Source organism: Phaethon aethereus, assembly GCF_964289735.1.
Source record: "Phaethon aethereus genome assembly, chromosome: 23".
In the NCBI taxonomy this organism is placed as follows: Eukaryota; Metazoa; Chordata; class Aves; order Phaethontiformes; family Phaethontidae; genus Phaethon; species Phaethon aethereus.
Genome location: NC_138599.1, coordinates 8332450 through 8402551, shown reverse-complemented (window position 1 = coordinate 8402551; position 70102 = coordinate 8332450).

Here is a 70102-nt window from a genome sequence, read left to right as displayed (position 1 = left end):
GCGCTGGCAGCAGTGCCCGCAGGAAAGCTGGAAGCAGGGCCTGCCATGGCTGCACAGGGGAGCAGGAGAGGAGAGGGCCCTCAGGGTGAGGGAGGAGGCTTGGGGTCGTGGGCACAGTGTTCTGGCCCTAGAGAGAACCAGGCCTTGCTGGTGCCCGGGAGGGCTGGAGCCGCGGCTCGGGCACTGCAGTGCAGCCCTCTTCAGTCCCTGCTCGGGGACCGCGGCAACCCTCTCACCGGGGACAGGGAGGAGGCTATGCCAGCCCCACTGACTCTGGATCCCTTTGCGCACACAAGTCTGCGGCTGATGCCACGGACAAGAGGCGCAGCGAGGGAGGAGCTCATTACCGTGGCAATGTTGCTGGTGCTGGGCAAAGTAAGCCAGGAGGTGTTCTCAGCTTCCCATTCCCTGCGATGCTGTGGACACGCGGGATTACACACTGGCAGCGTCGTGCCTAAACAGGAGGGGATCACGGAAGAGTCGGTAGGACACAGCTGTCGTCTCTGCCAGCAAGCTGACCAAATGATGCGAAGCGCTTTGAGCTAGGAATGGCTGAGGAGGGAGGTCACGACCCACAGTCGGGGAGGAGGTGGTGGGCAGGGGTGTAAAGCAAAGGGTGACAGGCGGAGGGAACAAGAGGGACCCCAGGGATGCTGGAGAAGCATGAGAGGCACCTGCCTCAAGCGTACGTGTGCAAACGCTCATGGCCTGGGAAACTCAAAGGAACTGGAGCTCTGCGTGCAGTCGCACAACTACAACATTGTTGGAATAACTGAGGCGAGGGGGGCGGCTCGCACGGCTGGCGTGCTGCTGTGCACGGATGCAAGCTGTTTGGGAGAGACGGGGAAGAGGGGCGGGGGGGTGCCCTGTATTTGAAGGAGCAGCTCTGAGAGGGGACAATGGAGAGTGTGAGAGAGAGCACGTGGGTCAGGGGCTGAGGAGAGGCAGTGCTGGCGACATCATGGTGGCAGTGTGTTGCAGACCTCCCTGCTCAGAGAGAGGGTGTGAATGAAGTCTTTCTGAAAGCATGTGGGGAAGTCTCCGTGTCACATGCCCTGATTCTCCTCGGGCTCTTTAACTTCCCCGAGGCCTGCTTGCAAGATGGCGGGAGGCAAGCAGTCAGGGAGATTTCTGGAGGGCGTCAGGGACAGCTTCTTTCTGCAGGCACTGGAGGGACCAGCTGGGGTGATGCACAGCCGGATCTGCTGTTCTCCGGTAGGGCAGAATTATTTTGGGGACGTAGTAATCGGTGATAACTTTGTCTGTGGGGACCATGAAACAGCCGGGCTCTGAGAGGACCTGAGGGGAGTGGGAAAGGAGAGCAGCAACAAACAGGTCCTGGACTTCTGGTGAGTGATCAGCTTCTGCAGCAAAATGAGAGCTGTGATGCGAGGGGAAGCAGCTGTGAGGGGCAGAGCAGGTCAGGGAAGCTGGCAGACTTGCATGGACAGCCTCGAGCAAGCACAAGAAGGGCCCGTTGCAATACGCGGGGAAACAAGCAGGCATATGAGGAGATGTCTGTGTGCGGGGGGACGCCGTCCACCACAGCTTCTCTTACATTTTTGCTGCAGGATGAATCTGAAGAGGTAATGAAGAGCATCCAAAGCCCCGCATCTGATCTCCCAGTTCTTGCAAGAGCAGCAAAGGATGAGATGTCCCAGCAGCTGTCCCAGGATGGGGATAGGCATCTCTCTGTGGCAGGCAGGGCTGTCATCGCGTCCGACAAAGGTGCTCCAGACCTGGGCGAGGGAGGCACGACAGGGAAAAGGGCTGAGGGGCAGCAGCTGCAACCAAAGGCCTGAGCCCAAGAGTCTGCCTGGGGAAGGATGCCCGGTGAGCTGGCGCTTTGGAGGGCCCTCCCAAAGCAGCTAGGTGGGCAGCAGGGCAGGGAGAGCTGCCAGGCCTGGGCTCCCGCCATGCTCCTTGGGCAGTCCTGTCCTGCACAGGACTGGGGGCCGAGATGGCTCCTGGCAGAGGGGCATCTGGGCGGAGAAGACCATGGGGAAAAAGAAAGAAACCAAGACCCTTGCTCCAGGACAGAGCCTTGCTGAATGCCTCAGCTGGTGCCCAGGCTTGCCTCGCAGGCATCTCTGAGCTGCAGGCTGCTCCCGTGCGCAGGGAAGGGGAGAGAGCCTGGCTGGAGGGTGCCTGGCTCCTTACCTGCACTGAGGAACAGCTGGCCAGCAAATCGCTCAGCCTCCCAATCCTCCCCACGGCCCGCTCACACGCAGCTGCGCTCTGGCAGTTGGTGAAGGTCAGCAGCATCTGGCAGGAGAGAAACCCCTGATGTGCCCAGGGAGCTGGCGCCTGTGCCAGCGGAAGCAGTGCTGCTGAAGTCCTGGCTAGGCTCGCACAGTCCTTGTGGCCAGGCAGGTAGGCAGATGCCAGCCCCAGGGCAGCGTCTGCTCCTTTCCCTGCCCTCCCCGAGAACACAGCCCTGTGTCCCCTCCCCTGGGAGCCCTGTGTCCCCTCTCCATGAAGACTGAGCTTTTGGGCAGGAGCCTGCCTTGGGGGGTCTGCCGTGGGGGAATGGGGATACGGCCCCCTGGGAAGCCAGGAGTGCAGAGCTTCAGGGCTGGGCTCCCGGTGCAGGACAGGCAGGTCCCGGTGGGTCTCTGTCCCGCTCAGATCTGGGGGCGAAAGTACGAGGGACGGCAGGGCACAGGAAGAGCAGCACCGGCTGCCACCGCTGCAGTGCCTAAGGAGAGGGGTCAAATGCCTCCCACTGCTCTGGTGCAAGGAAAGCTCTGAGGCCAGAGCTGGCCCAGCAATGCCATGGGCAAGGCTTTGCCATGACACAGGGGGAGGCTGCAGAGGGGAGGTCACGTTGCCTGCAACCAGGGGACACCGGGCTCCCAGAAGAGCACAGTGGGCCACCCCTGGCTGCCCCAAGGGAGCTGGGCACCCTCCCCACAGTGTGCACTGTGCATGGCCCTGGGGTGGGGACCGTCCACTCAAGAGTGGACACTCCCTTCCCTCCAGGCTGAGGAACAGCCCCTGTGAACCCCACTCTTTGCCAAGGCCAGACCTGGAAGATTGTCTGCAGCTCCGTGAAGCTGGAGGCAGGAGAGCTGAGCACCAACGCCTGCAGCATGGTGTCCATGGCATCCAGGGTCTGCAAGGGGAGGACCAAGCATTGTGGCAGTCTTTCCGCAGTCCCTCTCACCCCGGAGACGGATCTGAACTCCCCACGCCAAGGGAGGACACCCACGCTGCCTCACGCTGCACAGGGAAGGCCTCGGGGCAGACAAGCTGCCGTGGGCAGAGCAGCCTGCGGCACTGCACATGGCCAGGCCCACGGGAACGGGACGAAGGGCGGAGGGTGGGAAAGCAAAGGCGAGACCCTGCCCTGCCTTGGATCTCCGGTTGTCTCTGAGCACGCGGCAGCCAGGGAGCAGCCCAGAGGGCCCGGGGGGCTCCTGTAGCTCAGCCAGCACTTACCTCAAAGTAGAGACTATTGTCATTGTCCTCCACGTCCGTTTTTGGAGGAAGCAAGAAGACACTCCTGAAGCAGGCCTGCAAGAGGCTTTTCTTCTTTCCCTCCAGCACCATCTGCACTTTGCTGCAAAGAGAGGGAGGGGCCTGCCAGGCACTGATGCTGGGAGCAGTGCCTCAGTGCCTTGCAGCTGTGCATCACCCCGGCTGGTCCCTCCAGGGCCTGCGGAGCAGGGGTCCCTGAGAGGGATGGAGGGTGTGTGGGGAACCCTGCCAGGAGGCACCTCCTCCCTCCCCGGCATGGGCTGGGCCAAAGGACAGACGTGGCAGGCAAGCCTTCCGCTTCCCGCTTTGGGGAAGAGCCGAGACATGGCGGGGATCTGCAGCATCCCTCTGCCCTCCCCTGCGCCCTCCCAACAAGCTGCCAGAAGGGCAAAGCAGAGGCCCTCTGACGGCACCACTGGACTCTGCCGCAACGGGGGATGCCCCCGGCCAGGCCCAGGGCCATGGGCTGTGGAGAAATGCCAGCCAAACCAGGGGCTGGGCAGGTACCTCAAGGCGGCGATGGCAAGCATGGCTTGCTGCCGCACTGCCGTGTGCAGGTGATCCCTGGGCTCCTCTTCCAGCAGCACCTGCAGAGCACAACCCGGATGGGAGCTGGCAGCCCCCAGCACCCAGTGCCAGCAGAGCCGGCCCCTTGGGGCAGTTCAGTGTCCAGGCACGCTTGCCCCTGCCCTCCCCCTGCCCGTGCACTGTCCTCACAGTGTGCCGGTGCCCGGGGACCTTGCCCCGCTCCCCAGCCTGGCTGAGTATCCCCTCACCTTGATATTCTCCGCCACCTCAAGTCTGTGGCAGAACGCATTCAGGCCCTGTGTCAAGCCCTCACGCCTTGCTGCTTCGCACAGGGTGCAGATGGTCTCTAGGAATCGCACCCTGTTGGCCTCCTCCTGTCAGCCGGGAGACAGACAGACAGACAGACGGGGAGCGTGAGAAGGTAGACACATGGCCAGCAGGACTGGAGCACTTGGGCCGCAGTGCTGTGCAGGAGGCCTGGGGGGAGCAGCTCTGCCCAGCCAGCAGCCCCCCAGAAGCCCCAGCAGCAGGCACCAGAGCCGGTGGCGGCCCCGTCGGGAGACGCAGGCACAGCTACCGGGGAAATGGCCGCCGTTACCTTTGCTGAGCTCTTTAGAAAAGCCTGCACGAACTGTATGGATTCTTTTTCCTTTCCGTACAGAGCCAGCCAGCTGGATGCAGCACAGGAGGCACCTAGTAAAGCAGGAGAGCCGGCACGGCTGTGGAGTGGTGCCGAAGGCAAACACGAGGCGAGGACGGAGCTATGCCCTCCGTCTAGCCCCGTGCCCGCTCCCCGTGCACAAGTCTCCTGGTGGGTGTCTGGGCTGGAGGGTGTCCGGCGATGGGCTGTGATGCTGGAGCGCAGTGCGGCGCGGAAAGCCATGAGTCCAGTGGGCTTAGGAACTCGCTTGCGGACAGGCTGGAAGGGTCCCCATCCCACACCGCCCCCCTCCCTCCCCCCCGCTGCCAGGCCAGCTGCCTCTTGCTGCCCACATCCCAGCCCGGTGGGGCCCCCCACTTACTGGTCTGCAGCAGCTCGGGCACGCACACCTCGTGGGGCTCCGGTGGAGAGCTGCTCTCCTGGGGAGCCCTCTTCTCCTCCCAGGCCACTCTGGGGCGTCTGGGGGGTCTCTCCGCCATCCTGAAGGACGGAGGAAAGGGGTAGGGATGGGGAAAGGGGAACTTTTGGTGAAATGCCTCGGCGCGGCGGGGCTGCCGGGGGTGGTGGGGAAAGACGTGGGCTGTGCTCAGGGGCTCCTCGCCGGCACCACGCTCCCGCCCTGTCCCGTCGCCGTCCTGCCGGACACTGTGGGCTGTGGCTGCCTTGACCATATGCAGCGCCACGGGCTGTCACAGAGGCGGGTCACAAAGGGCACCATTGTGATCCGCCACCCAGGCTGGGAGGGGCAGGGTATCCCTTTGTGGGCGCACAAAGCCCACTCGCCCCTGGGTCCTCTTGGGGTGCCCCAAGCCCCACATTTGCCCTCATGTGCCCTGGAGACCTCCCTGTTGCTCTCCAGCTGTCCCAGAGCCCTGTGCCCACACGTCCCGGCGTGCCTCCAGGACCTTCCGTTGCCTTCAGTGCACTCCAGAGCCCTGCCTCTCTCACTTGGCAATGTTACATGGCTGAGGTTTACTCAAGCTTAACACAAGTCGCCTTGTTTGTCGCTTCATCTCTTCTCTTCCTCCTACCAAACAGGAAGAGCTCATGCACAAAAGAGGGAAAAGAAAATTAAGCATCTGCCACCTTCTGGGCCACTTCTCCTGCCTGATGGCCTTCTCCCCCTGCCAGCTTTCAGAACAGTGGGAGGCCCCTTTCTGCAGGGGCTGCACAGAAGTTTTACAGCTTGAGAGTTTTGGCTTGGGGGGAATGTTATCTCCAGGCAGGAGTGTGTTACGCTTGCTTTTTGGCAATATGGAAACTTCTCCCCTGCAGCGCAGTAGGAAATGCCGCTTTCTGCTTTAAGCTCGGAGCCGGCTAGGAAAACCCAAGGCTAGTATTGTCACCGAAATCGGGAATAAACCTCGTAACACCAATGTAGTGTTAAAAGGCAGGCATTCTTTATTCACGGCGCCGGGAACACGGGGGATAGCTCCTCCTAAATCGTGTTCGTCGATCAGTTCAAAAATCAAACATTTATAGGCAAGATTAATACATATTCATCAAGCTTCCATACAATGATTGGTTAAATATTCCTCGCCTCACATGCAAATGACCACGCACGCTCACTATAATTTCTTGAGATTTTACTTCCTTAATCTTTTGAGTCGGAGGGTTTCTTGAGTGGGTGGTCTCTGAGTCGGTGGTCGCGATCTCCCCCTGCCGGAATTACCTTTCCTACAAAGTTCACTTAAACTTGGCAACACTAAATAGATCTTCACGGGCTGTCGGTCCAACAGGCAATCATTCACCCCACAGTCCTTTGTTTTAAGACAAGACTATAGAATGAATAATTACCCACCCACCGCACCGTAGAACTGACCAAGGTGTTCCTTCTTTCTGACTACTTGTTATTAGAACAAAACATAATACCATGATCACAATGTTCCACTTAACTCCTCGATAATTAACTCAAGATGGGAAGGGTTAGGTGGGTCCTCGAGCAGCATTGCTGGTGCATAATGTTCTTATGTAGCAAGTTACAACTTGCTACAAAATCACAAACCTATTTTCTAACCCTATTTTATTTTAATTCCCTAGCACCTTGGTTACAGTATCCTCACCGAGTGTTTCTCTCCTAGCTGACTTTTTACGTTGCTACTGACATTTCCCAATTCTTTTGTAATCTCCTGCTAATCTTCAGTCGTTCCTGTGATGATACTGTGAAATATGTTCATCTGATTCGTGTGATGAAATGTAATAACCTTCTGTACGTTTATGGATTTCTCCTGCACCATAAAAAGGGGTATTTTACAGGACAAACTTAAACTACTTTGCTGGTATATCAGCTCAAACCAGTTTGACCCCTGACCGCATAGTATTGTGTAAAGAGAAACTTGTAAAGTGCATGCATAAAGTTTGGGGTCATCCTGGGGGCACGCTGAGGAAGATTCGAGAAGACTCTAGAAGGAGAAGAGGGCATGCGCCGAAGAAGACACGCCTATTCATGAATATGTATTAGCAGACAGGATATAAACCAGGAACAGGAACTGTACCGCGTGCGTCTTGGTGGAGCGGAGACTCCCGGCGCACCCAGCGCTGTTTGCTTGCCTCTATTCGTTTAATAAATTGTAAACTGAAATTGGAATCCTGTTGGGGACTAAATCATTTATCACAATACTACACTGGCCACAGTGCAGAGTTCACCGCAGATGTGATGAGATGCTCTCTTCACATTTCTACGATTTCTGGCATCGTACAAGTCACATCCTTTCCTCCGTTTGGAAAACCTCTTTTAGCAAAAGGTGTTTACACCTGCTGCTCTTGTCTGATCCTTGTTTGGTGTTATAGCTGGCGACGGAACAGGAGCATGGGGTATTGCTCACCAGATGCTATCAGAATAGGAAACCTGAACAAAATAGGCTCTCTTTTCTAACCTGTCTCAACATTTTGAAGCAGTCCCCTCATCTACAGTCTCAGAGACAGAGACCTCAAAGGGTGGTTCAGAAAGGTCAAACTCAGGCAGCGACTCCCAGAGCTGGTTGCCCAGCACGTGTCCAGATGGCTTTTGTGGGTCTCCAGAGGTGGAGCCTCCACAACCCTCCCGGGCAACCTCTGCCAGGGCTCCATCACCCATGCAGTAAAGAAGCATTTTCTGATGTCCAGGGGGAACCTCCTGTGTTTCAGTTTGTGCCCATTGCCTCTGGTCCTGCACTGGGGACTGCTGGGAGGAGCCTGGCTCCACCCTCTTTGCGCTCTCCCTTTGGGTATTGATACGCATTGATGAGGTCCCCGCCGAGCCTTCTCTTCTCCAGGCTGAGCAGTCCCAGCGCTCCCAGCCTTTCCTTAGAGGACAGGTGCTCCAGTGCCTTCATCGTCTTCGTGGCCCTTTGATGGACTCTCTCTAGTATGTCCCTGTCTCTCTTGTACTGAGGAGCCCAGAAGTGGACACAGTGCTCCCGGTGTGGCCTCACCCGTGCTGAGTATCGGGAAGGTTCACCTCCCTCCAACCACTGGTGACAGCCTCACTGCTTACAGAGGCTCTCATCCAGCTCTGGCTTGCCTGGAAAAGAACTCTTAGGTGTTTGTAGCTCCGTCCACTGACATATTCATCCATTCAATTCATTCAGGAGGCAATAAACCTCCTGCGCTGACTGTACTGGTTGTGCACAGCTTGCTTCTGCAGCCAGGCAGACCTGGAGTGCTTGCCCAAGCTCAGCGAAGGGGCACGCCGGAGAGGACAGAGGAGGGGTCAAGCCTCCCTAACCAAGGGTTTTGTCAGTTAACCAGCAGGCAACAGAGCTTGGGGAAAAGCTTAGGCAGCACAAAATCCTGGAAGAAGTAGTGGTAAAACAGCAGAAAAGGTATGAGGCCCAGGATCACCGTTCCTGACCCAGGGGGCCCCAGGAGGTGACATGGCCGCAGGGTGATATAACATGGCAATGGACTGTGAGAGCGTGGAGAAGAAAACTGACAGCTCTTACTCCCCAGAAGGTGTCATTTTCAACTGAAATAACCAAAAGGTCTCCCGACGTTCAAAGACAGACTTGTCAAAAGGACTCGGGAAGGCTGTGAAAAGAACTGCACATGCACAGGAGACAGCATTAGATGACCAACGATTGTTTTCACGTCCAGTTCCTATGTTTAAGAAGGCCCATAAACCCCCGGGTTTTATATTAAAGAGGTATTTCATTCCTATCCAGCTTCTCATCTGAAGAACTGTTGAGAGGGAGAAGGGAAGTAAAGCACCATCCAGCAGGAACCTAGTTTTCACACGTTTTTTCTAAATTTAGTCTGCTCAGGGCCAGGACATACCATATAAGGCCATGTGGCCCCACCCCTCCTTTGTGTGTTGGGGCCAGGACGTGTATAGGGCCCTACTCGCTCACCCGTGGCTGACTGCAGACGCTGTCTCTGCTGCTGCGTGGCGCGTCAAGGGAGGCAGCAGCTGCTGAGACGGAGTGCCACACAACATCGGTGGTGCTTGGTGGCAGTGTTTGGTTGCCATCCCTGCAGCCATGAGCCGGCGTGGTGCGGGACGGGGGCCTGTGGTGCGCAGCCACCCCTCGCCCTGCTGCAGCTTGGCACTGAAGGATGAGCACAGGCGGCAGCTGGAGAGGGTGCAGGCTGAGCTGGAGGTCGAGCGGCTCCGCTCCCAAGAGTTGCACCGCCACTTTGCAGCTGAAACCCACAAGCTGAAGGAGGCGGCAGAGCGGGACCGGCAGCTCCTGGCCAAACGGCTGCAGTCCAAATGGGAGCAGCGGCAGGCACGGGAGCTCCAGCAGCTGCAGGAGCTCAACCAGCGGCAGCGGGCGTTGGAGATCCGCCAGCTGCTGCGCTCGAAGGAGGCTGAGCTGTGCGAGGTGCAGGTGATGCTGCAGCAACAGCGTGGCAACGCCATCCGTCAAGCACAGGACCTGCAGCAGCAGCTGGCCAAGGAGCTGGTGAGAGGAGCCTGGAGCAGCAGCGAGGCCCATGGTAAGCTCCAGGACGTCCTCAGCAAGCTGCGCTGGGAGACCAATGACGAGCAGGCCGCCCACATCATCTGCCTCCAAGAGGAACTGCTGCTGCAAAGGAGACTCTTCCTAAAGTACATCTTGGAGCATTTCGAGGGCGAGCAACCCGCTTCCTGCCACGAGGCCAGGGCCAGGGCCACGGCCTGGCACCGTCTGCAGATCCTCCTGAGCAGTGAGTCCATGGGGCCCTGCTCTTTGGAGAGCCTCATGGCATCATCCTCCCGCAATGGAGAAGGGCAGCAGAAAACCCGCAAGAACTTCAAACGTGCTTGCCTCCAGAAGGAAGGGAACAGCATGGAGGTTTTGCTGGAGATTGTGGGGCAAGACTTGGCACTGCACTGCTTGGAATCCCTGCTACAAGGAAGGACCGGCAGCGGGCGCTCTGCGGCAGAGGTGGATGTTCTGCCCGTAGGGCAGCAGGAGGACTGCCTGCCTGCTAGCGCTTACATGAGGCTGCTGGAGCAGAATACCCGCCTCCAGCGTGTCCTGAAGGACCTCGAGAGGCGATGCAAAGTCCTTGAAGAGAACTGTCTTCTGAGGAAGGCACACTCTCCTGAAGTGTGGGAGGAAGTGGAGAGGCTCAAGCAGAAGACTGCTAAGCTGGGTCTCATTAGCAAGCAGCTGGAAGAAAGAGCCAGGCAATTGAGAGAGGCCACCTTCCAACCTGAAAACACTGTGCCAAAGACAGAGCTGATGACCAGTGTGCCTCCAGAGCTAAGGGATTACTCTGCAGGACGCAGATGACAAAATGAGTTCCTGCAGCAGAAGTGATAGCACGTGGTCTTGGCAAAGGACTCCGTGGCCGTGTGCTGGCTGACAGACTCAGGTCAGCCAGAAGTCTGGGCTAGAAGTATGGGAATCAACAAATAAAGGAAGACTCCTTAGCCGCTTCATGTCTTCTTTGGGACATCAAGCCTCATGGCTTTGGTAAGATGCTTATGTCCCGGGTTGTGCAGTTTTTAATCCATTGCAGACAGAAATAGACTGTAGCGCCAGAGTTGCTGGGGGAGCCTAGCAGGTCTTCTGGGACCTGTCTGGTGACACTGATGTGCTGGCTGGGACCTCTGCTCACCAGTCTTGTGTGAGTTTTAACCACAGATGTCAGCACCTTGATGCTGAGGATTGCCCGGGTGCAGCCTGCCGGTTTTTCTTTACTGTAGAGTGTCTCCAGGTCTGTCTTGAGCTCTGGATCCAGTACAGAGGGCCAGACGGGAGGGGGGAACACATCTCCTCCTGTGCAGAGAGATGGCTGCAGGCTCAGCCAATGTCCGGAAGGGCCATGTTTGTGGAAGGCCTTTGCTCAGCTGATAGGGGTCAGGTTCTAAGTGTCTCTCCCAGCTGCGAGGTGACTCCTGGCAGCAGCTGTCTGCCTCTTGCAGGGCCCAAGTGCCTGCTGTATCCCACCACCCCAGCCAGAAAGCCTCTGAAAGTCAGGAAGAGCACAGGCATTGGTGGGCCCATCACCACGGAAGGCCCAATTGCTTCCCCTCAAAAGGCTGCTTCCCCTCCAAAAAACAAGATGGTGTGGGTCAATCTCCTCCCCACTCGGAGAGAGAAGGAGGAAAGACTAAAAACTGTCCAGGCTCAAGAACTGCATGCCTGGAGATCCTGCTCTCCCCACAGGAGTGCACGAGTCTGCCTGCCCTTGGGAGTGAAGAAGTTGCCTCTCTCCTTCCTTTTGCAGAGGGAGAGGTACCCTTTGCACCACCCCTGCCTCATCAGCTGCACGCAGGCATCTGGGGAGCGTGTACTTAGTTGCGTCCCAGAGAAACTCTTCCCTTATGAACTGGGACCTCAGGAACCGATATGCTACCCCTGGGGAGCACCGCATCCTCAACGTTCCTGGTCACTCAGCCTCAGCTTTTCAGGGGCCCTTCCCCTCACCCACTTTCAGCACACACCGCTTCCGCTTGGGATGTGGCTTTTCTCAAAACCCCACCAACCACCACTGCTCCCTTGATCAGCCCCAGCCTGCAGGACATTTGGAAGCGCAGCTCACATTGGCGGCAGGGGGACACTGAGGAAGAAGCAGTGAGGTGTCTCGGCACTGCCAGGGACCTCTGCAGCCCCGTGGGGCACTCAGCCCACTGGCCGCAGACCCGTGGCATCCCCATCAGCCAAGTGAGCCCAGCAGGACTATGGGAGAGATGAAAGGACTTTCAGATTCAGCATGCAAAGTTGCTGCTAGCCCCAAAAGAAAGACCCCAAAAGAGGCCAACAGCATGGCCAAGCCTCTGTGCCTTATGCACTCACTCAGCAGCAACCTAGGGTGAGCTGGGCTCTGCTGTGGGGAGCTGCAGTGAGGACAGGGCAGCCACGGTAGCTCACAGGTGATGTCCCAGAAGTATCCTGGGGCTGCACAGAGGGCATCTCAAACATGGCACCAGCGTTCCTTCAAGAACAGACATCGTGCCAGGGCTTGAATCTCTTCCACACCCGCACATTCTCCTCACCCCGGTACGGGACAGACATGGACCAGCTGGAGCCAGCTCTGTGGCCAGGGCTGCGGGGGGAGGACGCGGGAGCACGCACCACCCAGGGAGAGGCCGAGGGCACGGGGTGGCTCAGCCCGGGCAGGAGGAGGCTCCAGGGCTCACCGCAGCTCGTCAGGACCTTCAGCCAGGCTCTTCGTCCTGGTAGGTGGCAGGAGGGGGAGACACCATGGGCCACAGTGCAGAGGAGAGGCCTGGCAATGGCCCTCCAGCCTGCTGCTGGCCTAGCGGCAGCTCCAGCTGAAGCGACCTCACCAACACCCACCCAGCCATCAGCCCCCCTATCACGGGCTCAGGAAGACGTGACCTCAAAAGCACTGCCCATCCACAACGCTGCTGCGGGCTTGCATGGACAGAGTTGACCTCACAAGGAATAGCCGAGACACATGCCTGCTCCTGCCCTATCAACATCTCTGCCAGAAGTGACCTCACCACCCCCTGCCACAGCCGTCCCCCAACCTGCCTCTTCTCTGCCCCCCCAGCTCTCTGCTCTCTGTCCTGTCTCTGGCAGGCACTGAGCACCTCCGTGCCACCTGTTGCTCCTGACCAATCAGCTTCCTGGCACACAAGTGACCTCACCACACCCCAGCAATGTCACCTTCCGCCGCACTACCCCCTGCAATTCAACATCCCGCTGCTGGCAAGAAGGAGAGTTCACCTGGGAACTTGAATGCAGGTAGCAAGTGGAAGAATCCTGTCTGGGCTTTTAAGGAGGTGCATTAATGATGGGAGGAGGACTCAGTATAGTGAAAGGATCACCCTCAGAAGACATTCCAATGGAGTGGCTGAAAACAGATGGAACTCACGGCCTCTCGACAAAAAGGGTGTAACGGTTATGCCAATTAAGCTGGCCTGAGGTGACCTTTGTTGGAAATATAGACCAAGGGTGGCCTAAGATGAGGTCTGGATGAGGACAAACAGCAGGCTTTGCGTCTACAACTGGAGAAACAATTCCCGAGACAGATATGTTATTTATAGCTTTAGATATACGGAGTCATTGCCATTTTGCTTGACTTGCAACTGTGCGAGGTACAGCAGAAAATTGCCCTCAGGGTTGTCCACTTGATGGACATGACTGCATGACTGCATGACAAGCATGACTGCTTCCAAGAAAGCCGTCTTCTGCCTCGGTTTTGCCTCAGAAACTGCACATACGGGTTGTTTTGGAACAGGGTTTGTGAGCACGGCTTTGCCTCATACCCCTCCTTCTTCGGCTCGCCTGTAGTCCTTCACCCCCAATGGCATGCGGGCAGCTGTAGTCCCGATCCCGGCAGCTGGGCGGGGGCGCTGGTTTTGGCTGAGAGAGAGTTAATTTTCCTCGTAGTAACTGCTATGGGGCTATGCTTTGGATTTGTGCTGAAAACAGTGTTGATAACAGGGATGTTTCCGTTATCGCTGCACAGTGCTTACACAGCGTCCAGGCCTTTGCTGCTGCTCACGCTGCCCGGCCAGCGAGGAGCCTGGGGGTGCCCAAGAAGCTGGCAGGGGACACAGCTGGGACAGCTGACCTCAACTGACCAGCGCGATGTTCTACGTCACAGGGTGTCGACGCTGAGCACAGCAATAAAAGCTGGGGGAGGAAGGAGGAAGGGGGGAAGTCTGGAGTTACAGTGCTTGTCTTCCCAAGTAACCGTTATGCATGATGGAGCCCTGCTTCCCTGGAGATGGCTGAACACCTACCTGCCAATGGGAAGTAGCGAAGGAATTCCTCGTTTTGCTTTGTTTGTACGCACGGCTTTTGCTTTACCTATTAAACTGTCTTTCTCTCAGCCCACGAGTTTTCTCCCTTTAACTTTCTGATTCTCTCCCCCATCCCCCCGAGTGGGGAGCGAGCGAGCGGCTGTGTGGTGCTGAGCTGCCGGCTGGGCTTAAACCAAAACAGCGGGTGCCATTCCCAGCTCTGTCTCCTGGCCTACCTGGGCCAGGCCGTCAGCCCGGGGCTGCCGGGAGGGACCATCCCTGCAGTGCTTGGGCGTCTCCTGCAGTGCAGCTCCAGGGCTCAGCCCTGAAAGACTGAAGGGGCACAGGGGCCGTGTCCTGGTGCGGGTCCTCGTCTCTCTGGGCCCCGAGGAGGGACAACACTGCCCGAGGGCCCTGGCAGCAGCGGCCCGGGCTATGGGATGTGACGGCCATGGCTGCTGTGGTCCTGCCAGAGTGGTCGGCGGCCCACAGGGCAGCTGAAGCTGGGGTTACCCTTCTTGCGGCCCATCCTGGCTGCGTGCCCTCGGCCGGCCCACATCTGTCCTTCAGCACCGTGCCCCTGTATCGCAGGGTGCTGGGTGCGGAGCAGGGCGGAGAGGTTTCCCGGGGACTCTCGGGGACGGCCCGGGCTTGGCCCCAGAGAGGGGAGCTGCTGGCCAGGGTCGGTGAGGAGCTCACTCCTGCTGGGGATTTGGTGTTCTCCCTCCTCCCAGCCCTTGGGGAGGTGGCTGTGGGAGCGTGGCGCACCCTGGCCCCACAGCCTGGCTGATGGCCCCGGGCTCGGCCTGGCCCTGTCCTGTGGATGCAGTGCTCTGCTCATCCCTGGCAGCTGCTGGGGAAACGGCGGCCTTTGGGCTCTGGCCAATGCTGTCGCATCGGCGAGCAGGACGTGTCGGGGGCAGGGGACAGCTGCTACTGCTGTGACGGGAGAAGGCCAGAGCAGCCCACTGCCCAAAGGGCTGGCAGCACAGCCCCAGCAGCCCAGAAGAGGTGGGGCAGGGTGCCCCTGGGGGCACAGCTCTTCCCTCTCCACAGGGAAACTTCTCCCCTGGCTCATGGGCAAGGATGGGCAAGCCCAGAGCATGCCAGATGTGGCCGGCCACGTCTGAACACCAGCATGAAACCTCCAGGATTGGCAGTCCAGCAGGGCAGCTGGGGCTTTGTTGCACGGACACCCTGGGGCAGTGTGCGCTGTGCTGCCGCGGGCTGCTGCAAAGCCTGGGCATCAGGCAGCTCTCAGGACAATCCTGGACCCTTTGGGATCTGCCTTTTGCCTTTTGCCCTCTGCCCTCTGCCTGCCTAGAGTGAAGACTCCCAGAGGAGGTGAACAGGCAGAGTTCACTGACATTCTAAAACAGTAATGGGGCCAGGGTGTGCTGAGGGGTGAGCTGTCCTGCACACAGTGGTAGAGGCCGGAACAACACTGTCTGCTCAGGGTGGTTCCCGTGTGAAGGACACTATGGCCTTGGCCTTGTGGTTCCAGCTTTAATCAAAAAGAGCCACTTTCTTGAAGAGACCTTCGCTTCTGCCTGGCTTTGCAGGGCCAGCAGCACAGTGCCCACAGGGTCCATCCTGATGTTGGCTGCTCCCTTGGAGATCTCAGGGTCAGCACGGTCTCAGCTGCCAGGGACGAGACGGAGGCTTCGGGGTCTTTCTCCAAAAGCTGGAGGGCTGCAACAGAAGGAAAGATAACAGAGCTGAAAGCCACCTGTCTGCAGAGCCCCGCCCAGGCATCTGCTCCAGACCATGCCAGCCCCACCTGTCTCTTTCCCTGGCCGAGAGGAGCAGGTGGGACAAATGGAGCAGGTGGGACAAATGGATCAGCTGGCAGCTGCTGCTCAGGAATGCCCCAACTGCCCCTGAGATGTTACTATGCCCTCCTCGAAGCGTTTCCCCGGGGCGGGGCAGGGCAAGGCATAGCAGCACACTGCCCACGCTCTGTCCCCTGCCCCACCAGCCCCGGCACACACAGCGCTCCCCCTTACTCACCGTTGCAGATCTCAGCCAGCCTCTCCTCGCTTTGGTCCCTCAGGTGCCGCACGGCAAGCCCTAGGCACAGCGCTCCGTCAGACCTCCCGCTCCCCAGCACGCTCCCAGCAGCACAGCTCCCGGCTCTGCCGGTTCGGCTGCACACCCTCCTCCCCCTCAGCAGGGGGACCCCAGGGAAGGACAGTACCCGAGGCAGGGTGGGACTGAGCAAGGCTGCCACCAAGCCCACCTGCATGGGCAGGGCTGGGAGAGGGAGGCACAGAGCCCCTGGCTGCCCAGGCCCTGCGCGGGGCAGTCGGGGCTCTGGCAGCCACAGGGCTGCCCCTTGCTGCCAAAGCAGCAGCTGGGACTGGGGCCAGGCTGCCAAAAGGGGGACCCCGGGGGCTGTGGCTCACCAATGAACCTCACGGCCGCCTCTCGCAAGGTGACCTGAGCATCCTTCAAGTACGGCAGGCTCTGACTCAGGTATTCTTCAGCTCTGCTCCTGTCCCGCACCAGCTGGAGAGAGCACAAATGGAAATGGGGCTGGCACAGACCCTCCCCAGTCAGCCCAGCCGGTCCCTCCTCCCAGCACCCCTATCCCCCTTGCACCGCAGGCCATTCCCGTCTCCCAGCCAGCAGCGCTGTGGGGCTGAGCTTCAGAGACAGCCGCAGGCAGAGCGGGGTCTGGAGGCCCTGAGAGCTCTCTGCCCCACTGCCTGGGCCCAGCTGGGCTAGGGTCTCCTTCAACATCCTGACGGTGGGGAGGGGAGGGGAGAGGGGCCTGGAGAAGAGCCCCCGGGGGCTCTGTGCTGAGAGCAGGGAAGGAGGGTGCAGCTCCAGTCGGCAGGCTCCAGGCCGGAGCAGGGCTGGCGAGGCACAGGGGGCAGCCCTCGTCCAGCCCGGGCCCGGGGCTTGGGGGTCGTCCTCACCAAGCACTCCCCAATTCTCCCTGTCTGCTGTGCCTGCGTCCGGTGCTTGAGCTGTTTCCACTTCAGCAGCTTTGCAGCAACGAGGAGGGCTTTCTGAGAGGCCTGCAGAGCGGGACAGGGCTTGGTGGGATTGTGGCCAAGGACTGTGGGACAGGGACCAGGGCTCAAAGCCCTGGCCTCCAAACACCTGCAGGGACAGCTGGGAAGCCTCGAGGGACGCTCGTGTTCAGGCCTTGGTGGCCATGGGCTGCTGCTGAGCCCTGCTGGGGGGCAGGTGTGGGAAATGTTTGCGCCAGCTTCTCCGCCCCTCCTTGCGCCGGGTGTGCTAGGACCCTTCCTCTGGGGTGCGCTGGAGGAGGCGGGATGGGAGGGGACCCCACCTCCCTGTCCTCCTCTGCAGCAGGAGGCACAGAGGGAGGAGGAAGGCCGTGGTGGGACCGGTGCAGAGAAAGAGGGGAGCTCTGCCCTGTCCTCAGAGTCTCAGGCAGCTGGACCCTGAGGTGACACAGGCTCCAAGAGTCCAGCTGCCAGCAGCCCTTGCCCCTCCCTGATGCCCAGGCCACCCCTGCGGTGCCAGCACGCCCTTCCTCGCATCACTGGGCAGCTTTGCAAGCTGTACCTTGGCCACGCTCTCGGTCTGGTCACTCATGTGGAAGAACAGTGGGAGCAGGCTTCTCTGCACGTTCTTCTTCATCTGCTGCTCGTCGTTCCCCACCACCAGCTGCATCACGTCTTTGAAGAGGCAGATGGAGAGCTCTCGCAGCTGGCTGGACTCCTGGCAGGACAGGAGGAGGACAGGAGGACCTGAGCAACAGCCGCTCCCGGAGCAAGGGTGTTAGCGTGGCTGACAGGAGGGGAGGGGCTCTGGAGTCAGGTCCTGCACACAGGATGAATGGCCCCGGGCCCATGAAGGGCCACGCAAGAGGTTTCCATCAGGCGAGAACATCCGGTCCTGCCTGGCAGCGCTGCTGGGGCAGGCCTCGCGCATCTGAGAGCGGCTCTTGGCCTGCAGATGCTTTCAACGGGGGCTGGGCTGGGCCCCAGCACGGGGGGGTCAGGTCGCCCGGAGGCATCAGCCTGCCAGGGAGAAGCGGTGCTGGGCTGCAGAGCCCAGAAGCCATCCCCACAAGAGCCCAGGGGCATGAGGAGGGGAAGAGGCCTGCCCAAGTGCTGCCACGGGGCTGGGCTGATGGGCACTTGTCCTTGCAGAGGGCCCATCAGTGGGGCTCCGGCTCCCACAGCAGCCTTACGTCATCAAAGAGCGGCAGGAGCTTCTCCGCCAGCTGCAGCGCGGTGGGGCTGGCCTCCTCCCTCTTCATGTGACCCAGCACGTTTCTGAAGACAAGCAGGGCCTTCATCTTGTTGTCAGTGTTGGCATTCTGCTGGGTCTCCATGATGTCCAGTGGCAGGACCAGCATTTTACTTGCCTGTATGGAGCACAGAATTTCCTTTTTGTGAAGCGCTGAAAGAGCACCCTGGCAAAAATGCTCTGGCCGCTAGGCACCAGCCTCCCGCCCGGCTTCCTGGCAGGTGGTGGCACAGGAATCCCTGCGGCAGCCGCCTGGCGGGCGGTGGCCATGGGCGCTCTGGTGGGCGTCTCTGGACACGGGGATAGCAGGGGGTAGGGAAGCTAGGGCAGGAGAACAAAGGCTCAGCCTTTGTCCCCTGCTCAGCCACCCCCTTTTCCAGCTGGCCCAAACAGGCAGCAGATGGGTTGGTAGCCCTCAGGCCTGGAAAGCTCCCCAGGCAGCCACCAGGCCCCTCCATGGCAGCACGCTGCGGACCCCCACGGCAAGCTGGCAACGAGCGAGCTGCGAGCCCTTCATGACAGAGGCCTACTGCTCCAGGCCCCAGAGTCAGCCCGTAGCACCCGCTGGGCCCCGGGCCCTGGCTCATCCTCCGCCTCTCAGCAGGACGCTTCTTCTGGGGACAGTGCTCCCTCGACTGAGGCAGTTTGGCAACGGCTTGCCTCGGTGCGGAGCAGCAACTCCTGCCTGGCACCATGGGGATGTGCCAGGAGCGAGAGCTCCTGCAGGGGCTGAGGGAGCCTTTCTCCTTGCGCTGCAGCAGCAAGGTCTGAGCCTGAAGGACCCTGGGGCCCATGAAGGGGACAGCGAGGGCATTTGGAGCCATCACCCCACCTCCTGACTTCCAGCCCAGGCCAAGCCACCACATGGTTGTCTGTGCCGGCTCCTCCTGTCCTCTGAGCATCGGCAGCCTCCTCCTCTCAACGCCTCTGAGGAGCGACCGAGAGGCACAAAGAGGTGGCACAAAGGAGGCACGGCACGCGAGTGGTGGCGAGTGTCTCCTGTGCCCAGCCTGGCAGCCTGCTCAGCCGGTACAGAGGCCATGTCTCTGCCCCTGCCACAGCCCTTGCCCTGCCCCACGTTTCCAGTCTGCAGAGCAGGGCAGGGGGATGCAGGCAGGCGGGAAGCAGAGCACTGCCTGGGCAGGCAGGAGCTGCCTGGGCTTCATGCTTGTGCACCAGGGCCCAAGCAGCGTAGGGTGGCCCTGCATGGCTGGCGCAGGGGAACCTGGTGCTGGGCAGGTCCCTGCTGGCCCTAAGGGGCTGTGTCCGTGTGTCCCGCAGGAGGTGACTGTTTGGGGGCAGACTGGAGGGCAGAGGGCTGTGCCTGTTTGCCTGCAGAGGCAAACAGGCACAGCCCTGAGGGTGAGCAAGGACTGGTCTGGTCACTCACAGCCAAGTGATGGATGCAGGCGTCCTCTGTGTCGGAGCTGAACGTCCTGCGCAGCTGCTGGTCCTGGAGCTTGCTGAGCAGCTCCCCCAAGACCTTCTCCACGGTGTGGGGCTGGGAAAGCATCACCTCCCACATGGCCCGAGCAGCACTGCAGGCCCAGAGCGCTCTGTCAGCAGGGCTGCCTTGGCCACCACACCGTGCCTGGGCCAGCCCCGCAGGACGCAGGCTGTCCTGCAGCCCCGACCCTTCCCGAGCTCTCATTTGGAGTGCCTGGCTCCCTGCCTGGGCAAGCAGGAGAGGGCTGAGGTAGCATTCCCCGTGGGGCAGGGAGGGACGTCGTGGCGGGGACTCTGGGCTGGCTTGGCCAGCTTTCGCTACTGCGGGCCTGGCCGATCTACCAGTGCTGGAAAGTATGGTGGGGTGGAGGGCCCTGCTCCTCGGGGATGTCCTGCGGTTTTCCGTGGCTCTGGGAGCCAGAAAGTCTCCTGGCCCCTCTCCACACATGGAACAAGCCCACGGGGGCTGTTGGGGTGGGTACCTGTCACATGATGGAGGCATGAGCTTCAACAGGCTCGTGACCACTTCCCCGGGGCACTGGTTGGTCATCAGCAGAAGCAGCAAGTCCAGGCTGTGCCGGGCTGATGCCGTGCGGATGCACTCCATGTGTTCATAGACGCCCCTGATGATGTTTGGCACCTGCAGGGCACACAGGCGAGGATGGTGCTGCCACAGGAGTGCAGCCATTGCTTCAGCTGCCTCTGAAGCTGCTGCCCTTCCCATCCTACTCTGCTGGCTTCAAATGGCTTCAAGGTGCCTGAGGCACCTGGCTTAGGGAGGGAGGGATGGAGGGAGGAACCTTGCCTTGAACGGGCTCAAGGGCAGGGCAGCCACAGGCCGCTTACCTCCGCCAGCCAGGAGGCGGGTTCTCTCATGGCCACATGCAGGATGCTGCTCGCCTTCTCCTTGTCATAGGCGCTTGAGTCTCTCATGGCCTCAATGGCCACGAGGACGATGTCAGTCTTCTCAGAAGGCTGGAGATATTTTCCAAAAGCCTACGGGAGGAAGGAAGGCAGGGAAGACATGTCCCACCGAGTGCCCTGATGGTGCTGCTTAGTTGAGCAGCGAGAGCAGCTCTGGCGAGAGATGGGCCCACGGCGCTGGCAGCAGTGCCCGCAGGAAAGCTGGAAGCAGGGCCTGCCATGGCTGCACAGGGGAGCAGGAGAGGAGGGGGCCCTCAGGGTGAGGGAGGAGGCTTGGGGTCGTGGGCACAGTGTTCTGGCCCTAGAGAGAACCAGGCCTTGCTGGTGCCCGGGAGGGCTGGAGCCGCGGCTCGGGCACTGCAGTGCAGCCCTCTTCAGTCCCTGCTCGGGGACCGCGGCAACCCTCTCACCGGGGACAGGGAGGAGGCTATGCCAGCCCCACTGACTCTGGATCCCTTTGCGCACACAAGTCTGCGGCTGATGCCACGGACAAGAGGCGCAGCGAGGGAGGAGCTCATTACCGTGGCAATGTTGCTGGTGCTGGGCAAAGTAAGCCAGGAGGTGTTCTCAGCTTCCCATTCCCTGCGATGCTGTGGACACGCGGGATTACACACTGGCAGCGTCGTGCCTAAACAGGAGGGGATCACGGAAGAGTCGGTAGGACACAGCTGTCGTCTCTGCCAGCAAGCTGACCAAATGGTGCGAAGCGCTTTGAGCTAGGAATGGCTGAGGAGGGAGGTCACAACCCACAGTCGGGGAGGAGGTGGTGGGCAGGGGTGTAAAGCAAAGGGTGACAGGCGGAGGGAACAAGAGGGACCCCAGGGATGCTGGAGAAGCATGAGAGGCACCTGCCTCAAGCGTACGTGTGCAAACGCTCACGGCCTGGGAAACTCAAAGGAACTGGAGCTCTGCGTGCAGTCGCACAACTACAACGTTGTTGGAATAACTGAGGCGAGGGGGGCGGCTCGCACGGCTGGCGTGCTGCTGTGCACGGATGCAAGCTGTTTGGGAGAGACGGGGAAGAGGGGCGGGGGGGTGCCCTGTATTTGAAGGAGCAGCTCTGAGAGGGGACAATGGAGAGTGTGAGAGAGAGCACGTGGGTCAGGGGCTGAGGAGAGGCAGTGCTGGCGACATCATGGTGGCAGTGTGTTGCAGACCTCCCTGCTCAGAGAGAGGGTGTGAATGAAGTCTTTCTGAAAGCATGTGGGGAAGTCTCCGTGTCACATGCCCTGATTCTCCTCGGGCTCTTTAACTTCCCCGAGGCCTGCTTGCAAGATGGCGGGAGGCAAGCAGTCAGGGAGATTTCTGGAGGGCGTCAGGGACAGCTTCTTTCTGCAGGCACTGGAGGGACCAGCTGGGGTGATGCACAGCCGGATCTGCTGTTCTCCGGTAGGGCAGAATTATTTTGGGGACGTGGTAATCGGTGATAACTTTGTCTGTGGGGACCATGAAACAGCCGGGCTCTGAGAGGACCTGAGGGGAGTGGGAAAGGAGAGCAGCAACAAACAGGTCCTGGACTTCTGGTGAGCGATCAGCTTCTGCAGCAAAATGAGAGCTGTGATGCGAGGGGAAGCAGCTGTGAGGGGCAGAGCAGGTCAGGGAAGCTGGCAGACTTGCATGGACAGCCTCGAGCAAGCACAAGAAGGGCCCGTTGCAATACGCGGGGAAACAAGCAGGCATATGAGGAGATGTCTGTGTGCGGGGGGACGCCGTCCACCGCAGCTTCTCTTACATTTTTGCTGCAGGATGAATCTGAAGAGGTAATGAAGAGCATCCAAAGCCCCGCATCTGATCTCCCAGTTCTTGCAAGAGCAGCAAAGGATGAGATGTCCCAGCAGCTGTCCCAGGATGGGGATAGGCATCTCTCTGTGGCAGGCAGGGCTGTCATCGCGTCCGACAAAGGTGCTCCAGACCTGGGCGAGGGAGGCACGACAGGGAAAAGGGCTGAGGGGCAGCAGCTGCGACCAAAGGCCTGAGCCCAAGAGTCTGCCTGGGGAAGGATGCCCGGTGAGCTGGCGCTTTGGAGGGCCCTCCCAAAGCAGCTAGGTGGGCAGCAGGGCAGGGAGAGCTGCCAGGCCTGGGCGCCCGCCATGCTCCTTGGGCAGTCCTGTCCTGCACAGGACTGGGGGCCGAGATGGCTCCTGGCAGAGGGGCATCTGGGCGGAGAAGACCATGGGGAAAAAGAAAGAAACCAAGACCCTTGCTCCAGGACAGAGCCTTGCTGAATGCCTCAGCTGGTGCCCAGGCTTGCCTCGCAGGCATCTCTGAGCTGCAGGCTGCTCCCGTGCGCAGGGAAGGGGAGAGAGCCTGGCTGGAGGGTGCCTGGCTCCTTACCTGCACTGAGGAACAGCTGGCCAGCAAATCGCTCAGCCTCCCAATCCTCCCCACGGCCCGCTCACACGCAGCTGCGCTCTGGCAGTTGGTGAAGGTCAGCAGCATCTGGCAGGAGAGAAACTCCTGATGTGCCCAGGGAGCTGGCGCCTGTGCCAGCGGAAGCAGTGCTGCTGAAGTCCTGGCTAGGCTCGCACAGTCCTTGTGGCCAGGCAGGTAGGCAGATGCCAGCCCCAGGGCAGCGTCTGCTCCTTTCCCTGCCCTCCCCGAGAACACAGCCCTGTGTCCCCTCCCCTGGGAGCCCTGTGTCCCCTCTCCATGAAGACTGAGCTTTTGGGCAGGAGCCTGCCTTGGGGGGTCTGCCGTGGGGGAATGGGGATACGGCCCCCTGGGAAGCCAGGAGTGCAGAGCTTCAGGGCTGGGCTCCCGGTGCAGGACAGGCAGGTCCCGGTGGGTCTCTGTCCCGCTCAGATCTGGGGGCGAAAGTACGAGGGACGGCAGGGCACAGGAAGAGCAGCACCGGCTGCCACCGCTGCAGTGCCTGAAGGAGAGGGGTCAAATGCCTCCCACTGCTCTGGTGCAAGGAAAGCTCTGAGGCCAGAGCTGGCCCAGCAATGCCATGGGCAAGGCTTTGCCATGACACAGGGGGAGGCTGCAGAGGGGAGGTCACGTTGCCTGCAACCAGGGGACACCGGGCTCCCAGAAGAGCACAGTGGGCCACCCCTGGCTGCCCCAAGGGAGCTGGGCACCCTCCCCACAGTGTGCACTGTGCATGGCCCTGGGGTGGGGACCGTCCACTCAAGAGTGGACACTCCCTTCCCTCCAGGCTGAGGAACAGCCCCTGTGAACCCCACTCTTTGCCAAGGCCAGACCTGGAAGATTGTCTGCAGCTCCGTGAAGCTGGAGGCAGGAGAGCTGAGCACCAACGCCTGCAGCATGGTGTCCATGGCATCCAGGGTCTGCAAGGGGAGGACCAAGCATTGTGGCAGTCTTTCCGCAGTCCCTCTCACCCCGGAGACGGATCTGAACTCCCCACGCCAAGGGAGGACACCCACACTGCCTCACGCTGCCCAGGGAAGGCCTCGGGGCAGACAAGCTGCCGTGGGCAGAGCAGCCTGCGGCACTGCACATGGCCAGGCCCACGGGAAGGGGACGAAGGGCTGAGGGTGGGAAAGCAAAGGCGAGACCCTGCCCTGCCTTGGATCTCCGGTTGTCTCTGAGCACGCGGCAGCCAGGGAGCAGCCCAGAGGGCCCGGGGGGCTCCTGTAGCTCAGCCAGCACTTACCTCAAAGTAGAGACTATTGTCATTGTCCTCCACGTCCGTTTTTGGAGGAAGCAAGAAGACACTCCTGAAGCAGGCCTGCAAGAGGCTTTTCTTCTTTCCCTCCAGCACCATCTGCACTTTGCTGCAAAGAGAGGGAGGGGCCTGCCAGGCACTGATGCTGGGAGCAGTGCCTCAGTGCCTTGCAGCTGTGCATCACCCCGGCTGGTCCCTCCAGGGCCTGCGGAGCAGGGGTCCCTGAGAGGGATGGAGGGTGTGTGGGGAACCCTGCCAGGAGGCACCTCCTCCCTCCCCGGCATGGGCTGGGCCAAAGGACAGACGTGGCAGGCAAGCCTTCCGCTTCCCGCTTTGGGGAAGAGCCGAGACATGGCGGGGATCTGCAGCATCCCTCTGCCCTCCCCTGCGCCCTCCCAACAAGCTGCCAGAAGGGCAAAGCAGAGGCCCTCTGACGGCACCACTGGACTCTGCCGCAACGGGGGATGCCCCCGGCCAGGCCCAGGGCCATGGGCTGTGGAGAAATGCCAGCCAAACCAGGGGCTGGGCAGGTACCTCAAGGCGGCGATGGCAAGCATGGCTTGCTGCCGCACTGCCGTGTGCAGGTGATCCCTGGGCTCCTCTTCCAGCAGCACCTGCAGAGCACAACCCGGATGGGAGCTGGCAGCCCCCAGCACCCAGTGCCAGCAGAGCCGGCCCCTCGGGGCAGTTCAGTGTCCAGGCACGCTTGCCCCTGCCCTCCCCCTGCCCGTGCACTGTCCTCACAGTGTGCCGGTGCCCGAGGACCTTGCCCCGCTCCCCAGCCTGGCTGAGTATCCCCTCACCTTGATATTCTCCGCCACCTCAAGTCTGTGGCAGAACGCATTCAGGCCGTGTGTCAAGCCCTCACGCCTCGCTGCTTCGCACAGGGTGCAGATGGTCTCTAGGAATCGCACCCTGTTGGCCTCCTCCTGTCAGCCGGGAGACAGACAGACAGACAGACGGGGAGCGTGAGAAGGTATCCACATGGCCAGCAGGACTGGAGCACTTGGGCCGCAGTGCTGTGCAGGAGGCCTGGGGGGAGCAGCTCTGCCCAGCCAGCAGCCCCCCAGCAGCCCCAGCAGCAGGCACCAGAGCCGGTGGCGGCCCCGTCGGGAGACGCAGGCACAGCTACCGGGGAAATGGCCGCCGTTACCTTTGCTGAGCTCTTTAGAAAAGCCTGCACGAACTGTATGGATTCTTTTTCCTTTCCGTACAGAGCCAGCCAGCTGGATGCAGCACAGGAGGCACCTAGTAAAGCAGGAGAGCCGGCACGGCTGTGGAGTGGTGCCGAAGGCAAACACGAGGCGAGGACGGAGCTATGCCCTCCGTCTAGCCCCGTGCCCGCTCCCCGTGCACAAGTCTCCTGGTGGGTGTCTGGGCTGGAGGGTGCCCGGCGATGGGCTGTGATGCTGGAGCGCAGTGTGGCGCGGAAAGCCATTAGTCCAGCGGGCTTAGGAACTCGCTTGCAGACAGGCTGGAAGGGTCCCCATCCCACACCGCCCCCCTCCCTCCCCCCCGCTGCCAGGCCAGCTGCCTCTTGCTGCCCACATCCCAGCCCGGTGGGGCCCCCCACTTACTGGTCTGCAGCAGCTCGGGCACGCACACCTCGTGGGGTTCCGGTGGAGAGCTGCTCTCCTGGGGAGCCCTCTTCTCCTCCCAGGCCACTCTGGGGCGTCTGGGGGGTCTCTCCGCCATCCTGAAGGACGGAGGAAAGGGGTAGGGATGGGGAAAGGGGAACTTTTGGTGAAATGCCTCGGCGCGGCGGGGCTGCCGGGGGTGGTGGGGAAAGACGTGGGCTGTGCTCAGGGGCTCCTCGCCAGCACCACGCTCCCGCCCTGTCCCGTCGCCGTCCTGCCGGACACTGTGGGCTGTGGCTGCCTTGACCATATGCAGCGCCACGGGCTGTCACAGAGGCGGGTCACAAAGGGCACCATTGTGATCCGCCACCCAGGCCGGGAGGGGCAGGGTATCCCTTTGTGGGCGCACAAAGCCCACTCGCCCCTGGGTCCTCTTGGGGTGCCCCAAGCCCCACATTTGCCCTCATGTGCCCTGGAGACCTCCCTGTTGCTCTCCAGCTGTCCCAGAGCCCTGTGCCCACACGTCCCGGCGTGCCTCCAGGACCTTCCGTTGCCTTCAGTGCACTCCAGAGCCCTGCCTCTCTCACTTGGCAATGTTACATGGCTGAGGTTTACTCAAGCTTAACACAAGTTGCCATGTTTGTCACTTCATCTCTTCTCTTCCTCCTACCAAACAGGAAGAGCTCATGCACAAAAGAGGGAAAAGAAAATTAAGCATCTGCCACCTTCTGGGCCACTTCTCCTGCCTGATGGCCTTCTCCCCCTGCCAGCTTTCAGAACAGTGGGAGGCCCCTTTCTGCAGGGGCTGCACAGAAGTTTTACAGCTTGAGAGTTTTGGCTTGGGGGGAATGTTATCTCCAGGCAGGAGTGTGTTACGCTTGCTTTTTGGCAATATGGAAACTTCTCCCCTGCAGCGCAGTAGGAAATGCCGCTTTCTGCTTTAAGCTCGGAGCCGGCTAGGAAAACCCAAGGCTAGTATTGTCACCGAAATCGGGAATAAACCTTGTAACACCAATGTAGTGTTAAAAGGCAGGCATTCTTTATTCACGGCGCCGGGAACACGGGGGACAGCTCCTCCTAAATCGTGTTCGTCGATCAGTTCAAAAATCAAACATTTATAGGCAAGATTAATACATATTCATCAAGCTTCCATACAATGATTGGTTAAATATTCCTCGCCTCACATGCAAATGACCACGCATGCTCACTATAATTTCTTGAGATTTTACTTCCTTAATCTTTTGAGTCGGAGGGTTTCTTGAGTGGGTGGTCTCTGAGTCGGTGGTCGCGATCTCCCCCTGCCGGAATTACCTTTCCTACAAAGTTCACTTAAACTTGGCAACACTAAATAGATCTTCACGGGCTGTCGGTCCAACAGGCAATCATTCACCCCACAGTCCTTTGTTTTAAGACAAGACTATAGAATGAATAATTACCTACCCACCGCACCGTAGAACTGACCAAGGTGTTCCTTCTTTCTGACTACTTGTTATTAGAACAAAACATAATACCATGATCACCATGTTCCACTTAAATCCTCGACAATTAACTCAAGATGGGAAGGGTTAGGTGGGTCCTCGAGCAGCATTGCTGGTGCATAATGTTCTTATGTAGCAAGTTACAACTTGCTACAAATTCACAAACCTATTTTCTAACCCTATTTTATTTTAATTCCCTAGCACCTTGGTTACAGTATCCTCACCGAGTGTTTCTCTCCTAGCTGACTTTTTACGTTGCTACTGACATTTCCCAATTCTTTTGTAATCTCCTGCTAATCTTCAGTCGTTCCTGTGATGATACTGTGAAATATGTTCATCTGATTCGTGTGATGAAGTGTAATAACCTTCTGTACGTTTATGGATTTCTCCTGCACCATAAAAAGGGGTATTTTACAGGACAAACTTAAACTACTTTGCTGGTATATCAGCTCAAACCAGTTTGACCCCTGACCGCATAGTATTGTGTAAAGAGAAACTTGTAAAGTGCATGCATAAAGTTTGGGGTCATCCTGGGGGCACGCTGAGGAAGATTCGAGAAGACTCTAGAAGGAGAAGAGGGCATGCGCCGAAGAAGACACGCCTATTCATGAATATGTATTAGCAGACAGGATATAAACCAGGAACAGGAACTGTACCGCGTGCGTCTTGGTGGAGCGGAGACTCCCGGCGCACCCAGCGCTGTTTGCTTGCCTCTATTCGTTTAATAAATTGTAAACTGAAATTGGAATCCTGTTGGGGACTAAATCATTTATCACAATACTACACTGGCCACAGTGCAGAGTTCACCGCAGATGTGATGAGATGCTCTCTTCACATTTCTACGATTTCTGGCATCGTACAAGTCACATCCTTTCCTCCGTTCGGAAAACCTCTTTTAGCAAAAGGTGTTTACACCTGTTGCTCTTGTCTGATCCTTGTTTGGTGTTATAGCTGGCGACGGAACAGGAGCATGGGGTATTGCTCACCAGATGCTATCAGAATAGGAAACCTGAACAAAATAGGCTCTCTTTTCTAACCTGTCTCAACATTTTGAAGCAGTCCCCTCATCTACAGTCTCAGAGACAGAGACCTCAAAGGGTGGTTCAGAAAGGTCAAACTCAGGCAGCGACTCCCAGAGCTGGTTGCCCAGCACGTGTCCAGATGGCTTTTGTGGGTCTCCAGAGGTGGAGCCTCCACAACCTTCCCGGGCAACCTCTGCCAGGGCTCCATCACCCATGCAGTAAAGAAGCATTTTCTGATGTCCAGGGGGAACCTCCTGTGTTTCAGTTTGTGCCCATTGCCTCTGGTCCTGCACTGGGGACTGCTGGGAGGAGCCTGGCTCCACCCTCTTTGCGCTCTCCCTTTGGGTATTGATACGCATTGATGAGGTCCCCGCCGAGCCTTCTCTTCTCCAGGCTGAGCAGTCCCAGCGCTCCCAGCCTTTCCTTAGAGGACAGGTGCTCCAGTGCCTTCATCGTCTTCGTGGCCCTTTGATGGACTCTCTCTAGTATGTCCCTGTCTCTCTTGTACTGGGGAGCCCAGAAGTGGACACAGTGCTCCCGGTGTGGCCTCACTCGTGCTGAGTATGGGGAAGGTTCACCTCCCTCCAACCACTGGTGACAGCCTCACTGCTTACAGAGGCTCTCATCCAGCTCTGGCTTGCCTGGAAAAGAACTCTTAGGTGTTTGTAGCTCCGTCCACTGACATATTCATCCATTCAATTCATTCAGGAGGCAATAAACCTCCTGCGCTGACTGTACCGATTGTGCACAGCTTGCTTCTGCAGCCAGGCAGACCTGGAGTGCTTGCCCAAGCTCAGCGAAGGGGCATGCCGGAGAGGACAGAGGAGGGGTCAAGCCTCCCTAACCAAGGGTTTTGTCAGTTAACCAGCAGGCAACAGAGCTTGGGGAAAAGCTTAGGCAGCACAAAATCCTGGAAGAAGTAGTGGTAAAACAGCAGAAAAGGTATGAGGCCCAGGATCACCGTTCCTGACCCAGGGGGCCCCAGGAGGTGACATGGCCGCAGGGTGATATAACATGGCAATGGACTGTGAGAGCGTCGAGAAGAAAACTGGCAGCTCTTACTCCCCAGAAGGTGTTATTTTCAACTGAAATAACCAAAAGGTCTCCGAACGTTGAAAGGCAGACTTGTCAAAAGGACTCGGGAAGGCTGTGAAAAGAACTGCACATGCACAGGAGACAGCATTAGATGACCAACGATTGTTTTCACGTCCAGTTCCTATGTTTAAGAAGGCCCATAAACCCCCGGTTTTATATTAAAGAGGTATTTCATTCCTATCCAGATTCTCATCTGAAGAACTGTTGAGAGGGAGAAGGGAAGTAAAGCACCATCCAGCAGGAACCTAGTTTTCACACGTTTTTTCTAAATTTAGTCTGCTCAGGGCCAGGACATACCATATAAGGCCATGTGGCCCCACCCCTCCTTTGTGTGTTGGGGCCAGGACGTGTATAGGGCCCTACTCGCTCACCCGTGGCTGACTGCAGACGCTGTCTCTGCTGCTGCGTGGCGCGTCAAGGGAGGCAGCAGCTGCTGAGACGGAGTGCCACACAACATCGGTGGTGCTTGGTGGCAGTGTTTGGTTGCCATCCCTGCAGCCATGAGCCGGCGTGGTGCGGGACGGGGGCCTGTGGTGCGCAGCCACCCCTCGCCCTGCTGCAGCTTGGCACTGAAGGATGAGCACAGGCGGCAGCTGGAGAGGGTGCAGGCTGAGCTGGAGGTCGAGCGGCTCCGCTCCCAAGAGTTGCACCGCCACTTTGCAGCTGAAACCCACAAGCTGAAGGAGGCGGCAGAGCGGGACCGGCAGCTCCTGGCCAAACGGCTGCAGTCCAAATGGGAGCAGCGGCAGGCACGGGAGCTCCAGCAGCTGCAGGAGCTCAACCAGCGGCAGCGGGCGTTGGAGATCCGCCAGCTGCTGCGCTCGAAGGAGGCTGAGCTGTGCGAGGTGCAGGTGATGCTGCAGCAACAGCGTGGCAACGCCATCCGTCAAGCACAGGACCTGCAGCAGCAGCTGGCCAAGGAGCTGGTGAGAGGAGCCTGGAGCAGCAGCGAGGCCCATGGTAAGCTCCAGGACGTCCTCAGCAAGCTGCGCTGGGAGACCAATGACGAGCAGGCCGCCCACATCATCTGCCTCCAAGAGGAACTGCTGCTGCAAAGGAGACTCTTCCTAAAGTACATCTTGGAGCATTTCGAGGGCGAGCAACCCGCTTCCTGCCACGAGGCCAGGGCCAGGACCACGGCCTGGCACCGTCTGCAGATCCTCCTGAGCAGTGAGTCCATGGGGCCCTGCTCTTTGGAGAGCCTCATGGCATCATCCTCCCGCAATGGAGAAGGGCAGCAGAAAACCCGCAAGAACTTCAAACGTGCTTGCCTCCAGAAGGAAGGGAACAGCATGGAGGTTTTGCTGGAGATTGTGGGGCAAGACTTGGCACTGCACTGCTTGGAATCCCTGCTACAAGGAAGGACCGGCAGCGGGCGCTCTGCGGCAGAGGTGGATGTTCTGCCCGTAGGGCAGCAGGAGGACTGCCCGCCTGCTAGCGCTTACATGAGGCTGCTGGAGCAGAATACCCGCCTCCAGCGTGTCCTGAAGGACCTCGAGAGGTGATGCAAAGTCCTTGAAGAGAACTGTCTTCTGAGGAAGGCACACTCTCCTGAAGTGTGGGAGGAAGTGGAGAGGCTCAAGCAGAAGACTGCTAAGCTGGGTCTCATTAGCAAGCAGCTGGAAGAAAGAGCCAGGCAATTGAGAGAGGCCACCTTCCAACCTGAAAACACTGTGCCAAAGACAGAGCTGATGACCAGTGTGCCTCCAGAGCTAAGGGATTACTCTGCAGGACGCAGATGACAAAATGAGTTCCTGCAGCAGAAGTGATAGCACGTGGTCTTGGCAAAGGACGCCGTGGCCGTGTGCTGGCTGACAGACTCAGGTCAGCCAGAAGTCTGGGCTAGAAGTATGGGAATCAACAAATAAAGGAAGACTCCTCAGCCACTTCATGTCTTCTTTGGGAGATCAAGCCTCATGGCTTTGGTAAGATGCTTATGTCCCGGGATGTGCAGTTTTTAATCCATTGCAGACAGAAATAGACTGTAGCGCCAGAGTTGCTGGGGGAGCCTAGCAGGTCTTCTGGGACCTGCCTGGTGACACTGATGTGCTGGCTGGGACCTCTGCTCACCAGTCTTGTGTGAGTCTTAACCACAGATGTCAGCACCTTGATGCTGAGGATTGCCCGGGTGCAGCCTGCCGGTTTTTCTTTACTGTAGAGAGTGTCTCCAGGTCTGTCTTGAGCCCTGGATCCAGTACAGAGGGCCAGACGGGAGGGGGGAACACATCTCCTCCTGTGCAGAGAGATGGCTGCAGGCTCAGCCAATGTCCGGAAGGGCCACGTTTGTGGAAGGCCTTTGCTCAGCTGAGAGGGGTCAGGTTCTAAGTGTCTCTCCCAGCTGCGAGGTGACTCCTGGCAGCAGCTGTCTGCCTCTTGCAGGGCCCAAGTGCCTGCTGTATCCCACCACCCCAGCCAGAAAGCCTCTGAAAGTCAGGAAGAGCACAGGCATTGGTGGGCCCATCACCACGGAAGGCCCAATTGCTTCCCCTCAAAAGGCTGCTTCCCCTCCAACAAACAAGGTGGTGTGGGTCAATCTCCTCCCCACTCGGAGGGAGAAGGAGGAAAGACTAAAAACTGTCCAGGCTCAAGAACTGCATGCCTGGAGATCCTGCTCTCCCCACAGGAGTGCACGAGTCTGCCTGCCCTTGGGAGTGAAGAAGTTGCCTCTCTCCTTCCTTTTGCAGAGGGAGAGGTACCCCTTTGCACCACCCCTGCCTCATCAGCTGCACGCAGGCATCTGGGGAGCGTGTACTTAGTTGCGTCCCAGAGAAACTCTTCCCTTATGAACTGGGACCTCAGGAACCGATATGCTACCCCTGGGGAGCACCGCATCCTCAACGTTCCTGGTCACTCAGCCTCAGCTTTTCAGGGGCCCTTCCCCTCACCCACTTTCAGCACACACCGCTTCCGCTTGGGATGTGGCTTTTCTCAAAACCCCACCAACCACCACTGCTCCCTTGATCAGCCCCAGCCTGCAGGACATTTGGAAGCGCAGCTCACATTGGCGGCAGGGGGACACTGAGGAAGAAGCAGTGAGGTGTCTCGGCACTGCCAGGGACCTCTGCAGCCCCGTGGGGCACTCAGCCCACTGGCCGCAGACCCGTGGCATCCCCATCAGCCAAGTGAGCCCAGCAGGACTATGGGAGAGATGAAAGGACTTTCAGATTCAGCATGCAAAGTTGCTGCTAGCCCCAAAAGAAAGACCCCAAAAGAGGCCAACAGCATGGCCAAGCCTCTGTGCCTTATGCACTCACTCAGCAGCAACCTAGGGTGAGCTGGGCTCTGCTGTGGGGAGCTGCAGTGAGGACAGGGCAGCCACGGTAGCTCACAGGTGATGTCCCAGAAGTATCCTGGGGCTGCACAGAGGGCATCTCAAACATGGCACCAGCGTTCCTTCAAGAACAGACATCGTGCCAGGGCTTGAATCTCTTCCACACCCGCACATTCTCCTCACCCCGGTACGGGACAGACATGGACCAGCTGGAGCCAGCTCTGTGGCCAGGGCTGCGGGGGGAGGACGCGGGAGCACGCACCACCCAGGGAGAGGCCGAGGGCACGGGGTGGCTCAGCCCGGGCAGGAGGAGGCTCCAGGGCTCACCGCAGCTCGTCAGGACCTTCAGCCAGGCTCTTCGTCCTGGTAGGTGGCAGGAGGGGGAGACACCATGGGCCACAGTGCAGAGGAGAGGCCTGGCAATGGCCCTCCAGCCTGCTGCTGGCCTAGCGGCAGCTCCAGCTGAAGCGACCTCACCAACACCCACCCAGCCATCAGCCCCCCTATCACGGGCTCAGGAAGACGTGACCTCAAAAGCACTGCCCATCCACAACGCTGCTGCGGGCTTGCATGGACAGAGTTGACCTCACAAGGAATAGCCGAGACACATGCCTGCTCCTGCCCTATCAACATCTCTGCCAGAAGTGACCTCACCACCCCCTGCCACAGCCGTCCCCCAACCTGCCTCTTCTCTGCCCCCCCAGCTCTCTGCTCTCTGTCCTGTCTCTGGCAGGCACTGAGCACCTCCGTGCCACCTGTTGCTCCTGACCAATCAGCTTCCTGGCACACAAGTGACCTCACCACACCCCAGCAATGTCACCTTCCGCCGCACTACCCCCTGCAATTCAACATCCCGCTGCTGGCAAGAAGGAGAGTTCACCTGGGAACTTGAATGCAGGTAGCAAGTGGAAGAATCCTGTCTGGGCTTTTAAGGAGGTGCATTAATGATGGGAGGAGGACTCAGTATAGTGAAAGGATCACCCTCAGAAGACATTCCAATGGAGTGGCTGAAAACAGATGGAACTCACGGCCTCTCGACAAAAAGGGTGTAACGGTTATGCCAATTAAGCTGGCCTGAGGTGACCTTTGTTGGAAATATAGACCAAGGGTGGCCTAAGATGAGGTCTGGATGAGGACAAACAGCAGGCTTTGCGTCTACAACTGGAGAAACAATTCCCGAGACAGATATGTTATTTATAGCTTTAGATATACGGAGTCATTGCCATTTTGCTTGACTTGCAACTGTGCGAGGTACAGCAGAAAATTGCCCTCAGGGTTGTCCACTTGATGGACATGACTGCATGACTGCATGACAAGCATGACTGCTTCCAAGAAAGCCGTCTTCTGCCTCGGTTTTGCCTCAGAAACTGCACATACGGGTTGTTTTGGAACAGGGTTTGTGAGCACGGCTTTGCCTCATACCCCTCCTTCTTCGGCTCGCCTGTAGTCCTTCACCCCCAATGGCATGCGGGCAGCTGTAGTCCCCATCCCGGCAGCTGGGCGGGGGCGCTGGTTTTGGCTGAGAGAGAGTTAATTTTCCTCGTAGTAACTGCTATGGGGCTATGCTTTGGATTTGTGCTGAAAACAGTGTTGATAACAGGGATGTTTCCGTTATCGCTGCACAGTGCTTACACAGCGTCCAGGCCTTTGCTGCTGCTCACGCTGCCCGGCCAGCGAGGAGCCTGGGGGTGCCCAAGAAGCTGGCAGGGGACACAGCTGGGACAGCTGACCTCAACTGACCAGCGCGATGTTCTACGTCACAGGGTGTCGACGCTGAGCACAGCAATAAAAGCTGGGGGAGGAAGGAGGAAGGGGGGAAGTCTGGAGTTACAGTGCTTGTCTTCCCAAGTAACCGTTATGCGTGATGGAGCCCTGCTTCCCTGGAGATGGCTGAACACCTACCTGCCAACGGGAAGTAGCGAAGGAATTCCTCGTTTTGCTTTGTTTGTACGCACGGCTTTTGCTTTACCTATTAAACTGTCTTTCTCTCAGCCCACGAGTTTTCTCCCTTTAACTTTCTGATTCTCTCCCCCATCCCCCCGAGTGGGGAGCGAGCGAGCGGCTGTGTGGTGCTGAGCTGCCGGCTGGGCTTAAACCAAAACAGCGGGTGCCATTCCCAGCTCTGTCTCCTGGCCTACCTGGGCCAGGCCGTCAGCCCGGGGCTGCCGGGAGGGACCATCCCTGCAGTGCTTGGGCGTCTCCTGCAGTGCAGCTCCAGGGCTCAGCCCTGAAAGACTGAAGGGGCACAGGGGCCGTGTCCTGGTGCGGGTCCTCGTCTCTCTGGGCCCCGAGGAGGGACAACACTGCCCGAGGGCCCTGGCAGCAGCGGCTCGGGCTATGGGATGTGACGGCCATGGCTGCTGTGGTCCTGCCAGAGTGGTCGGCGGCCCACAGGGCAGCTGAAGCTGGGGTTACCCTTCTTGCGGCCCATCCTGGCTGCGTGCCCTCGGCCGGCCCACATCTGTCCTTCAGCACCGTGCCCCTGTATCGCAGGGTGCTGGGTGCGGAGCAGGGCGGAGAGGTTTCCCGGGGACTCTCGGGGACGGCCCGGGCTTGGCCCCAGAGAGGGGAGCTGCTGGCCAGGGTCGGTGAGGAGCTCACTCCTGCTGGGGATTTGGTGTTCTCCCTCCTCCCAGCCCTTGGGGAGGTGGCTGTGGGAGCGTGGCGCACCCTGGCCCCACAGCCTGGCTGATGGCCCCGGGCTCGGCCTGGCCCTGTCCTGTGGATGCAGTGCTCTGCTCATCCCTGGCAGCTGCTGGGGAAACGGCGGCCTTTGGGCTCTGGCCAATGCTGCCTTTTGCCTTTTGCCCTCTGCCCTCTGCCTGCCTAGAGTGAAGACTCCCAGAGGAGGTGAACAGGCAGAGTTCACTGACATTCTAAAACAGTAATGGGGCCAGGGTGTGCTGAGGGGTGAGCTGTCCTGCACACAGTGGTAGAGGCCGGAACAACACTGTCTGCTCAGGGTGGTTCCCGTGTGAAGGACACTATGGCCTTGGCCTTGTGGTTCCAGCTTTAATCAAAAAGAGCCACTTTCTTGAAGAGACCTTCGCTTCTGCCTGGCTTTGCAGGGCCAGCAGCACAGTGCCCACAGGGTCCATCCTGATGTTGGCTGCTCCCTTGGAGATCTCAGGGTCAGCACGGTCTCAGCTGCCAGGGACGAGACGGAGGCTTCGGGGTCTTTCTCCAAAAGCTGGAGGGCTGCAACAGAAGGAAAGATAACAGAGCTGAAAGCCACCTGTCTGCAGAGCCCCGCCCAGGCATCTGCTCCAGACCATGCCAGCCCCACCTGTCTCTTTCCCTGGCCGAGAGGAGCAGGTGGGACAAATGGAGCAGGTGGGACAAATGGATCAGCTGGCAGCTGCTGCTCAGGAATGCCCCAACTGCCCCTGAGATGTTACTATGCCCTCCTCGAAGCGTTTCCCCGGGGCGGGGCAGGGCAAGGCATAGCAGCACACTGCCCACGCTCTGTCCCCTGCCCCACCAGCCCCGGCACACACAGCGCTGCCCCTTACTCACCGTTGCAGATCTCAGCCAGCCTCTCCTCGCTTTGGTCCCTCAGGTGCCGCACGGCAAGCCCTAGGCACAGCGCTCTGTCAGACCTCCCGCTCCCCAGCACGCTCCCAGCAGCACAGCTCCCGGCTCTGCCGGTTCGGCTGCACACCCTCCTTCCCCTCAGCAGGAGGACCCCAGGGAAGGACAGTACCCGAGGCAGGGTGGGACTGAGCAAGGCTGCCACCAAGCCCACCTGCATGGGCAGGGCTGGGAGAGGGAGGCACAGAGCCCCTGGCTGCCCAGGCCCTGCGCGGGGCAGTCGGGGCTCTGGCAGCCACAGGGCTGCCCCTTGCTGCCAAAGCAGCAGCTGGGACTGGGGCCAGGCTGCCAAAAGGGGGACCCCGGGGGCTGTGGCTCACCAATGAACCTCACGGCCGCCTCTCGCAAGGTGACCTGAGCATCCTTCAAGTACGGCAGGCTCTGACTCAGGTATTCTTCAGCTCTGCTCCTGTCCCGCACCAGCTGGAGAGAGCACAAATGGAAATGGGGCTGGCACAGACCCTCCCCAGTCAGCCCAGCCGGTCCCTCCTCCCAGCACCCCTATCCCCCTTGCACCGCAGGCCATTCCCGTCTCCCAGCCAGCAGCGCTGTGGGGCTGAGCTTCAGAGACAGCCGCAGGCAGAGCGGGGTCTGGAGGCCCTGAGAGCTCTCTGCCCCACTGCCTGGGCCCAGCTGGGCTAGGGTCTCCTTCAACATCCTGACGGTGGGGAGGGGAGGGGAGAGGGGCCTGGAGAAGAGCCCCCGGGGGCTCTGTGCTGAGAGCAGGGAAGGAGGGTGCAGCTCCAGTCGGCAGGCTCCAGGCCGGAGCAGGGCTGGCGAGGCACAGGGGGCAGCCCTCGTCCAGCCCGGGCCCGGGGCTTGGGGGTCGTCCTCACCAAGCACTCCCCAATTCTCCCTGTCTGCTGTGCCTGCGTCCGGTGCTTGAGCTGTTTCCACTTCAGCAGCTTTGCAGCAACGAGGAGGGCTTTCTGAGAGGCCTGCAGAGCGGGACAGGGCTTGGTGGGATTGTGGCCAAGGACTGTGGGACAGGGACCAGGGCTCAAAGCCCTGGCCTCCAAACACCTGCAGGGACAGCTGGGAAGCCTCGAGGGACGCTCGTGTTCAGGCCTTGGTGGCCATGGGCTGCTGCTGAGCCCTGCTGGGGGGCAGGTGTGGGAAATGTTTGCGCCAGCTTCTCCGCCCCTCCTTGCGCCGGGTGTGCTAGGACCCTTCCTCTGGGGTGCGCTGGAGGAGGCGGGATGGGAGGGGACCCCACCTCCCTGTCCTCCTCTGCAGCAGGAGGCACAGAGGGAGGAGGAAGGCCGTGGTGGGACCGGTGCAGAGAAAGAGGGGAGCTCTGCCCTGTCCTCAGAGTCTCAGGCAGCTGGACCCTGAGGTGACACAGGCTCCAAGAGTCCAGCTGCCAGCAGCCCTTGCCCCTCCCTGATGCCCAGGCCACCCCTGCGGTGCCAGCACGCCCTTCCTCGCATCACTGGGCAGCTTTGCAAGCTGTACCTTGGCCACGCTCTCGGTCTGGTCACTCATGTGGAAGAACAGTGGGAGCAGGCTTCTCTGCACGTTCTTCTTCATCTGCTGCTCGTCGTTCCCCACCACCAGCTGCATCACGTCTTTGAAGAGGCAGATGGAGAGCTCTCGCAGCTGGCTGGACTCCTGGCAGGACAGGAGGAGGACAGGAGGACCTGAGCAACAGCCGCTCCCGGAGCAAGGGTGTTAGCGTGGCTGACAGGAGGGGAGGGGCTCTGGAGTCAGGTCCTGCACACAGGATGAATGGCCCCGGGCCCATGAAGGGCCACGCAAGAGGTTTCCATCAGGCGAGAACATCCGGTCCTGCCTGGCAGCGCTGCTGGGGCAGGCCTCGCGCATCTGAGAGCGGCTCTTGGCCTGCAGATGCTTTCAACGGGGGCTGGGCTGGGCCCCAGCACGGGGGGGTCAGGTCGCCCGGAGGCATCAGCCTGCCAGGGAGAAGCGGTGCTGGGCTGCAGAGCCCAGAAGCCATCCCCACAAGAGCCCAGGGGCATGAGGAGGGGAAGAGGCCTGCCCAAGTGCTGCCACGGGGCTGGGCTGATGGGCAGTTGTCCTTGCAGAGGGCCCATCAGTGGGGCTCCGGCTCCCACAGCAGCCTTACGTCATCAAAGAGCGGCAGGAGCTTCTCCGCCAGCTGCAGCGCGGTGGGGCTGGCCTCCTCCCTCTTCATGTGACCCAGCACGTTTCTGAAGACAAGCAGGGCCTTCATCTTGTTGTCAGTGTTGGCATTCTGCTGGGTCTCCATGATGTCCAGCGGCAGGACCAGCATTTTACTTGCCTGTATGGAGCACAGAATTTCCTTTTTGTGAAGCGCTGAAAGAGCACCCTGGCAAAAATGCTCTGGCCGCTAGGCACCAGCCTCCCGCCCGGCTTCCTGGCAGGTGGTGGCACAGGAATCCCTGCGGCAGCCGCCTGGCGGGCGGTGGCCATGGGCGCTCTGGTGGGCGTCTCTGGACACGGGGATAGCAGGGGGTAGGGAAGCTAGGGCAGGAGAACAAAGGCTCAGCCTTTGTCCCCTGCTCAGCCACCCCCTTTTCCAGCTGGCCCAAACAGGCAGCAGATGGGTTGGTAGCCCTCAGGCCTGGAAAGCTCCCCAGGCAGCCACCAGGCCCCTCCATGGCAGCACGCTGCGGACCCCCACGGCAAGCTGGCAACGAGCGAGCTGCGAGCCCTTCATGACAGAGGCCTACTGCTCCAGGCCCCAGAGTCAGCCCGTAGCACCCGCTGGGCCCCGGGCCCTGGCTCATCCTCCGCCTCTCAGCAGGACGCTTCTTCTGGGGACAGTGCTCCCTCGACTGAGGCAGTTTGGCAACGGCTTGCCTCGGTGCGGAGCAGCAACTCCTGCCTGGCACCATGGGGATGTGCCAGGAGCGAGAGCTCCTGCAGGGGCTGAGGGAGCCTTTCTCCTTGCGCTGCAGCAGCAAGGTCTGAGCCTGAAGGACCCTGGGGCCCATGAAGGGGACAGCGAGGGCATTTGGAGCCATCACCCCACCTCCTGACTTCCAGCCCAGGCCAAGCCACCACATGGTTGTCTGTGCCGGCTCCTCCTGTCCTCTGAGCATCGGCAGCCTCCTCCTCTCAACGCCTCTGAGGAGCGACCGAGAGGCACAAAGAGGTGGCACAAAGGAGGCACGGCACGCGAGTGGTGGCGAGTGTCTCCTGTGCCCAGCCTGGCAGCCTGCTCAGCCGGTACAGAGGCCATGTCTCTGCCCCTGCCACAGCCCTTGCCCTGCCCCACGTTTCCAGTCTGCAGAGCAGGGCAGGGGGATGCAGGCAGGCGGGAAGCAGAGCACTGCCTGGGCAGGCAGGAGCTGCCTGGGCTTCATGCTTGTGCACCGGGGCCCAAGCAGCGTAGGGTGGCCCTGCATGGCTGGCGCAGGGGAACCTGGTGCTGGGCAGGTCCCTGCTGGCCCTAAGGGGCTGTGTCCGTGTGTCCCGCAGGAGGTGACTGTTTGGGGGCAGACTGGAGGGCAGAGGGCTGTGCCTGTTTGCCTGCAGAGGCAAACAGGCACAGCCCTGAGGGTGAGCAAGGACTGGTCTGGTCACTCACAGCCAAGTGATGGATGCAGGCGTCCTCTGTGTCGGAGCTGAACGTCCTGCGCAGCTGCTGGTCCTGGAGCTTGCTGAGCAGCTCCCCCAAGACCTTCTCCACGGTGTGGGGCTGGGAAAGCATCACCTCCCACATGGCCCGAGCAGCACTGCAGGCCCAGAGCGCTCTGTCAGCAGGGCTGCCTTGGCCACCACACCGTGCCTGGGCCAGCCCCGCAGGACGCAGGCTGTCCTGCAGCCCCGACCCTTCCCGAGCTCTCATTTGGAGTGCCTGGCTCCCTGCCTGGGCAAGCAGGAGAGGGCTGAGGTAGCATTCCCCGTGGGGCAGGGAGGGACCTCGTGGCGGGGACTCTGGGCTGGCTTGGCCAGCTTTCGCTACTGCGGGCCTGGCCGATCTACCAGTGCTGGAAAGTATGGTGGGGTGCAGGGCCCTGCTCCTCGGGGATGTCCTGCGGTTTTCCGTGGCTCTGGGAGCCAGAAAGTCTCCTGGCCCCTCTCCACACATGGAACAAGCCCACGGGGGCTGTTGGGGTCGGTACCTGTCACATGATGGAGGCATGAGCTTCAACAGGCTCGTGACCACTTCCCCGGGGCACTGGTTGGTCATCAGCAGAAGCAGCAAGTCCAGGCTGTGCCGGGCTGATGCCGTGCGGATGCACTCCATGTGTTCATAGACGCCCCTGATGATGTTTGGCACCTGCAGGGCACACAGGCGAGGATGGTGCTGCCACAGGAGTGCAGCCATTGCTTCAGCTGCCTCTGAAGCTGCTGCCCTTCCCATCCTACTCTGCTGGCTTCAAATGGCTTCAAGGTGCCTGAGGCACCTGGCTTAGGGAGGGAGGGATGGAGGGAGGAACCTTGCCTTGAACGGGCTCAAGGGCAGGGCAGCCACAGGCCGCTTACCTCCGCCAGCCAGGAGGCGGGTTCTCTCATGGCCACATGCAGGATGCTGCTCGCCTTCTCCTTGTCATAGGCGCTTGAGTCTCTCATGGCCTCAATGGCCATGAGGACGATGTCAGTCTTCTCAGAAGGCTGGAGATATTTTCCAAAAGCCTACGGGAGGAAGGAAGGCAGGGAAGACATGTCCCACCGAGTGCCCTGATGGTGCTGCTTAGTTGAGCAGCGAGAGCAGCTCTGGCGAGAGATGGGCCCACGGCGCTGGCAGCAGTGCCCGCAGGAAAGCTGGAAGCAGGGCCTGCCATGGCTGCACAGGGGAGCAGGAGAGGAGAGGGCCCTCAGGGTGAGGGAGGAGGCTTGGGGTCGTGGGCACAGTGTTCTGGCCCTAGAGAGAACCAGGCCTTGCTGGTGCCCGGGAGGGCTGGAGCCGCGGCTCGGGCACTGCAGTGCAGCCCTCTTCAGTCCCTGCTCGGGGACCGCGGCAACCCTCTCACCGGGGACAGGGAGGAGGCTATGCCAGCCCCACTGACTCTGCATCCCTTTGCGCACACAAGTCTGCGGCCGATGCCACGGACAAGAGGCGCAGCGAGGGAGGAGCTCATTACCGTGGCAATGTTGCTGGTGCTGGGCAAAGTAAGCCAGGAGGTGTTCTCAGCTTCCCATTCCCTGCGATGCTGTGGACACGCGGGATTACACACTGGCAGCGTCGTGCCTAAACAGGAGGGGATCACGGAAGAGTCGGTAGGACACAGCTGTCGTCTCTGCCAGCAAGCTGACCAAATGGTGCGAAGCGCTTTGAGCTAGGAATGGCTGAGGAGGGAGGTCACGACCCACAGTCGGGGAGGAGGTGGTGGGCAGGGGTGTAAAGCAAAGGGTGACAGGCGGAGGGAACAAGAGGGACCCCAGGGATGCTGGAGAAGCATGAGAGGCACCTGCCTCAAGCATACGTGTGCAAACGCTCACGGCCTGGGAAACTCAAAGGAACTGGAGCTCTGCGTGCAGTCGCACAACTACAACGTTGTTGGAATAACTGAGGCGAGGGGGGCGGCTCGCACGGCTGGCGTGCTGCTGTGCACGGATGCAAGCTGTTTGGGAGAGACGGGGAAGAGGGGCGGGGGGATGCCCTGTATTTGAAGGAGCAGCTCTGAGAGGGGACAATGGAGAGTGTGAGAGAGAGCACGTGGGTCAGGGGCTGAGGAGAGGCAGTGCTGGCGACATCATGGTGGCAGTGTGTTGCAGACCTCCCTGCTCAGAGAGAGGGTGTGAATGAAATCTTTCTGAGAGCATGTGGGGAAGTCTCCGTGTCACATGCCCTGATTCTCCTCGGGCTCTTTAACTTCCCCGAGGCCTGCTTGCAAGATGGCGGGAGGCAAGCAGTCAGGGAGATTTCTGGAGGGCGTCAGGGACAGCTTCTTTCTGCAGGCACTGGAGGGACCAGCGGGGTGATGCACAGCTGGATCTGCTGTTCTCCAGTAGGGCAGAATTATTTTGGGGACGTGGTAATCGGTGATAACTTTGTCTGTGGGGACCATGAAACAGCCGGGCTCTGAGAGGACCTGAGGGGAGTGGGGAAGGAGAGCAGCAACAAACAGGTCCTGGACTTCTGGTGAGCGATCAGCTTCTGCAGCAAAATGAGAGCTGTGATGCGAGGGGAAGCAGCTGGGAGGGGCAGAGTAGGTCAGGGAAGCTGGCAGACTTTCATGGACAGCCTCGAGCAAGCACAAGAAGGGCCCGTTGCAATACGCGGGGAAACAAGCAGGCATATGAGGAGATGTCTGTGTGCGGGGGGACGCCGTCCACCGCAGCTTCTCTTACATTTTTGCTGCAGGATGAATCTGAAGAGGTAATGAAGAGCATCCAAAGCCCCGCATCTGATCTCCCAGTTCTTGCAAGAGCAGCAAAGGATGAGATGTCCCAGCAGCTGTCCCAGGATGGGGATAGGCATCTCTCTGTGGCAGGCAGGGCTGTCATCGCGTCCGACAAAGGTGCTCCAGACCTGGGCGAGGGAGGCACGACAGGGAAAAGGGCTGAGGGGCAGCAGCTGCGACCAAAGGCCTGAGCCCAAGAGTCTGCCTGGGGAAGGATGCCCGGTGAGCTGGCGCTTTGGAGGGCCCTCCCAAAGCAGCTAGCTGGGCAGCAGGGCAGGGAGAGCTGCCAGGCCTGGGCTCCCGCCATGCTCCTTGGGCAGTCCTGTCCTGCACAGGACTGGGGGCCGAGATGGCTCCTGGCAGAGGGGCATCTGGGCGGAGAAGACCATGGGGAAAAAGAAAGAAACCAAGACCCTTGCTCCAGGACAGAGCCTTGCTGAATGCCTCAGCTGGTGCCCAGGCTTGCCTCGCAGGCATCTCTGAGCTGCAGGCTGCTCCCGTGCGCAGGGAAGGGGAGAGAGCCTGGCTGGAGGGTGCCTGGCTCCTTACCTGCACTGAGGAACAGCTGGCCAGCAAATCGCTCAGCCTCCCAATCCTCCCCACGGCCCGCTCACACGCAGCTGCGCTCTGGCAGTTGGTGAAGGTCAGCAGCATCTGGCAGGAGAGAAACTCCTGATGTGCCCCGGGAGCTGGCGCCTGTGCCAGCTCGCACAGTCCTTGTGGCCAGGCAGGTAGGCAGATGCCAGCCCCAGGGCAGCGTCTGCTCCTTTCCCTGCCCTCCCTGAGAACACAGCCCTGTGTCCCCTCCCCTGGGAGCCCTGTGTCCCCTCTCCATGAAGACTGAGCTTTTGGGCAGGAGCCTGTCTTGGGGGGTCTGCCGTGGGGGAATGGGGATACGGCCCCCTGGGAAGCCAGGAGTGCAGAGCTTCAGGGCTGGGCTCCCGGTGCAGGACAGGCAGGTCCTGGTGGGTCTCTGTCCCGCTCAGATCTGGGGGCGAAAGTACGAGGGACGGCAGGGCACAGGAAGAGCAGCACCGGCTGCCACCGCTGCAGTGCCTAAGGAGAGGGGTCAAATGCCTCCCACTGCTCTGGTGCAAGGAAAGCTCTGAGGCCAGAGCTGGCCCAGCAATGCCATGGGCAAGGCTGCAGAGGGGAGGTCACGTTGCCTGCAACCAGGGGACACCGGGCTCCCAGAAGAGCACAGTGGGCCACCCCTGGCTGCCCCAAGGGAGCTGGGCACCCTCCCCACAGTGTGCACTGTGCATGGCCCTGGGGTGGGGACCGTCCACTCAAGAGTGGACACTCCCTTCCCTCCAGGCTGAGGAACAGCCCCTGTGAACCCCACTCTTTGCCAAGGCCAGACCTGGAAGATTGTCTGCAGCTCCGTGAAGCTGGAGGCAGGAGAGCTGAGCACCAACGCCTGCAGCATGGTGTCCATGGCATCCAGGGTCTGCAAGGGGAGGACCAAGCATTGTGGCAGTCTTTCCGCAGTCCCTCTCATCCCGGAGACGGATCTGAACTCCCCACGCCAAGGGAGGACACCCACACTGCCTCACGCTGCCCAGGGAAGGCCTCGGGGCAGACAAGCTGCCGTGGGCAGAGCAGCCTGCGGCACTGCACATGGCCAGGCCCACGGGAAGGGGACGAAGGGCTGAGGGTGGGAAAGCAAAGGCGAGACCCTGCCCTGCCTTGGATCTCCGGTTGTCTCTGAGCACGCGGCAGCCAGGGAGCAGCCCAGAGGGCCCGGGGGGCTCCTGTAGCTCAGCCAGCACTTACCTCAAAGTAGAGACTATTGTCATTGTCCTCCACGTCCGTTTTTGGAGGAAGCAAGAAGACACTCCTGAAGCAGGCCTGCAAGAGGCTTTTCTTCTTTCCCTCCAGCACCATCTGCACTTTGCTGCAAAGAGAGGGAGGGGCCTGCCAGGCACTGATGCTGGGAGCAGTGCCTCAGTGCCTTGCAGCTGTGCATCACCCCGGCTGGTCCCTCCAGGGCCTGCGGAGCAGGGGTCCCTGAGAGGGATGGAGGGTGTGTGGGGAACCCTGCCAGGAGGCACCTCCTCCCTCCCCGGCATGGGCTGGGCCAAAGGACAGACGTGGCAGGCAAGCCTTCCGCTTCCCGCTTTGGGGAAGAGCCGAGACATGGCGGGGATCTGCAGCATCCCTCTGCCCTCCCCTGCGCCCTCCCAACAAGCTGCCAGAAGGGCAAAGCAGAGGCCCTCTGACGGCACCACTGGACTCTGCCGCAACGGGGGATGCCCCCGGCCAGGCCCAGGGCCATGGGCTGTGGAGAAATGCCAGCCAAACCAGGGGCTGGGCAGGTACCTCAAGGCGGCGATGGCAAGCATGGCTTGCTGCCGCACTGCCGTGTGCAGGTGATCCCTGGGCTCCTCTTCCAGCAGCACCTGCAGAGCACAACCCGGATGGGAGCTGGCAGCCCCCAGCACCCAGTGCCAGCAGAGCCGGCCCCTCGGGGCAGTTCAGTGTCCAGGCACGCTTGCCCCTGCCCTCCCCCTGCCCGTGCACTGTCCTCACAGTGTGCCGGTGCCCGGGGACCTTGCCCCGCTCCCCAGCCTGGCTGAGTATCCCCTCACCTTGATATTCTCCGCCACCTCAAGTCTGTGGCAGAACGCATTCAGGCCCTGTGTCAAGCCCTCACGCCTCGCTGCTTCGCACAGGGTGCAGATGGTCTCTAGGAATCGCACCCTGTTGGCCTCCTCCTGTCAGCCGGGAGACAGACAGACAGACGGGGAGCGTGAGAAGGTAGACACATGGCCAGCAGGACTGGAGCACTTGGGCCGCAGTGCTGTGCAGGAGGCCTGGGGGGAGCAGCTCTGCCCAGCCAGCAGCCCCCCAGCAGCCCCAGCAGCAGGCACCAGAGCCGGCGGCGGCCCCGTCGGGAGACGCAGGCACAGCTACCGGGGAAATGGCCGCCGTTACCTTTGCTGAGCTCTTTAGAAAAGCCTGCACAAACTGTATGGATTCTTTTTCCTTTCCGTACAGAGCCAGCCAGCTGGATGCAGCACAGGAGGCACCTAGTAAAGCAGGAGAGCCGGCACGGCTGTGGAGTGGTGCCGAAGGCAAACACGAGGCGAGGACGGAGCTATGCCCTCCGTCTAGCCCCGTGCCCGCTCCCCGTGCACAAGTCTCCTGGTGGGTGTCTGGGCTGGAGGGTGCCCGGCGATGGGCTGTGATGCTGGAGCGCAGTGCGGCGCGGAAAGCCATGAGTCCAGCGGGCTTAGGAACTCGCTTGCAGACAGGCTGGAAGGGTCCCCATCCCACACCGACCCCCTCCCTCCCCCCCCGCTGCCAGGCCAGCTGCCTCTTGCTGCCCACATCCCAGCCCGGTGGGGCCCCCCACTTACTGGTCTGCAGCAGCTCGGGCACGCACACCTCGTGGGGCTCCGGTGGAGAGCTGCTCTCCTGGGGAGCCCTCTTCTCCTCCCAGGCCACTCTGGGGCGTCTGGGGGGTCTCTCCACCATCCTGAAGGACGGAGGAAAGGGGTAGGGATGGGGAAAGGGGAACTTTTGGTGAAATGCCTCGGCGCGGCGGGGCTGCCGGGGGTGGTGGGGAAAGACGTGGGCTGTGCTCAGGGGCTCCTCGCCAGCACCACGCTCCCGCCCTGTCCCGTCGCCGTCCTGCCGGACACTGTGGGCTGTGGCTGCCTTGACCATATGCAGCGCCACGGGCTGTCACAGAGGCGGGTCACAAAGGGCACCATTGTGATCCGCCACCCAGGCCGGGAGGGGCAGGGTATCCCTTTGTGGGCGCACAAAGCCCACTCGCCCCTGGGTCCTCTTGGGGTGCCCCAAGCCCCACATTTGCCCTCATGTGCCCTGGAGACCTCCCTGTTGCTCTCCAGCTGTCCCAGAGCCCTGTGCCCACACGTCCCGGCGTGCCTCCAGGACCTTCCGTTGCCTTCAGTGCACTCCAGAGCCCTGCCTCTCTCACTTGGCAATGTTACATGGCTGAGGTTTACTCAAGCTTAACACAAGTCGCCTTGTTTGTCGCTTCATCTCTTCTCTTCCTCCTACCAAACAGGAAGAGCTCATGCAGAAAAGAGGGAAAAGAAAATTAAGCATCTGCCACTGAGTTTGCCCTTGTAGGATTTGGGAACCTTTCGGAAATGGAGATTGCCGTCTTGCTGTTTTTCTCGTCGTCTGTTTTGTGACCGTGATCAGGAACTCCTCATCCTGGCACTGGTGCTGGCTGACCACCATCTCCAACCTTCCATGGACACCTTCTGGGCCACTTCTCCTGCCTGATGGCCTTCTCCCCCTGCCAGCTTTCAGAACAGTGGGAGGCCCCTTTCTGCAGGGGCTGCACAGAAGTTTTACAGCTTGAGAGTTTTGGCTTGGGGGGAATGTTATCTCCAGGCAGGAGTGTGTTACGCTTGCTTTTTGGCAATATGGAAACTTCTCCCCTGCAGCGCAGTAGGAAATGCCGCTTTCTGCTTTAAGCTCGGAGCCGGCTATGAAAACCCAAGGCTAGTATTGTCACCGAAATCGGGAATAAACCTCGTAACACCAATGTAGTGTTAAAAGGCAGGCATTCTTTATTCACGGCGCCGGGAACACGGGGGACAGCTCCTCCTAAATCGTGTTCGTCGATCAGTTCAAAAATCAAACATTTATAGGCAAGATTAATACATATTCATCAAGCTTCCATACAATGATTGGTTAAATATTCCTCGCCTCACATGCAAATGACCACGCATGCTCACTATAATTTCTTGAGATTTTACTTCCTTAATCTTTTGAGTCGGAGGGTTTCTTGAGTGGGTGGTCTCTGAGTCGGTGGTCGCGATCTCCCCCTGCCGGAATTACCTTTCCCTCTAAGTTCACTTAAACTTGGCAACACTAAATAGATCTTCACGGGCTGTCGGTCCAACATGCAATCATTCACCCCACAGTCCTTTGTTTTAAGACAAGACTATAGAATGAATAATTACCTACCCACCGCACCGTAGAACAGACCAAGGTGTTCCTTCTTTCTGACTACTTGTTATTAGAACAAAACATAATACCATGATCACCATGTTCCACTTAACTCCTCGATAATTAACTCAAGATGGGAAGGGTTAGGTGGGTCCTCGAGCAGCATTGCTGGTGCATAATGTTCTTATGTAGCAAGTTACAACTTGCTACAAATTCACAAACCTATTTTCTAACCCTATTTTATTTTAATTCCCTAGCACCTTGGTTACAGTATCCTCACCGAGTGTTTCTCTCCTAGCTGACTTTTTACGTTGCTACTGACATTTCCCAATTCTTTTGTAATCTCCTGCTAATCTTCAGTCGTTCCTGTGATGATACTGTGAAATATGTTCATCTGATTCGTGTGATGAAGTGTAATAACCTTCTGTACGTTTATGGATTTCTCCTGCACCATAAAAAGGGGTATTTTACAGGACAAACTTAAACTACTTTGCTGGTATATCAGCTCAAACCAGTTTGACCCCTCACCGCATAGTATTGAGTAAAGAGAAACCTGTAAAGTGCATGCATAAAGTTTGGGGTCATCCTGGGGGCACGCTGAGGAAGATTCGAGAAGACTCTAGAAGGAGAAGAGGGCATGCGCCGAAGAAGACACGCCTATTCATGAATATGTATTAGCAGACAGGATATAAACCAGGAACAGGAACTGTACCGCGTGCGTCTTGGTGGAGCGGAGACTCCCGGCGCACCCAGCGCTGTTTGCTTGCCTCTATTCGTTTAATAAATTGTAAACTGAAATTGGAATCCTGTTGGGGACTAAATCATTTATCACAATACTACACTGGCCACAGTGCAGAGTTCACCGCAGATGTGATGAGATGCTCTCTTCACATTTCTACGATTTCTGGCATCGTACAAGTCACATCCTTTCCTCCGTTCGGAAAACCTCTTTCAGCAAAAGGTGTTTACACCTGCTGCTCTTGTCTGATCCTTGTTTGGTGTTATAGCTGGCGACGGAACAGGAGCATGGGGTATTGCTCACCAGATGCTATCAGAATAGGAAACCTGAACAAAATAGGCTCTCTTTTCTAACCTGTCTCAACATTTTGAAGCAGTCCCCTCATCTACAGTCTCAGAGACAGAGACCTCAAAGGGTGGTTCAGAAAGGTCAAACTCAGGCAGCGACTCCCAGAGCTGGTTGCCCAGCACGTGTCCAGATGGCTTTTGTGGGTCTCCAGAGGTGGAGCCTCCACACCTTCCCGGGCAACCTCTGCCAGGGCTCCATCACCCATGCAGTAAAGAAGCATTTTCTGATGTCCAGGGGGAACCTCCTGTGTTTCAGTTTGTGCCCATTGCCTCTGGTCCTGCACTGGGGACTGCTGGGAGGAGCCTGGCTCCACCCTCTTTGCGCTCTCCCTTTGGGTATTGATACGCATTGATGAGGTCCCCGCCGAGCCTTCTCTTCTCCAGGCTGAGCAGTCCCAGCGCTCCCAGCCTTTCCTCACAGGACAGGTGCTCCAGTGCCTTCATCGTCTTCATGGCCCTTTGATGGACTCTCTCTAGTATGTCCCTGTCTCTCTTGTACTGGGGAGCCCAGAAGTGGACACAGTGCTCCCGGTGTGGCCTCACTCGTGCTGACTATGGGGGAAGGTTCACCTCCCTCCAACCACTGGTGACAGCCTCACTGCTTACAGAGGCTCTCATCCAGCTCTGGCTTGCCTGGAAAAGAACTCTTAGGTGTTTGTAGCTCCGTCCACTGACATATTCATCCATTCAATTCATTCAGGAGGCAATAAACCTCCTGCGCTGACTGTACCGGTTGTGCACAGCTTGCTTCTGCAGCCAGGCAGACCTGGAGTGCTTGCCCAAGCTCAGCGAAGGGGCACGCCGGAGAGGACAGAGGAGGGGTCAAGCCTCCCTAACCAAGGGTTTTGTCAGTTAACCAGCAGGCAACAGAGCTTGGGGAAAAGCTTAGGCAGCACAAAATCCTGGAAGAAGTAGTGGTAAAACAGCAGAAAAGGTATGAGGCCCAGGATCACCGTTCCTGACCCAGGGGGCCCCAGGAGGTGACATGGCCGCAGGGTGATATAACATGGCAATGGACTGTGAGAGCGTGGAGAAGAAAACTGGCAGCTCTTACTCCCCAGAAGGTGTCATTTTCAACTGAAATAACCAAAAGGTCTCCCGACGTTCAAAGGCAGACTTGTCAAAAGGACTCGGGAAGGCTGTGAAAAGAACTGCACATGCACAGGAGACAGCATTAGATGACCAACGATTGTTTTCACGTCCAGTTCCTATGTTTAAGAAGGCCCATAAACCCCCGGTTTTATATTAAAGAGGTATTTCATTCCTATCCAGCTTCTCATCTGAAGAACTGTTGAGAGGGAGAAGGGAAGTAAAGCACCATCCAGCAGGAACCTAGTTTTCACACGTTTTTTCTAAATTTAGTCTGCTCAGGGCCAGGACATACCATATAAGGCCATGTGGCCCCACCCCTCCTTTGTGTGTTGGGGCCAGGACGTGTATAGGGCCCTACTCGCCCACCCATGGCTGACTGCAGACGCTGTCTCTGCTGCTGCGTGGCGCGTCAAGGGAGGCAGCAGCTGCTGAGACGGAGTGCCACACAACATCGGTGGCGCTTGGTGGCAGCGTTTGGTTGCCATCCCCGCAGCCATGAGCCGGCGTGGTGCGGGACGGGGGCCTGTGGTGCGCAGCCACCCCTCGCCCTGCTGCAGCTTGGCACTGAAGGATGAGCACAGGCGGCAGCTGGAGAGGGTGCGGGCTGAGCTGGAGGTCGAGCGGCTCCGCTCCCAAGAGTTGCACCGCCACTTTGCAGCTGAAACCCACAAGCTGAAGGAGGCGGCAGAGCGGGACCGGCAGCTCCTGGCCAAACGGCTGCAGTCCAAATGGGAGCAGCGGCAGGCACGGGAGCTCCAGCAGCTGCAGGAGCTCAACCAGCGGCAGCGGGCGTTGGAGATCCGCCAGCTGCTGCGCTCGAAGGAGGCTGAGCTGTGCGAGGTGCAGGTGATGCTGCAGCAACAGCGTGGCAACGCCATCCGTCAAGCACAGGACCTGCAGCAGCAGCTGGCCAAGGAGCTGGTGAGAGGAGCCTGGAGCAGCAGCGAGGCCCATGGTAAGCTCCAGGATGTCCTCAGCAAGCTGCGCTGGGAGACCAATGACGAGCAGGCCGCCCACATCATCTGCCTCCAAGAGGAACTGCTGCTGCAAAGGAGACTCTTCCTAAAGTACATCTTGGAGCATTTCGAGGGCGAGCAGCCCGCTTCCTGCCACGAGGCCAGGGCCAGGACCACGGCCTGGCACCGTCTGCAGACCCGCCTGAGCAGTGAGTCCATGGGGCCCTGCTCTTTGGAGAGCCTCATGGCATCATCCTCCCGCAATGGAGAAGGGCAGCAGAAAACCCGCAAGAACTTCAAACGTGCTTGCCTCCAGAAGGAAGGGAACAGCATGGAGGTTTTGCTGGAGATTGTGGGGCAAGACTTGGCACTGCACTGCTTGGAATCCCTGCTACAAGGAAGGACCGGCAGCGGGCGCTCTGCGGCAGAGGTGGATGTTCTGCCCGTAGGGCAGCAGGAGGACTGCCTGCCTGCTAGCGCTTACATGAGGCTGCTGGAGCAGAATACCCGCCTCCAGCGTGTCCTGAAGGACCTCGAGAGGCGATGCAAAGTCCTTGAAGAGAACTGTCTTCTGAGGAAGGCACACTCTCCTGAAGTGTGGGAGGAAGTGGAGAGGCTCAAGCAGAAGACTGCTAAGCTGGGTCTCATTAGCAAGCAGCTGGAAGAAAGAGCCAGGCAATTGAGAGAGGCCACCTTCCAACCTGAAAACACTGTGCCAAAGACAGAGCTGATGACCAGTGTGCCTCCAGCGCTAAGGGATTACTCTGCAGGATGCAGATGACAAAATGAGTTCCTGCAGCAGAAGTGATAGCACGTGGTCTTGACAAATGACTCCGTGGCCGTGTGCTGGCTGACAGACTCAGGTCAGCCAGAAGTCTGGGCTAGAAGTATGGGAATCAACAAATAAAGGAAGACTCCTTAGCCGCTTCATGTCTTCTTTGGGAGACCAAGCCTCATGGCTTTGGTAAGATGCTTATGTCCCGGGTTGTGCAGTTTTTAATCCATTGCAGACAGAAATAGACTGTAGCGCCAGAGTTGCTGGGGGAGCCTAGCAGGTCTTCTGGGACCCGCCTGGTGACACTGATGTGCTGGCTGGGACCTCTGCTCACCAGTCTTGTGTGAGTCTTAACCACAGATGTCAGCACCTTGATGCTGAGGATTGCCCGGGTGCAGCCTGCCGGTTTTTCTTTACTGTAGAGAGTGTCTCCAGGTCTGTCTTGAGCCCTGGATCCAGTACAGAGGGCCAGACGGGAGGGGGGAACACATCTCCTCCTGTGCAGAGAGATGGCTGCAGGCTCAGCCAATGTCCGGAAGGGCCACGTTTGTGGAAGGCCTTTGCTCAGCTGAGAGGGGTCAGGTTCTAAGTGTCTCTCCCAGCTGCGAGGTGACTCCTGGCAGCAGCTGTCTGCCTCTTGCAGGGCCCAAGTGCCTGCTGTATCCCACCACCCCAGCCAGAAAGCCTCTGAAAGTCAGGAAGAGCACAGGCATTGGTGGGCCCATCACCACGGAAGGCCCAATTGCTTCCCCTCAAAAGGCTGCTTCCCCTCCAAAAAACAAGATGGTGTGGGTCAATCTCCTCCCCACTCGGAGGGAGAAGGAGGAAAGACTAAAAACTGTCCAGGCTCAAGAACTGCATGCCTGGAGATCCTGCTCTCCCCACAGGAGTGCACGAGTCTGCCTGCCCTTGGGAGTGAAGAAGTTGCCTCTCTCCTTCCTTTTGCAGAGGGAGAGGTACCCCTTTGCACCACCCCTGCCTCATCAGCTGCACGCAGGCATCTGGGGAGCGTGTACTTAGTTGCGTCCCAGAGAAACTCTTCCCTTATGAACTGGGACCTCAGGAACCGATATGCTACCCCTGGGGAGCACCGCATCCTCAACGTTCCTGGTCACTCAGCCTCAGCTTTTCAGGGGCCCTTCCCCTCACCCACTTTCAGCACACACCGCTTCCGCTTGGGATGTGGCTTTTCTCAAAACCCCACCAACCACCACTGCTCCCTTGATCAGCCCCAGCCTGCAGGACATTTGGAAGCGCAGCTCACATTGGCGGCAGGGGGACACTGAGGAAGAAGCAGTGAGGTGTCTCGGCACTGCCAGGGACCTCTGCAGCCCCGTGGGGCACTCAGCCCACTGGCCGCAGACCCGTGGCATCCCCATCAGCCAAGTGAGCCCAGCAGGACTATGGGAGAGATGAAAGGACTTTCAGATTCAGCATGCAAAGTTGCTGCTAGCCCCAAAAGAAAGACCCCAAAAGAGGCCAACAGCATGGCCAAGCCTCTGTGCCTTATGCACTCACTCAGCAGCAACCTAGGGTGAGCTGGGCTCTGCTGTGGGGAGCTGCAGTGAGGACAGGGCAGCCACGGTAGCTCACAGGTGATGTCCCAGAAGTATCCTGGGGCTGCACAGAGAGCATCTCAACCATGGCACCAGCATTGCTTTCACAACAGACATCGTGCCAGGGCTTGAATCTCTTTGGCTATGGCCTTCTTGGGTCTTCCCACTTTCCTGGCACTCAGCAGGGCTCCTGGTGATGGCCAGGGCATCTAGTTCAAGGGGCAGGCCCAAACTTGTGATTTCTTTGGGTGGTTTGTTCTTATCTGCTGGGGCACAGAGCTAAGTAAAGCCTAAGCTGTTAGAAAGAAACACTGGTCACCAGAAAGCCACGCTTCAACAAGAACAAAATGCTGACCATTCCTTGTAGCTGTTGCAGGTGCTGCTGGGTGCATCAGCACAGCAGTGGGCAGGCACCGGCAGGGGAAAGGGGCCCTCTGGGAGCAGTGGGGAGCAGAAGCATCAGCCTGATGTCTTCTGCTTCTGCAAGGGAAATGCTCTGCAACCTGAGAAGCAAACATAATCCAAGAAGTCAGGGCTTTCCTGAGGTCAGCTATCCAGCAGGAATTTGGGCCCTGCAGGCAGAGCAGTGTACCGTTAGCAGGAGTGAGGGGTGCCCCCAGCTGATGTTAACATGACCCATCTCTGAGGGAGAGCACGTTCACCATGTCCCAACTCATTACAAACAAAACGTCACTAAAAGACAGCTCCAGGGCTGTGCAGGCCTCCTACTGCATTCTACTCGTCGTGAATGCTCAGCCTGGGACATGTGTACTGTAGGCTAGACCTGGGCCGAACGCAGGTCAGAGCACGGCAAAGGTTCTGATATTTCAAAGTGCACCCAAATGGTAAAGTAGGAACAGGTCTCTTCAGCAGAACATCCCCAGTCTTGGTGTTTATCTGAAATTACTGGAAAAAAAAATGAGGACAAGCAAGGGAAGTCCTTCCTAGCACCTTCCTTGTGGGAGCGGACAGTGCATGTTTTCAACCCAGCAGCTGGGAGTGCGAGAGTGAGAGAAAAGAGAGTGGCTGTTCCCAAGGCTAGGAAACAGCAGAGCCCCAGTCTTGGAGTTTATCTGCAATGACTGCAAGGAAGGTAGGGACCAACAGCAGAAGTCCTTCCTAACACCATCCTTGTGGGAACAGTCAGCAGCAGGTTTAAATTTCGAGGATTGTGAGTGCGAGAGTGAGAGAAAGCAGAGTGGCTCATTCCAAGGCTAGGAAAGAGCAGAGCCCCAGTCCTGGAGTTTATCTGCAATGACTGCCAGGGCAAGTGACGACCAGCAACACAATTCCATCCTGGCACCTTCCTTGTTGGACAAGACCGTGTAACCTTTCAATCTAACAGTTGGGAGTCAGAGAGAGAGAGGAAGTCGAGTGGATGTTTCCAAGAATAGGAAAGAGCAGACCCACAGTCCTGGTGCTTTTCTGGAATCACTGCAAGGGAAACTGAGGCCCAGCAACACAAGTTCTTCCTAGCACCTTCCTTACTGGAGTAGACAGTGCAGGGTTCCAATCTAGCAGTGGGGAGTGCAAGACAGACAGAAAGAATAGTGGCTTTTTGCAAGGCTATGAAAGAGTCGAGCCCCAGTCTTGGTGTTCATCTGCAATGACCGCAAGGGAAAGTGAGGACCAGCAACACAATCCCTTTTTAGAACATTCCTTGTTGGAGTAGACAGTGCAAGGTTTCAATCTATGGAGTTTGAGGTGTGAGAATGAGAGAAAGCAGGGTGGTTGTTTCCAAGGATAGGAAAGAGCAGAGCCACAGTCTTGGTTTTTAACTGCAATGACGGCAAAGGACAGTGACACGCAGCAACACAATTTCTTCCTAGCACCATCCTTGTTGTAGTAGACAGCATAAAGTTTCAGAGCAGCTGTTTTGCAGGCTAGGAAAGAGCAGAGCTCTAGTCTTGGAGTTTTTCTGCAATGACTGCAAGGGATAGTGAGGCCCAGCAACACAATTCCTTCCTGGCACCTTCCTTGTTGTAGCAGACAGTGTAACGTTTCAATCTCGCATGTGGGAGTTCGATAGTGAGAGGAAGCACAGCGGCTGTTTGCATGGCTAGGAAAGAGCAGAGCCCCCGTCTTGCAGTTTATCTGCAATGACTGCAGAGGAAAGTGGGGACCAGCAGCACAATTCCTTCCTACCACGTTCCTTGTAGGATTAGAGAGTGTAAGATTTCGATCTAGCAGTTGGGCGTGCGAGAAGGAGAGAAAGTGGAGTGGCAGTTTCAAAGACTGGGAAAGAACAGGCCCCAGTCTTGCAGGTTACCTGCAGTGGCTGTACGGGAAAGTGAGGACTAGCACCACAATCCCTTCTGAGCACATTACTTGTTGGACTAGACAGTGCAAGTTTTAAATCTACCAGCTTCGAGTCCGAAAGTGAGAGAGAGAAGAGTGACTTTTTGCAAAGCTAAGAAAGAGCAGAGCCCCAGTCTTGGAGTTTGTCTGCAATGACTGCCAGGGCAAGTGAGGAGCAGCAACACAATACCTTCTTAGCTCCTCCTTTGTTAGACAAGACAGTACAAGGTTACAACTTAGCAGTTTGGCTTGCGATAATGAGAGAAAACAATGTGCCTGTTTGCAAGCCTAGGAAAGAGCAGAGCCCCAGTCTTGCAGTTTACCTGCAATTACTGCAAGGGAAAGTGAGGACCAGCAACACAACTTTTCCTTAGCACCTTTCTGGAGGGATCAGGAAGTGCAAGGTTTCAATCAAGCAGTTGGGACTGCGAGAGTGAGCGAAAGCCGGTGGCTGTTGGCCAGGGTAGGGAAGAGCAGAGCCCGAATCTTGCTGTTTATCTGCAATGACTGCAAGGGAAAGTGAGGACCAGCAACACAATTCCTTCCTAGCACCCTTCTTGTAGGGCTAGGCAGCGTAAGATTTCAATCTAGCGGCATCAGATTGCGAGAGGGAGAGAAAGCAGAGTTGCTGCAGAGCTGCCTCTCCCCTTCCTTCCATCCCCGATCCCTTCTCCTCCCCTTCCATGCCTGCCTCTCTTGGTCTCTCTCTCCCTCCCTGCCTCCATCCCCCAGTTTCCCACAATGGGGCAGGGGAAGGTGCGTCTCCAAATGGCAGAGGGGACAGCTGGGGTGGTCGCTTCGGCTCCAAGCCTATATACGTATGCAAGATGAACAGATGAACCAAGTTCTTCCACCAAAGAAGTAGTACACGCGCTTCTTCTCCCTTTTCCCTTTGTAAAGCAATGGCATACCTCACTGCAGGTCAAAGCCTGAGAAGAGCAACTATGCTAAAACATTATTTGGAAAATAAATCTGGTAAAAATTCCGCTGCCTCACAGAAGGGACTGCGGGAAAAACAGAGAAACTTCCAGAACTGCTCTCAGCCCTGCTCAGAGAAGGTGGAGAGAGGCAGCACAGGTAGCATTAGCTACAGTTTAGACCAACCTTGTAAATTCTCTTGTCCATCTCTTTGGCAAACCACCAAACTTGTGACATTTAGTTTTTCAATACACTACTGTTACAAAAACAGGAGCACGTCTTTTTAGCAGACAGGATCTTCCTGAACAGCACTTTTAATGTTAAGTGACTATCAAATGCCATCCACCTGGCTTTCACTGATCTCAAATGCAGCCTTGACCTCTCTCAAGTCAACATTCCTCAATTATGACAGTGCATACAATCCATCAATTATTTTCAAAATAGCTTCAGAATACAAGTAAAATCACAGCATACTTAAATATGAGAAATAATTCGCGACTGTGAAAGTTAGCTATCATCTAATAGATAATTCACAAAGCAGAAGCAGTCAAAATTGAAATCTTCCAGGTGACTGGAATTGACTTTGGGCAATTTCAAAGCAAATATTCAAGGCAGTTACCTTAAGTCGTTTCACAAGTGATCCACAAGAGATCTCTTATTTATAGTTAGTGTCCTGTAAAGACATAACCGTATCCATAACCCTTAAAAATGACATGTAGAAGAATCGGAGCCACTTACAGTTCTCATGAACCCCTTATCAGTGTAGTTTTATTTTTCTCTTTTCATGTGGCTAGAACCAGACAGGCTTTCTTTGAAGCTGCAACAGGAGTCTGTGTCGTCATAGGAACAAAACCAGTGACACCTTGGTTTCACTGAAACGCAGGCAAACCTCCCTCTGACTTCAAAACCCAAACCAGTTTTTTACCACCAGCATAAAAGAGACACACCACCAGTGTGTCTCGTAAAAATAAATTATCCTCAAACCCTCATAGACGGAGGACTGAAGTCGAGCACTATTTCAGACATGTGAAATGGACTGCTGGGTGGTTTTGCAAGTGAATGGCGATTAGGAAGCACAGCGTGGTGGCTTGAATCACTGTGGCACATGACAAACAGAGGAGGAGTTTACAGAGAAACATGCCAGCCTTACGAAGTATTCATGGATCTGCTATCATAGTGTTGGTGTCCCATGAACTCAGTACAGGCAACGAGTCCAACGCATTCAGTGCTGCTGTGGCTCACTGCGGCTGTTGCATTTGTTGGTCCTTACGTGTGGTCACTCGTGACTGTCAGCTACCAAAAGGGTCAAGTAAATGCGTGCGGCATCTCTTGATTGAGGCCTAGGCAGCCCTATCTCCTCCCAGTGCTGCTACCTCACGCTACCAGTAAAAAAGCTGGTCTTCTCGTTCTGCAGAAATAAAAATAATCTTTCCTGTTATCTACCCTTTCTGATACTTGTGTGCATCACAGTGAGAAAAAAAAAGGGATGCCTGAACTTGTTGATCCAAAATATGCCCATCTTCATTACAACTATGTCCCTGCTAACAGAGGTACAAGCTATTCCCTCTGCTCTTTGGGGCACGTGCATCCTTGAAGAGAGCAGTGACGGCACATTGCATGAGTGTCACGACTGCAAAGAAGGGGTGCATTGATGTCAGGTTGCTGGAAAAGGCCTTGCCAGGCTTGTGCGAGCCAGGCCAGCAGCTTCACCCAGTGGCTCTCCCCACTCAGAGTGGAGAGCTGAACCCATTGCACACAACCCCACACTGACCAGCCCCATGCTGGCTAGAGGATGCTGCCGGGGAGGCATTCCTTGCAACGTTAAACCCTGCGGCCTGGTCCGAAGGGAGCGGCGGCAGAGGTTGTAATGGATATGTCTTTAAATTGCTGTCAAGCAAGTGGAGGTTATTGTGTCAATGTAAGTAGTGGGGTGGACTTGTGTCTGCTAGTTAACACTAGTGGATCTGCCAGTCGACCTGGCCCTGCCCAGTGGAAACCCTTGTGTACTGTGGAAGGAGGTAACGTCCCCGTACATATAAGTCCATAAAAGGAACTGTCTGGGAAAGACAGTCTGGGTTATTCTTCCCTTGGGAAAAGTCAAACTTTCCCAAGGAAGGCAAACTCATGGGGCTGCTTTTGCTCGAGGACCTGGGTGCACTTGCTGGGCAATGCAGAAGGATGGAAAAGTCCAACGTGTACCACAAGGTGAAAATAATCCATGATTTGAGGTGTATGGTGGCGGCAGTGTTACATGATGCTGTATGTCAACACTGCTGTGGCTGCCGTATGGCAAAGGTATTATGGCAGGAACCCCTTGCTGCTAGCCAGGCTAGAGACCAGTTCCAAAGGGAGCGAGGGCAGAGATTGTAATGGATATGCCTTTAAGTTGCCATCACCCATGATTTGACTTGCATGTTATAGGAAGTACTGCAGCAGAAACCACACGAACCAGTGAAGGATGAACATCACGAGAAGCAGCGCAAGTGCCGCAGTGAGCCAGCCTGAGCTGGCTTTGGTGCCCGGTAGCTCCCCGCAGCACAGCACCTCTCCTGTCCTGAGTGACCACCGTAACAGATAGAGCCCAAAGTCATGGACTGAATGAACTCAGTGGACATGTTATGGTCATTTATGGACATTTTCCTTTTTAGAGGGGTGGTCCCTAGACTAGGGGAGTGATACCCGGTGTATGCGTCAAAGGATGGGAAGTGGGGTGGTGGTTAATGGGGATGTACTGGATGGTGTGAAAGCGAGGCACCTGAGCGAGGCACCAAATGGTATGGAATAAGGAGCGGGGAATGTACTGGTTTGGGGCTGGGATAGAGTGAGATTTCTTCATCGTAGCTTGTAGGGGGGCTGTGTTCTGGATTTGCGATGAAAACAGTGTTGATAACACAGGGATGTTTTAGTTATTGCTGAACGGTGCTTGCTAAGAGTCAAGGCCTTTTCTGCGCCTCATAACGCCCCGCCAGTGAGTAGGCTGGGGGTGCACAAGGAGTTGGGAGGGGACACAGCTGGGACAGCTGAGCCCAACTGGCCAAAGCGATATTCCGTACCATATGACGTCGTGCTCAGCAATAAAACTGGGGGGGCAGAGGGCGGGGGGACCTGCAGTGACTGCTGTTGCTGGGCATCATTTGATTGGTGGTGAGAAACTGTTTTCTTTTGCATCACTTCACTTGTTTCTCTTGAGTTTTATTCTCCTTTCTCTCTTTGATGTGGTTTTCTCCTTACTTTTTAAAAAACATTTAAAACAGTCTTTCTCTCAAGCCGTGAGTTTTCTCACTTTTTCCTTCCAGTCCTTCCGCCACTCCACCGCAGGGGGAGTGAGCGAGTGGCTGTGTGGTGCTTAGGTTGCCAGCCAGGGTTAAACCATGACACCTGCCAGGCTGAGGAGAGGCTGCGTGTCTTGAGATACCCAGGGGAGGAAGAGCTTACCTGTGGCCAGGATGAGCGCAGCCTGTGCCAGTGGGACCATGTCCCTGCCGCGGGTATTGTGAGGAGAGAGAAACGGGACTGCCTGATCCCCCAGCGGCGTGACCCCTGCTCCCTCAGCCCCACAGCTGCCCCTTCCTGCTCAGTCCGTGCCCTCAGCCTCCTGCTATCCCAGTTAGGGGCAGCTGCAGGGGAGGCAGCGGGGGCGAGGGAAAGGGACACAGTGCGCCTGGGGAGGCAGCTCCATCCCCCAGGCTGCTCCCAGCCCCAGGCCTGCAGGACTCCCCTGCCGACAGGCTTTCCCGAAGGAGAGCACCACCCCGGCTCTCAGGCTGCTGCCCCGCGACTGACCCCACCTCTGGGCTCCAGCCTGTCCCCAGGGGAGTGAGGGAGCCCCGGCGTGCGCGATGCCCCCGGACCTGCTCCGCTGCAGTCCCCGCAGCACAGCCCTCCTCTGCGGGCTCTGTCTGCTGCTGGGGCTGGAGGGAGTGCAGGCGTCCAGGCTGCTTTAGCCCCTGCCAGACTCCCTGACGCCTGACCGGGCGCTCTCGTGAAGCACCAAGCTGGCTGAAGGGGCTCCGTGTGCCACGGGCCCTGGACAAGCGCAGCTTATCAGAGATGCCGCGGGGACAAACGTCCCTCTTCTTGCCGGGGGAAGGTCTGTCCCCGCAATTAGCAGGTGCTTCGTCGTGTCCTTCTGAACGGCCACAGGGACAGGGCTGGCCTGGGCCGAGGATGAGGGCGTTGAGGGGACACTCTCTGGGGACAAGGGCATTTGGTGAGCTGCGGTCGAGTCCCAGGCTGGGACAGGGCCGGAGCCAGAGCCTTGCTGGGGACAGAGTCACGGGGACTCCCTGTGTGGAGGCAGCTCTGCAGAGTTGCCTGGGAGGGCACGGTGGCCCCAGGCAGTGGCAGGGTGAGGGCCGGGGCGGGGGATATTCCCCTCTGTTCTCTGCTCTGGGGACACCCTGGCTGGGCACTGGACCAGTTTGGGGCCGGCAGGGCAAGGGAAATGGGGTGGGCTGGAGCTGGGCACTGCGACCACCCCAGCACTTCCCCCAAGCCAAGCCCTCGTCTCCCGGTGCCCAGCATTCACCAGTGCTCCCCCGTGCCTCCAGTGACTGATGATCCCACGCACCTGGCTGTCCCTATTGCCCATGCCCCCGTTGTCCTCCCACCTCGCTCTGGTCCCTAATCGCGGGGTCCCTGGTGCCCCAAGAAGAGGAGTCATTCCTGGCACCCCCAAGGTGCTGGAGAGGGGGCAGAGACAATTCTCCTTTGAGACCCCTGGTGTGAGGCTGGTGTCATCTCGGGGGGAGTCGCGAAGAGAAAGCCTGCTCTGGGAGACGAGCGGCACTGGGAGATGGCCGCGCTGGGAGGTGAGGGGCACTGGGAGATGGGGGGATCTGGCTTCGGGGGGCTGTGGGAGGATGGTTTCGTGTTGGAGCCGTGGGTAGTCTCCATAGGGTGTCCAGCTGTTAGGGGCACACTGCCTGCCCCGCTCGCCACCCGCAGATGCCTGGGCCCTTCCATGTGCAGCCGCCCCATGCAGGAAGCTGGAGGGATGCCAGGGGAGGTGGCTGGATCCGTGCCGGAGGCGGGGGTGACTGTGTGCAGAGGCTTGGCTTGTGGCCAGGGCTGGTGTCTCTGCCAAGCCCGGCTTTACCCTGGGGGCTCTCGGGGTGGGGGGATGACGGGCAAGGAGGAGTTCTGGGACACATAAATCTGCCCCACACCTTCTCCAGCTTCACCCAGGAGTCGCCACACGAGAGAGGAAGATGAAGGTCGCTGTGCTCAGCGTGGCCCTGCTCTTCACCATCCTGCTGTGCACCCCAGCAGATGCTCTGGTGAGTCCCCAATGCCACAAGGATGGGCTCAAGGCTGGGGATGGGTCTTGGCTGCAGGACATCAGCTCTCCTGCAGAATGAAATCATAATGGTGAGCACAAAACCCCTTGACCTCGGTTCTCCCTTTCCCAAGCAAGGGGCTCCTGCAGGCTCCCCTGCACCTCCAGTCCCAGGCCATGCAGCTTTCTCCCTTCCACAATTCCATCTGTTCCCCCCTTCCCCCACAACGAAGCTTCTGATGCCCAGAGCCTGGTTCCTCGGTGAATGGCTGGACGTGCCCCCTCCCTGAGAGGGGCCACCGCAAACACCTGTGAGGGCCCCCAGCCGGTTCCTCGTCTTGGTGCCCCCACATCCCTCCCTTTTGGGCCTCCACATCCCATCCCATCCCATCCCATCCCATCCCATCCTTTTGGTCCCCTCAGACATCTCCTCGCTGGGTTTTCCTCCATGCCCTATCTGGGGTCCCCAAATGCCCTCCCTTTGCTCATTCCCAGTGCCTTTCTTGCACTCTTTCCCCTCAGTCCTTTACCCTTCATCCTGTCCACTGCAGCAGTGTCCCCATATCCCCGTTCTTGAACCCCGACTCCCAAACACTCTCCCAATGCCCTTATTTTGGTCCTCTGCAGTCCTCTTCCTTCTGCCCCCACCAACCACTGCACCTGAAGTCCCCGTATCCCCTCCGCTTGAATTCCTTTCCCCTCACTTCCATCTCATGCACTCATGTCCCACCAACACCCTCAGCCCAGTCCCTTGGGGTCCACTAATTCACCCCCGTGCCCTATCTTTGGGTCCCACCAGCCCCCATCCTCTCTGGAGGCCCCCAATTCCCCACACTACCCTTGTCTCCATCCCCACCTCTGGTCCTTGCATCGAGCGGTGTCCCAGGTGAAACTTGGAGGAATGGGGCTGGGGGGAGCAGGAGGGACTCCCCCCCCTTAGACCAGGGGGAAGCCATGGGCCTGGGGGCACTGGGGACACCTGTGCCCCACCCACAGCCCCACCGAGGTCCAACCCAGACCAACCCTTTGCTCTTTTTTCCTAGCCATTCTTCGAAGCAAGTGGAGGTTATTGTGTCAATGTAAGTAGTGGGGTGGACTTGGAGGGCATCCAGCCGGGGGCACTGGAGGGCACTTTGGTCCTCCTATCCCTTGCTGGGACTGGGGACATCCCAGTGACCAGTGAGGTCTCATGGTCTCTCTACAGCGCGGAATCCGAATCGGGCGAGTGAAGAGGGCTGAGGTAGGTACTACAAGTTCTGCTGGCCCCGGACCCTCCCCTCCCATGGCCACAACACTCCAGGGCACCCCAGTGTGCCTCAGTCCACCCCACTGCACCCTCAGAGAACACCCCTGCACCCCAGTGTTTTCCCAGGGAGGCCCCTTCCCTAGGGCCCCCATTGCATTCCCATCCGTCCCATGACAACCCAGTGCACCCCAGGATGCCCCGGTATACAACCATGCAGCCAGGTGGGCCCCTTCCCCAGGACCCCCACTGCTTTCTGGGCACCACCATACAAACTCGTGTACCCCATTTTTCCCCGGAGGCACCTTCCCCAAGGACCCCATTGCTTTCCCCTGCCTCCCAGTACACCCCAGTGCACCCGAGCGCGTCCCTAACCCTCCCTTTCTCCCCAGCCCCCTGTGGCTGACCAGATGGTGGACCTTGTGCGCCAGAAACGCATGGCTGCCGCCGAAGTCTAGGTGAGCAGCATCATGGGGTCTCCAGCCCCACAAAGGACCCTGGGCCCCAGGGGATCCCTGAGCCCTCGGGGGTGGGCAGAACTTGTGTCTGCGAGAGGGAAACAGAGGGGAGTGCCCATGATCTGTGGGCTGCCCCCACGCCTGTCCTTGCACTCAGTGGGGCTCTACGGACCCAGAGGGTCACGGTGCAGGCCAGGCAGGGGCTCTGGTGCCGGCCAGAGTCCCAGGATCGCGCTGAGGGCTGGGCAGGGCTCTGGGAGATTGAGGTGCATCACGGGGTCATGAGACACAAGGGGCTCTCGGATATCCATATGGATCTCAGGAGAGCCAAGTCCTGGCCTTGGTATATGAGGGCTCCAATTCCCTCCTCCTTCCCCAGGTCTCTGCAGAGAGACAAGGCCCCTCTCGTGTTCCAGCAGACGCTGGGGGTCACATTTTTGGGCTCTCTCTTTCAGGACTGCAACTGGTGGGGACACCCTTGTCCTGTCCCCTTCCGGCAGCATGAGATGGTCATGCCTGGATGACCCCACCTGATCCCCTGGGAGCCCTGGGCCATTCCCCTCTCATGACCAATAAACCCCTTCAGCAAAGCCATTCTCTGCCTGTGTGCGTGTCCATGGCCGTGTTCCCTCTCCTCTGCCAGCACCCGGATGCCTGGATCCTCTCTGGCTGCCCCCCTGCGATGAGCAGGCTGGCTGAGGGAGCCCGGGCACCGGGGGTGTCTCTGTAAAGGAGATCCCCTTCCCACCCACCGTGTGCCCCCAGAGAAGGGCAGATTAGGGCAAACTGGGGCGTCCCCCCGGGAGGCTGGAAGTGGCAAAGGGCAGACGGTGCCAGCTTGTTTTGGAGGTACAGAGGGAAAGAGCTTCTTACCGGGGCTCGAGTGAGCATGGTTTGGTGTCGGGGCAGGAGAGGAGCGCGGACAGACAGCCCGGACCCCTGGGTCCTCTGCCCTGCGCTGGAAGGGGCAGCGGTTCCCTGCCCCATGGCCTCAGCACTCCTGGGCTCACAGGCAATTTCAGAGCCCCACGCTGGGACCACGCGCCCTCCTGGAGCCCCAGCCCACACCTTTCTCTGGAACAGCCCCCATCACAGCTCAGGAAGGCGTCCTGGGACCATCGGACACTGCAGAGAATCCCCCAGGGATGCGTGGCCCAGCTCCATCACTATGGGCGTGGGAGAAGCTGGTTCCCTGGCGCTGAGCCTCTGTGCATCTTCTCTGATGGCTAGGTGTAGGCTTGGGCACCCGCTGCAGTTGGTACCTCCACAAAAAGGCACAGGCAGGGCTGCTCCCTCGAGCCTGGAGGCCTGCCCTGAGTAGCCCTGGTGATGTGGGGCGCTGGAAGTGGCCAACAGGGCCAGACCTTCTTAGGGCTGGGGAAAGACAGGGGCACATGATGGAAGTGCTGTCATTGAATGCTTATGGCCTCACCTTGGGAGAGAGCTTTCTGGGAGCTGGGCTAAACCTCAGTCCTTGTCTCTGTGCTGTGCTTCTCCTGCCACTCCAAAGCCCTCACACTGTAGCAACAGGACAAGGAGTAATTGTTTTAAACTGAAAGAGGGTAGATTTAGACTACATATAAGGAAGAAATTTTTGATCATGAAGGCGGTGAAACCCTGGCCCAGGTTGCCCAGAGAGGGTAGATGCCCCATCCCTGGGAACATCCCAGGTCAGCCTGGACGGGGCTCTGAGCAACCTGCTCTAGTTGAAGATGTCCCTGCTCACTGCAGGGGCATTGGACTAGATGGCTTTGAAAGGTCCCTTCCAACCCAAACTACGCTATGATTCTATGATCCATAAATGCAGGAAACATCTGCTCATTCCTGATTCACTTTTAACTTTTAGCCTATGTCTGTGACAGCTTCATGAGGCCAGAGACCCTGCCTGCTCAAGAAATGTGACATTTATTCCACGTAGGCTTCTCCTCTTCCAGGGAGCCAGCTTCTGCTGTGTTCCTTCATTTAATGCAGATCTGATCAACCTTTGGAGAGGAGCAGGGAAGAACTGTCAAATTTGCCTGATACCGACCACTGCCTGACACTCCAGCATGCTGCACACTTCACCCCATCCTGCTCCCAAGTGCCTGCAGAAGACTTCTCTTGCTGTCATCCCCATTTCCTGACTGCTGCTCTCCCTGTCAAGGAGCTGTCATGGAGGGGAGCAGGGAGGTTAAAGGGCTGAGCTGGTCTGAGCATTTCTGCTCCCCTGAAGACCCTTCACCAAGGCTACTCCTCTTTGTTCAAAGCATGCAAACCACAATCAGTGCACCCTTCATGCAAGTAATTGAGACTGAGCTGTGCTTCAGCCAGTGGAAAAAAGCAAGGTGCCTATCTTACAAAAATGGGAACACTCCATCAGCAGCCCCCTGAATGACCCTGGTCTGTACAGACCCTGGCCTTCCTTCAGAAAAAGTACCTTCATAACAGAACCCTTCTTTCACTGAGAAGAGACAGAACCCACCCATGCTCACAGGGCAAAGATCTCCCAGTGTTGGAGAGGTGGAGTCTTTGCTCCATGCATGGAGGACAGTCTGGGGACAGGACAACCATTTAAGTCCAGCCTCAGATCTTACACCATGAAAGAGCAATGTAGTTCAACCTCTCAAAAACCTTAAGAAAGAGGTAATTATCTGACTGGCAATTCTAGAAATGGGCTATGACTCTCCAGGTAGGATGCTAACATGGCTGGGAGTTCATCGTACATGGCTGGAATGAAGCAGTACCAGTGAACTTCTTTGGGCATTAAGTGAAAATCCACCCACTCCACCCCACAAGGTACACCTGGAAGCCACCTCAAAGGTGTAGGACGCAGGGCAAGGGAAGAAGATTCCTGGAGGAACACCCCTTTCATGAACTCCTCTTGCTCTCTGGGCAGGCAGGGAGAAGGATGAGCAGGGACGCAGTGCTGGAGGCTCTGCGCAATGGCAGCCAGTCCCCATCTCTGCAGGCAGCAGCTGCCCAGCCCCATCGAGTGCTGCCTGTGGGCCAGCCAGGGAAATGCCCCGAGGAGCTCCAGGTCCCTCACCGCTTGCTTTCCAGCTGCCACGTAGAATTCTTCAGCCCCTCGGAGAGCAGCTGCACCCCAGGATCTCTGAGGTCTTTAGTACCGAGGTCCAGCTGCCACAGGCTCTGGTTGGTGCTGAGCGCATCGGCCAGGTCCCCGCAGCCAGCACTGGTGATCCAGCAGCACTGCAGCCTGCAGGGGAGGTGCCCCAAAGAGGAGCCGGGGGTGTTGTCAGCCCCGTGGGGGATGCAGCCACCCAGCAGCCCCTTCCCAGCCAATGCCCATACAAACCCCACCGCTCTCAGAACACACTCACTCCTCAGCCAGTGAGGGGACAGCACAGGAGACACTGCCTCCTCCCGGCCCTGCCCATGGCCTCCCCACAGCCAGTCCCCTCCCAGAACGGACCAAATAGGTCTTCTCCAAGGTGCAAAGGAGAAGGATGAGAGCAAATCACAGAATCACAGAACCATTAAGGTTAGAAAACACCTTTAAGATCATGAAGCCCAACCATCAACCCACCACCACCATGCCCACTAAACCATGTCCTGAAGTGCCATGTCTACAGGTTTTTTGAACACTTCCAGTGATGGTGACTCCACCACCTCCCTGGGCAAATGAGCCTGAGGGAGTGAGATAGATCCTAGCATGGTCCAGGACTCCCCATCCACAGGCTCCTCTTGCTCTCTGGGCATACACACAGCGATGGGCAAGGACCCAGCACTGCAGGCTCACCTTGATGGCAGCCTCTCCCCGTCCTTGCAGGCAGCAGCTACCCAGTCCCAGCCCCATCGAGTACTGCCCAACAGAAATGCCCTGAGCAGTCCCGTGTCCTTCACTGCAGCTTCTCCAGCCAGCAGGCAGGATGCTTCAGCCCCTCACACAGCAGCAGCATCCCAGTGTCTCCCAGGTTGTTTCCACCAAGGTCGAGCTCCCACAGACTCTGGTTGGTGCTCAGCACTGCAGCCAGGTCCCCGCAGCAGGCACTGGTGAGCTGAGATCACCACAACCTGCAGGCGCAGCAAGTCAGGAATACAACGGGTCTCATCACAGCTGCAATGACAGATGCACACAGATGCACAGGCAGATGCACACACCTCACCAGGCCATTGCCCAAGAGCAGTGGTCACAGATCCCACCTGGACCCACAAAATGCACATCCCTTGGCCAGTGAGGGGCCAGTGCTGGAGACAATGCCCAAGAATATCCACATACATTAGGAAATGCCGATTGGGCACAGCAATGGGGAGAGCTCCCACACCCTTCCTGGGAAATCAGCATGGCTGGTCACTTCTCTGAAGTGCTGTTATGCATGCATGGCAGTCTGCATGCAGCCACAGGGCTTTTGTAGCTCATTGGGATCACAGAGTCATACCAGGATAGCTCACATGACCCTAGTGCTGCAATGAGTAGATACAGGCTTTTTTGGAAGGACATGCTGGGAGAGAAAGATGGGGGACTTGTCCTTTACATGAGAGAGCAGCAGATCACAGCACTAGAATTCAGAAGAGCTGACCGTGGCCTGTTCAGAGATTTGCATGGAAGAATCCCATGAGAGACTGTCCTCCAGAGAAGAGGGGTCAAGGAGAGCTGGTTGACAGTCAAGGATCACCTCCTCCAAGCTCAACAACTATCCATGAAACGTATGCATACAGAAGGTGGAAGCACTGGAAGGTATCCTAGGACAGAGATGCTGCCCAAGTGTTCAGGGATCAGGTTAGGAAAGCCAAACCCCAACTGGAGCTTGAATCTGGTGAGGGATGTGAAGGACAACAAGAAAGGCTTCTGTAGGTACATCCACAGCAGAATGAACAATACAGGAGATGTCAGCATGCTGCTGAATGGGAGCAGGGACTTGGTCACAAAGGACATGCAGAAGACCGAAGTACTGAATACCTTCTTCACCTCGGTCTTCACTGGTAAAACTGACCTTCAGCAGTTCCAGGTCCCTGAGACCAATGGGAGAGTCCAGGGCAAGGCAGACTTATCCCTGGTGCAGCGAATCAGGCTGGGGAATGTTTAAACAAACAGGACATAGGAAGGGATTTTGACACTCTTCTGCAGCACTGACTTAGAGAAACTGATGACTGTTGACTAAAACAGCAGACAGTGAGATGAATTTAAAACCAGCTGAATGGCTTGACTCAAGGATTGTGGCACTGAGTCCACCTGGAGGTCAGTCACCAGTGGTGTACCCCAGGGGTTGACACTGGGGCTAATATTAATGAATATCTTCATCAGACACCAGGACTGAGTGTACCCTCAGCAAGTTTGCAGATGATACAAAAGTAGAGGAGTGGCTGACAGACCAGGTGAGTGTGCAGCCATTCAGAGGGACCTGGACAGGCTGGAGAAGTGGGCTGATAGGAACCTCATGAAGTTCAACAAGGGGAAGTGCAGAGTCTTTCATATTGCGATGAGTATGTTCATACATCAGCAGAGGCTGAGGGCTGACCATGTGGAAAGCAGCTTGGTGGAAAAGGACCTGGGGATCCTGGTGGACACCCATGGTCAAGTTGACCATGAGCCAGCAGTATGTCCTTGCCGCAAGAAAGGCTGAAGATATCCTGGGCTGCATTAGGAGTGTTGCTGGCAGGTGGAGGGAGATGATCCTTCCCCTCTACTCAGCACTGGTGAAGCCACAGCTGGAGTGCTGTGTCCAGTGATAGGCTCCTCAGTACAAGGGAGACATGGCCATACTGGAAGAGTCCAAATAAAGGACCACAAAGGTGATGAGGGGACTGGAGCATCTGTCATAGGATGAAAGGCTGAGAGAGCTGGGACTTTTAGCTCAGACTCACCAGGGTGTATAAACACCTGCCATTGTGGCAGAGAGGGCTGGCACTGTGCACCAGTCACTCCACAGCCACGTTCACTTTCAGCAGCTCACGCAGCCAGGTCCTGCAGCACCAGGAGGACAGCGCCTGGCATCTCAGCACCCAGCAGCAGCCCCTGGCAGCCACTGCAGTGACACGGCAGTGAGGGTCCTTGGTGCTGAGCATGACTAAGGAACGGCCGCCAGCGTGATGCGCTCCTGTCTGCATGAGTGTCACAGAGAATTGTGGTGTCTCTCTGTATGTGTGCCTCCAGCCTTGGCTCCCAGGTACAGCCACACTGACGGGGTTTGTGCTGCCTGCAGCAGAGTCTATAGGGAACAGAGAGGGGAAAATGTACCTCCTGGTTCAGTGAACCCTTTCTTCTGGGTTGGGTTTTGAAGCTTCCTTGAGCAAAGGGATCCCCAGAGAGTCCTCAATAGTGGCGACTGTGACAGAGAAGCACAGGTCAGAGAGCACAGTCCAGCAAATGGCACTGCCTGGAAACACTGAGGCGTGTGTTTGGAGATGGCAAACTGTAGCCGTGCCCAGGTAGCCAGGGGTCACACAGATCAGGTGACAGAGGACTGTGGCAGTAGTGGGAGGAAATGGCAGGGGCACAGTCTCTTTGACTGTCTCCATAAGTCTTTTCACTCCCATCATTGGCGTGTTGCTGAGACACACCTCTGGATTGGCCCAGTCATTGTGCTCCATTTCACCCTGTGGAGCAGCCTCAGAGCGTGGGATCTGGGTTCCCCTGCGATGAGCTGGCCCCAGAAGTTGTGTCCTGGGAGCACAACTAATGCATTCCAGCTGTCTGTAGGCTTCCAGTCCATAGCACAAGACCAAAGGTAAGCCAAAAGGAAAGCAACCCAAAACGTCCCAAGTGTGAACATCAAGCCCTCTACAACAGCAGTTTTGTTGCATGTATCTGATGTCCTGGCTCTTCTCTGCTTGCAAATTTTGACATGGCCTTTCAGCAGACCAATCTCCCCAATAATTCCTACTTGTTCTTATCCCCAGCACAGAATTGGAATTTCTGGCCATTTTGTTTTGTCCAGTCAACTCAGCGTGTATGCTAGTGGTCACACTGCTGTAAGAGGGGGAGTAGAGCTGGATGCTGCTGACTAAACAACTCGAGTGCCATGGGCTGCGCCCCTGATATCCACATGCAGCTTTCAGAGGTGACACAATGTCTGTTCTTAGCCATGAAATTTGGGATGGCAACTGGGAGCCAAGAAGGCTGTGGGAAAAAGGACTGATGGGAGACGGAATGTTAACAGCATGTGAAAATCCCCAGGGAACTCCAGGTCCCTCACCACAGTCTCTCCAG